Source organism: Anas platyrhynchos, chromosome 2, assembly GCF_047663525.1.
Source record: "Anas platyrhynchos isolate ZD024472 breed Pekin duck chromosome 2, IASCAAS_PekinDuck_T2T, whole genome shotgun sequence".
Lineage (NCBI taxonomy): Eukaryota > Metazoa > Chordata > Aves > Anseriformes > Anatidae > Anas > Anas platyrhynchos.
Window position 1 is genome coordinate 137,985,293 of NC_092588.1, and position 71,498 is coordinate 138,056,790.

At 43.3% G+C, this 71,498-nt stretch overlaps 2 protein-coding genes across 11 annotated transcripts; one reads left to right on the forward strand and one right to left on the reverse strand.

Annotated features, from left to right (window-relative positions):
- The first annotated feature begins 25,837 nt into the window (after window positions 1-25,837).
- PTER (phosphotriesterase related) lies at window positions 25,838-46,352 on the forward strand. 10 transcript variants are annotated; one of them, XM_027450697.3, is made up of 7 exons: window positions 25,838-26,030; window positions 27,943-28,060; window positions 30,557-30,598; window positions 36,093-36,581; window positions 38,852-39,117; window positions 41,980-42,120; window positions 45,525-46,352. In XM_027450697.3, exons 4-7 carry the CDS (start codon window positions 36,150-36,152, stop codon window positions 45,733-45,735), a joined length of 1,050 nt encoding a protein of 349 aa, XP_027306498.2. In that variant the 5' UTR covers window positions 25,838-26,030; window positions 27,943-28,060; window positions 30,557-30,598; window positions 36,093-36,149; the 3' UTR covers window positions 45,736-46,352. The 10 variants fall into 10 exon arrangements, with proteins under 10 accessions (XP_027306498.2, XP_027306500.2, XP_027306499.2 ...); XM_027450698.3 differs by having other exon boundaries at window positions 26,009-26,131; XM_027450699.3 differs by lacking the exon at window positions 27,943-28,060.
- A 141-nt stretch (window positions 46,353-46,493) lies between these two features.
- On the reverse strand, window positions 46,494-53,622 carry C1QL3 (complement C1q like 3). The gene is made up of 2 exons (XM_027450705.3): window positions 52,320-53,622; window positions 46,494-49,295 (listed from the first exon to the last, which is right to left on the reverse strand). Exons 1-2 carry the CDS (start codon window positions 52,905-52,907, stop codon window positions 49,116-49,118), a joined length of 768 nt encoding a protein of 255 aa, XP_027306506.2. The 5' UTR covers window positions 52,908-53,622; the 3' UTR covers window positions 46,494-49,115.
- Between the last annotated feature and the right edge of the window lie 17,876 nt (window positions 53,623-71,498).

Below are 71,498 nucleotides of genomic sequence, written 5' to 3' on the forward strand. Positions count from 1 at the left end.
CAGTAGTGAAGGTCTGGTGTAAATGTGACCTCCCTGAATGCCTAGCTGGAGACATGAGGACAGTGTCGCTTCTTGGTCTGCCCGTGGCACAGGGCTGCCCTCCCACTAGGAAGATTGCTGGTGTCCCAGCCAGTCACTGAGGAAAGAACACCATCGCTGTGTGAGACTTCTCATCAGCTTGAAACTTAACTTCTTGCTTGAGCCCATTACATTGCATGCAGGAGGAGAAATGGGGCTTGGTCCAATTAAATATTCTAATCAGAAGGTAGAGTAAAAACGTACAGTTAATGCCTGGAAGACAGAAGTAATGAATCTTGGTTTCCCCGAGCACCTTCTAATGGGACAGTTGCTAATGCAGCTGCTTTTTCTTCTACAAATGCAAAGCTGATGCACTTCTTCACAAACATTCCCTGCTCCCTTTCCTGCCAATTCATTCCCATTGGAGTCATTGGCAAAACCCCATTGATCACACAGACAGCATGATCAATGTCTCCTGTACCTGCATGTTTGTCTTGCTCTTTAGAAGATATCACATTTCTTCTCACCAGCACTCTTGTTCTGCTTACTTGGAGGGCTTCCCTTTATGGCACTGTCACAAATGAGGATGGTCATCTAACAGAAGTGAGCAAAACCTTACTTCTGACTCTTTCCAGGTGGTAAGGTTAGAGAAAGAGATAGACAGACAGGTGACAGTGTGCAGGTCAGCTGGTATTTAGCTTAAAAGCAAGTGTAAAAATCTTGGTAGGGAGGAGATGGCCCCGCTGCTGACTCTCAGGGCACATGCATCAAAGAAAAGCATTTTCTTAGACTCTTGGGATACACATGCACCATGGAACAGCTCTAAGTCAGAGCTCTCTAGGCACACAGTGCAGCCAGTTGAAGCCCTGGGAGAAGTCCATCCTTCCTTCCTGGTGGCAGGAGCGCTCTCCTCGGGCTTGGAGAGTTTGCAGCACACCGCTGCAATACAGATATGGTTGGCCTCTCTTCTTTCCCACACCACCTGTCCTTCCCAGCCAGCAAATGAATCAACCACTCCTTCCATATTTCTGCATCTTCTTTTTGCATTCCCTGTCTCTTTGCTGTGTCCCGGTGGCTCCAGTCCTGAAAGCAGTTCCCCAGGGCATGCTGTCTGGAGCCCATTTCTTTCCAAGAGCACGAATTTTCACTGGGTGACAGACAAACACTGAAGTCAGAGAAGGATTCTCCTTATTTTTATTTGGACATCTGTCAAATAAAAGCAAGCATGTGCTGTCTGAGCCGGGTCCTCTCACTATGGCAACAAATGCAGTGTTTTGAGAGCTTGAGCGCCTGGAAGGGAAAACAGGTTACCAAGAAATCTCACTCGGGATGGTGACCCCGAGCTCGTGCTTAATGACTCCTTGACACCCCATGGCTTAGGGGAGCTGCTGCAGGATCCCCCACTGTGTGAGGAGCTCTTCCAGCCCCTTCTCCACCCTCACACCACCAGTGCCTGTGCCAGGAGCTCCCCTCACCAGCCAAGCCAGCCACCGAGCTCCTCTGCACCCCTCATCTTCCCCAGGGCTCCTGAGGAAAAAGAGCCTCTTCTTCCCAGTCGGTCTCTAAAAACCAAGCCTGGAAGGTAGGCGTGCATCCCCCTGCAGCAAGAAGACTGTGATTCTTTCATTTACAATTAAAATACCGTTCTTAAGCACCACATTTTGAGGCAGAAGTAAAATAAACAAGAAATCAACAAAAGCGTAGCTTGTTTGCTGAGATAAAACTGCTAAATCCTGCCTTTGCTGCTAGCTCGCTGGAGTATGAATCCCGTCAGGGCCTGGGTGCCAAGGATTCAAATAAAAAATATATACATAAAAACAGACAGCTACTGCTAACAGAAAGCCAGGATTCGTGCACGATAGACTCTAGAATAGATATTACTCAGTAGCTGCATCTGCTGAAAGTCTGGATCTTTCCCTGGAATCTGTCATTTTACCTTCAAGCCCTACGCTGAACCAGGTGCTTCTTAGGGACCGTGAGCTCGTGCTATGGGGGTAAAGGTGCTCACAGGTGCTTGGGGCAGCCGAGACAGCCCCGTGCAACCACAACACTGGCAGAAATGTTAGCCCTGCTGTCAGAAAACCATGAATAATAGCATAACGTGTGCCCCTTGCACACAGACTACCTGCTTCACTGGGTTTTCTTCAATTGGCTGTGCACATCCCTGTGCTTGGCCACATCCAGCATCGTGATCAGTCTGCGGCACATGAGCCATGTGGAAAGCTACAAGTGGATGTCTTGTCCCAAAAAAGGGAGAGGCTGTTGGAAGCGGCCTCAACAGGCACTCAGGAAATTTGCTGTTTCCCTGAGCCCTCTGTGCATTTACCTGTTCAGTTCTCCCTCTGCCTGCAGTTCCCGTGCTGGAGGAAATACTCCAAGCCGAACTGAAGCACCCGATGCTCTCATAAAGCACCAGAAACATCTGCGCTCGGTAAGAGCGTGACTATTCACGGCGACAGGAGTCTGCAGAGCCTCGGCCCGCGTCGCGCAGACACCCGTTGCAGCTGATGGATGAGGTGATTACCACCAGAAGCGCTACCCAAAGGAAGGCAAAAAGGCAGCTAAGCGCTGAAGGTATCCTGCAGTCAAGTGGCAACCGAGTCACAGAGTATCAGTCTTTCTTGTTAATTGCCGTGATTTTGTTCTAAGACAGCTGGAGGTTGGCAAGAAAGCAATTTGTTTCCTTCGGTGGAAAATAAAGGAGCTTCTGTGGCGTAATCCAGAAAATTCTTCTGAGAGAGCACTCGTTTGGGCAAGGTCATCCCTGAAAGTGCCTGGTTTTATCTGAAAAAGAGTTTTAACAGAGGAAGAATACTGTGGCAAGTATGACGGCCTCTCTTTAGGGCTGCCTGGGACTCGATTTTAATGAGAATTAACCCTTGTGGTCTGGGCAACAGGAAGGAAAGTGGAAAATTCATTGGCAAGTGAGACATTTGTTTTTTTTCTGTGACTTATTGTGCCAACTCTGGCAAGGAGTACGGTGACAGCCAGGAAGGACAGAAAAGATGTTGCCTAGTAATAAAAACAAAATGCTTTTCGCAGGAAGCAGAAAGGAATGAGTCAAAAAGGGAATTAAGAGGAAGCTTCAGAAAACAGATCACACACAAACAGAAAGATAAAAAACACCAAAAGCCACTGATGCTTTAGAAGGAGTAGGGGAAAATAAGCAAGTGGGGGGGGTGGGGGGGTAAAGGACCTAAAAATTGACTGTGGTCCAAGAGAAGAAAACAACTGAGTAGAAACTGATCAGTTGAAGAGTCCATAGGTAAAAGACGTGGCAAGACAGGTCTGTATATCTTGCCATGTCCTCAGCTGCCTTCAGTAAATCAGTAAATGTCAACTGAAATGACATCAGTGGAGTTTCTGGCCCAAAGATTTCAAATGGTTGTGATTAGCTGGCTGCCAATAGGCAAATGCCTAGCTGAGGTAAAATCCTTTCTAAAGGGAGACTGCAATTGTATCATCAAAAACAAATCATGGTGAAACCCAAAAGACAGGGGAATCATCCGCATTGACTCAGCGATGTTTGAGAGATCCAACAGAAAGCTGGAGTCCTGTTTTTCAAACTGGGAAGAAAAATTGTAGAATCGTAGAACAGAATCCTAAAATTGGGAAGAAAAATAGGTGATACAGATAGGATAAGAAAAATAGGCTTCCCCTATCCTGGGAAGCCTCATGGCCTTGAGTTTGAGCAATATTGTATAAAGCTGGGCCAGCTAATCAGATCCCACTTGATGGGCAGGATTACAGTTACCAATGGTCACATCAGCGAAGCCCCTTGTTTCTGGTATCACACTGCTATCACTAAGCATGCTCAGCTGCCTTTCAGCAATTAATCTGCAACTTTTCATTTGAAATGCCTTGCTAGAAAGAAGTGAAGATAGCATGTGGGAGGTCAGCCGACATATTCAGCACAGGAAACGTCCTGCTCTTGATGGAGGGCAAATGGTGAAATACGACAAAAAATAAATAAATCTGACCAGCATGGCTACATCCTATAAGGAGTTTCTCAAATTAAGGTCATTAAATGTGACTTCAGTACTGTTCTGTGCTGCCAGGAATGACCTTAGTGAAGATAGCTACTCTAGTTTGGGTTTGCAGGGCACATCAGCACCGAATTCACTTCGCCTTGCATTGCTCAGTCAGTATTTCTCATGGCGTTACCAATGACTACCTTTCCTCAGCGCAGAAAGTCTAACAAAAATCTGCTAATGACATTTACAAGAAGTCCTTTCTTCTCTCATTGCTGGTCTACTCGTCCTGGAGGACAGAAGATGGATCCTCATGTAGGTGAGAGCATTTGTTGACTAGCAGCCAGGGGAACTTCATGCAACTGACTCTGCATCGAGGAACAAGTCCCTTACAGGACTCTGAAAAGCCTAACAAGAAATTCACTGAACCTAAACACCAAGCAAATGAAACTGAAAGTTGGAAATGTTTGTTCTTTTCTATTTTGTGATCCTTTCACTTTGCATGTTATGAAGATCTTCCTACTCTTTTAAACAGTCTCGCTTCAGAGTATCTGCAACAGTTTCAGACCAGATGGAGTCATTCATTGACAAGCAATACTGTATAGCAAGTGTCCAATAATTAATAATTATCTTGGCATTTCATAATTTGGTATAAAAATCATCATATACTAATTTATTGCAATTATGAATCCAACAGACAATTCCAGATGCCTGCTATAGCTTGGCACCAGCTAATGTTCTTAATGTACTTATGGTACAGCATTTTCATTAAAAATAAAGAGCTTTAGCAAAAGTTTACAACCAAGATACACAGGAAAACAGCACCATTTCTCTTCCCTGCACTCAGACCCAAATGTATTACAGCTCTTCTCTGTCAGTTGAGTGAGTGTACATCTTCTCTGGCAAAAGGGAACTGAAGTTTTGTGTCTGCCTGATGGAAACCTTGCCACCAGCTCCAGAGCCATGAGCGTTTCTCTGCGCAACAAAATTAGGCTCAGATTTTGCTGTCTTTAAGGTACACCAGGGATTTCTAGTCCATGGCCTGAGATGAGAAGCCTCCTAAGAAATATTACTACTCAAACACAAGGATTTTTAACTATGTTGCACAGAATGTAGAAATGTAGGCTTTTTTTTTCATCATATTTGATGAGAAATTGGCATTATAGCAGAGACTGTTTTGAAAGGAACAATAAGAAATCTGTTCACGTAACTACTATATGACCCCATGTGATTTTAATACGATACTATGGGACATTTTGTAAATCAGCTCAAAAACCTATATTTGCATCTTGTCTGTGATCAATCCTGAGCCTGGAAGTAGGACCAGAGCACAGTCACAAAGGTAATCAGCACACTGCTGCAAATACGGTGGCAAGAGGCTCTTTCCCTTAGCTCCAGTTTATCACACGAGGATCACTAAGGGAGTTTCTGAGACATGGGGCTTTCGGGTGGTTTTCTGAGACATGAAGGTTTCAGATGCCTCTGACCACCTTTCCCACATTGCAGTACGGTGCAGAAGTACTGGGATTAACCCCAGGTTTGATCTTTTCAAAATGATTTTGAATCAGACTAATTCAGAGCTCATGGCAAGTACTCAGAGAAGCTGAACTGCTTACTCACCTACAGGTGCAAGGCATTTTCATTTTTGCTAACCTGGGGTAACTTCATTTCTGCTTATGATCTAACAGCATCTATCAATGCAGTGAACTATCTGAGCATTTCTCAGGCATGAAGCAAAGCAGTATCTAAAATTATACTTGCATTTTTCCATGACAGATTTTCTCATGTACAGAAGTTTCAGATACGTCTGTGTACACTAATTAGATAGTTAACTGTAGAGTTAATGAAGAAAATGCCTACATGGGCATGCAAATGAGGGGTATAATTACAGAAGTCTCTAGAAGAGCTCTGGGAGAACATGGTAGGGTTGATTTAGGGCACCAGGACATTGGCTTTGCCCTTTCTAGAGGGATTCTGCACACACGTCTGCTCCATCCCCACTCCAGCTTCCCTTCAGCAGGAGCAGTGGGGGGTGAGTGCCCAGACCACATCCGAGCCTCAGTTTTGCTGAAGTATTATGAGCCCTTTGCAATACTTGACAGTGTTTCTTTGTCACCTCTTGACCTTCATCTTTGAGTTAAATGGTTTCATCTAAAAATATTCAATATTCTTTAAGCAAACAGAAAACAACAACAAACCAACACGTTTCCCTCCCTAACATCTCATTTCTAACCCCAAGGGGAACTGCAACACAAACCCCATGCACACGATCCAAGCGCCCCGAAAGCAGATAAATCTGAAACAAAGTGGTGGCAAGCCGTGTGCCTGCTTCTCTCAAACACCACGCTCATGGGAAGGGAGGAGCTGAGTGGTGATTATGGAGGACTCACACTGATTTTCCAGCAAAGTGTCATTAATCGGCCAAAACCCGCAGGCATTGCTGGCAGAGGCAAGTTTCATGCTGAGCCTTCTTGCCCTGCACACCCTGGGAGAGGGAGGGGAGCCCCCAGGGCTACAATGGGAGCAAGCCCCAGCAGATCAGCCCTAGGTTCCCGCTGGGAAACAAATCCTTTGCCTACCAAATGATGTTGGTGGCAGGAACATCCATCCCTGCAGCTACCTGGCTGCTCCCCTTGCTCCCACGCCTTGGTGCTTTTAGTTAAAGGAGCTCCTCGAGGCAGAAATTCCTCAACATTTTTTCATGTCTTATTTGTAGCTCTGCAGGATCCTTTTTGAATAAGCCTCAGTTTCAGTGTTTTCTGCCAGCTCAGACAAGCTCTACAGACCCGAGGTTCCAACTTTTTCTTAGCCTCCAGGCAAATTAGAAATTCATGCACATTTTAGGAGACTGGAAATCTCAGAGGGGCACCTGAAGGGAACTGGAACACTTTCACAGCTAAGTCACACCAAGGGATGTTACCTTTATTCAAATAACCTTTACATAAGTGATCGTTTGTACTGCCGGCGAGATGTCAAAGCAGTCGAGATAATCAGCAAAATGTCAGTCCTGCTTCTGACAGACTTCGCTGCAGAGCCGGCAGGGTCCCGCGCACCTCTGGGGAGAGAGATGCCGTTCTGCAGGAGCCAAAGCAAATGTGGGGTAGCTATAACATCCCGAGCAAAGCACCCGCATCGATCGCCAGTCAGCTCCCATCCGTGATCCTCTCTGCAGGATTAGGGTCTCCCCACAGACCACTTAGCGGACAGGCCGGGATCTGAACCTCTCCAGGGCTTCCCCATCAGCACCTCGCTGGAGACAAACAGCCAGCATTTCTCAGGCAGCTCTGCCCTTTTGGTTAAGCCTGCTAACCAAGCTGATATCTCAATAAAGGCAGATTAACGTCACTTTGCCCTACCCTCAGGAAAAAAAGAAAAAAATATATATATATATATTTTTATTTATAAAGGCCACTATGTGGGAAGTGGCTGAGATGGATTTGCGCCAGCCATTTGCCCACCTGCCAGTCAGGTACTGGATTTTCTTCCTCTTTAGCAAAGGAGATGCAACTCTGTGCACTGAAAGCTGCATTACGATGCTGGGTGATGCAGCTCTAAATGCCACTGAGCCTATAAAAGGGGCCGTGAGTGATAAATAATTTACTTTTATCAGAGCTACTGAATCCTAGCACAAGCTCAGCAACTGCGTGTCCTTTTAGTCCACGATCATGCCAGGAAAAGGGAATCATTTCAATGGTCTTGTGGTTGGACGTATTGACTGGCTGTACAAGCAGGGAACTTACCTTTCTTTTGCCTTTCATCCTTTGAAAGCCAGTGAGGCTGCTGTTATGGTAAGGCCTGCAAAATGCAAAATGGAAACCATTCCAATTTGATTTTTGGAGAAGATTTAATCATAAATCAATGACAAACTGTCCCTGGAGGACACTTATATCCTCACCTTCTTTTCAACCCCACTCCAGGGCTTATTGTATTTTATATGATCAGAGATATATGAAACTGCTCTGATTGTCTCTCATTTCCCTCCTCACCATTAACGTCTATGTGTATAAAAATATGTGTGGCCACAAAGGAAATTAGGTAACAGAGCCTCCATTAGCCCTGCAGTCTGTTTCAGAAGTGACAGCTAAACAGAAAAAAAATATTTTTCTGACATATCAGGACTGCGGAAGACCAGGGCAAAGTGCCCTCCTTAAACTTCCACTTCATGTTTTCATAACCCAATTGTGACAACTGCAACAAAGAAACCTCTCCCATCCTTTCTCTTATTCAAAAAGCTGGCAATGAATATATATATATATATATATATATATTTTTTTTTTTTTTTTTAATTTTTTTTTTTTTTTTTTTGCTTTGCATGCTGATTCTCATCTTGATTCCAGGAAAGAAACAGCTTGGGAAAGCACATGCCTCCCGTGAAATAACCAAAAGTCCAAACCGCTTAGTGCTGTCTGTTCTGCTCCTGGCCTTCTGATCTCTGCTAATTGCTAAACTTTGAGTATGCACTTGAAATTTTCTGTGGGCAATGTGACTCTCTTCAAATAAAAATAGATGCCAGAAATTTTATTCTAACTGAAATATAGAGAATGACATTTAATGCAAGTGTTTAATCATTATTAATTGCTTTGGTATTCATTGAAATCATGATGGGTTCATCTGAATGTGCTGCCTCACTTCTGAGAAAGCTCTGAACAAGTAGATATAGCAGATAACAGTAAAAAAGCAGGGTAAAGACTTCTAGGAATATTATTTAGCCCATAGGTGAATATGTTGGAGCTGGTTAATTCAAATTATTTGATGTAAAATGCTTTAAATAAATAACCCCCGCTATTTCACCCTATAAAATATTTTATTGAAAATCTGAAGCCTAAAATTTTATCAAACCAAACATATTTAAATAACTCATTTCTATTTTTGAAATAAATTGCTCCTGACAAGTTTTGTGATACACCTATATTTTTTCTTTTATTTTAAAAATCAACCCAGAAAGAAAGCAACCAGCGGCAGCCCTGGCAGCCGGGCACCAGCTGGCCAGGCAGACGACACCCATCTGGCACGGGGTACGGCACTCCAGAGCCTTGCCAAAAAGACCACCACAGGCTCTTGTGAGCCCAGGGATAACTGTTAGCAGTTCTGCTAGCTGATAGGCAGAGTACACCAAGAGTACAATTTTTGGCTTCTAACCATTCTCTCTGTTAAGAGATTTCCCTGTAGCAAGTCAGGGCTGCAACCTCTTATCACAGGGCCTGATGCAAATTTCTCCACTTCTGTCTTCTCTGAAAAAAACATTAAAACTTTCAGCTTCTTTACAAAATCAGAAATGTAGATGGACCCAGAGGTGCCTCCCAATCCCAACCATTCAGCATCACAGAATGGTTGGGATTGGAGGACACCTCTGGGTCCACCAGGTCCAAACCCTGCTCAAGCAGGGCCACCCAGAGCTGGTTGCCCAGGACCATGTCCAGGTGGCTTTTGAAGATCTCCAAGTGTGAGACTTCCAAGCGTGAAATCTCAATGGGAGATACGAATTCTCTTTCTCAATTTTGAGAAAACATTTGAAAATACGTGTCTTAAACAACTCTCTCCTTATAAATTTGCTGATGGAATCCCTGATAGAACTAGAGTCCTGCTACTACCCTTCTAAAGGATCAATATTGGAATTAGTAGGATTTTTCTTCTGGTAAAATAGTTTCCTGTTACAAATATGTCATTTTCACAGAACCAAAAATTTGTGTGGAAAAAAAAAAAAAAAGTTCAATAAACCTTTGTTGAAAACAAACAAACAAGTAAACAAACAAAGAGATTCAGAATTGGTATTTGCATCTAAGCCTCCTCGTCTCAGGTGAATTGTCAAAATACTGTGATTGCAGTCATTCTGAGGTGAGCAAGGCCAGAGCCAGAATTGCAAGGAAGAATAGGCTGTAACCACCTTTCTTACATGGCATGACTTGTGATTTTAAACCTGACAGGGAATGAGCTTCCCCTTTCACACTCCCATCCACATAACATTTATGTCTGTCCAGAATGAGAAGTGGTCTATCTAATATTCTCATTTCTACAGTTTGAAAACAGGTGAACATACCTGCGTTCATCCCCATGTGGAAAAAGAATCAAGAAAACTTTTCCAAGGAGGTTGAAAAACATTTTCCATTTGGACCTATTTGATAATACTAGTGGGTAGAGAGCACGTTTCGTAGCCTTAAAATAAATAAATAAATAAATAAAAAAGTTTTTTTTTTTTTTTTTTTTTTTTTTTTTTTTTTTTTTTTTTACAGCAGCATCTTTTTGGTATGTGGGAGAAAAAAAAAAAAAAAAAAAAAAAGCTGGACAGCAAGACAGCTACCTTCGCAATTAGACAGCTACCAGCAAAACTCTAGCTATACGTTTCAAATTCAGCTCTATCAAGTGTCAAACTCTACCAAATTATATGAATCACCTTTTAATAGCCAGCTGCTTGCTATCTAACTGCATAGCATCCTTCTGGCACGTTTATGAGGACACAGTGAAAACCAGGCATTTTAAGGTACTTCAGTCCATGTTTTTCAAGCCAACAATGAAATTCGATACTCTTCAGCAGCTGTTACTTTCCACAGTGTTAATACCAGCAGTCATATGGTCTCCACAGACATTAGCAGTGTGTACAATTATTACAATTATTACATTGCTAATGCAATTGCAGACTAACAACGACATCTGAAGCCTTTCAGTGCAGTTACGCAGGACACTAAGAAACAGCTTTGTAGTGTTTTTAGATGGAGGTACAAGTTGGACAGTTCAGGCACAGAAACTAAGGGCTGGGAAATCGTGCCTCTGCTCAATACTCACTGTTTACTACACAGAACACCGAGCTGTGATGTGTGCCATTATATTATACATAGTTAGCAGAGGAGGTAAAAAAAAATCCCCAAATTCTTATCAGGTTTCCTCATTTCAAAATTGGCCTTTTTAAGGCCCTGCACTGAAGTATCTAATTAACATATATATATGCAAATGAGATTAAGAATGTATCCCCTATCCAATAATACTGAGCTGATCCACAAGTGTTCATTAAGCTGCAATCAGAGGCTTTGCGCTCTAAGAGAAAACCAATAGGAAGAGAGACAAGGGAGATATTTAAGAGGATAGAATTAAAAAAAGAAAAAGAGAGAGAGAGAGAAAGGAGTGGGCCATATGTACCTTACATATATGTACATGTAAAGGACCAACATGGTGAAGCTCAATATTTAGGACTATAAGATCTTTGTAGTCTTGGACTGATGGAGAAGATGTGTATAAATGTAGTTACTTTGCTTTTGATTCTCAGAAATGTGAACATCTACAGGCCATTTTTTGGTGTCTAAACATGAAAATCTAATCTAGAGAAAGCAACCAACCAACTGAACAACAACAAAAACACACAAAAAGGTTCTGTTTGGACTTTGCTGTATTCTTGTCTTCAAAGCTAATGACGTAAACACATAGAATGGAAAAGGGGTGGGAAGAGAAGCAAAGGAACAGAAGGAACTAGTCATGGTACATGTGGACCCTGGGCTTCCAGATTCCTGAAGTAGTACCTAGATGTATCCCTGTCTTGGAGAGGTCCCACTATTTCACTGATCCATGTGAGAGCTGTTGATAGAAAGTGCTGGAGAACTGTCGAGTGTTGTCACTGAAGCAGGGAGACTGAAAGCCTGAAAGAGAGACTGAAGAAACTACAAGAGGGTGAGCATTTATGGAACAGAGAATTTTGTCTCAGCATTTCAGTATCACAGACAAAAGTTTGGTTTAAGTGACTGTGGATTATGTATAAATGCATCCTTTGATTTAAAACCAAGACCATAGAATCACAGAATGGTTTGGGTTGGAAGGGAAATTAAAGCTCACCCAGTCCCAACCCCCTGCCATGGGCAGGGACACCTCCCACCAGACCAGGTTGCCCAAAGCCCCATCCAGCCTGGCCTTGAACACCTCCAGGGATGGGGCATCCACAGCTTCTCTGGGCAGCCTGTGCCAGGGCCTCACCACCCTCTAAGTGAAGAATTTCCTCCTAACCTCTGATCTAAATCTCTCCTCTTTTAGTTTAGTTCACCCTTGTCCTATCATTATCTGCCTGAGCAAAAAGTTGCTCTCCACCTTTTTTTAAGCCCCCTTTAAGTATTGAAAAGCTTCAATGAGGTCTCCCCGGAGCCTTCTCGTCTTCGGGCTGAACATCCCAGCTCTCCCAGCCTGTCTTCATAGGAGAAAAGATATGAATAGTTTGTTTTTTCCCTAGATAAATCTTTCCAGCGATCAATTGTTTTACTTGTTAAAAAAAAGGGGGGTATTATTTCTAATCTCTTTTTGTCTAGCTTCAGGTTCAGTGTTTTTACTTTTTCAGATGAAGAGCTGTATAAAATTTATGATCTCAATACACAATGATCATATTCTTTAATCTTATCTTTGATAAGCAATATTTGAAAACTTACAGACTGAGCTTTCTGAGTCGCTTTTTTTTCTGATGTTTTCTGACCCTAGACCCCTTTGTGTAAGACCCCTTTGTGTAATCCTTCCCTGAGCCCTTTTTGTGTTTTTCAGTACTGTTTGTGAAGAGACAAAAAAAAAAAAAAAAAAAAAAAAAAAAAAAAAAAAAGAGAGAGAGAAAGAATAGTGAAATAAGACATGAGGCACTGCCACTATGGATTTGAAGTAATTCTATCTCCTACTTCTGTTTGATATTTGCAGGTATAAGCACGGAGGAATTACATTGCTCTCTTGCATACAGCATCAGATTGGGAACTCAGCTTCTTTTGATTATCTGCTGTGATTCTTATCTCATTTTCAGACCTGTTGAATTCACACTCTCATCAATACTTTCTCTGGGTCAAGATCTTTGTATGGTGTTGAATTTAAAAAAATACATTCTTTAAGTAAGCACATCATATATAATCTATACCATTATGATTTTTTTTTTCAGTCTGTACATTTTAGTTTGATGATTCAAAAATATTTAGTAAGACAATTGAACGGCAATGAGCCAAGAACAGATGTCTTGTCCCTGCCAGATAATTATTTTCCAATTTACTGTTTTTTTCTGTGAGACTTACTAAGTAGCCAAGTTCCAGATAATACGGGTAATGTCAATCACATGTTCTGTGGTGTATTTTTCAAGTTTCAAATTGTATTTCTAGAAATTGTTATGAGAAGTGGTCCGTGTTGACCTTTTTATCTCTTGTGTGAAAAATATTTTTCCTTTTTTGAAAACAAAACAAAAAAGAATTTTATGGAGAACAGATACTACTCTGAAAATATTGAAAATCTCTAACAGCCTCTTTCTGTGATAAATGTAGCAAATTCAGGGGCACTCTATTTATTTATTTTTTTAATGTAAATATAGAGTACTCATCTCTTTTTTTTAATGCTCAGCCTATTCAAGGAGTACAGCTATGCAACAACCCTGGAACCAATATCTGCAAACTGGTGTCATCATAACTTTGACTATAACTTTGCTCACACAGCAGTTATAAAGTCTGTGTGTCTATGGGCTACCCAGACTCCCGTTAATGTGTACATAGCGTTATTTCAGCATACAATTATAACTAATTATTTAATATGTTCTCATTACAACCTGAACTTGGGAGAACGAAGACTAAGGATTCAGAAATATAAACTAATCTTGTATAATGCATATTGCATAGCTGATAATTTTCTTGAGCTACATTAAACAATCTCATGTGATAAAAGGTATTTTACCTTCTTTCTTTTTTTCTGCTTAAGTACCTTTAAAAAGAGAGATTACAGGAAAGAAAAACATATTCAAGGACAAGTGATTTAGAGAAGGTAAATACTGTTTGTGTTCACTCTATAATGAGGGCAGGAACTAAATATATGACCTAAGATAGCAAGGAAATCCCCTTTGTGAGCATCCACTGGTTCTCAGACTTCTAAAACGCAGACCTTTTGTACAAACAGACATAAAGTAAGAATATTTGGAGGGGGTGAGGGAACAGACTTGTTCTGAAAAAACACATGAGAGTGAAGTGGATCATACCCAATATGACAATTTATTTTCAAGAGAGGAAGTTTCTTAAAATGAGATGTTTAATATTTTAGCAACTATTAATCGTGTCCATATTTTTAGATCACAAATGAGAGAATTTGCTTGTATTTGCTCCCCTAGTTATAGAAAATATGCCTATTGTAATAGTCCGCCACAGAAAGACACTAGAGGTAAAGGTTTAACCTAAATGAAGCACCTTTCCTGCAGTGAGATGCCAACTTGATTTACATGTTCTTGCATCCCATGCCTAACGACAAAATACAGGCAGTTTGAAACTGAAACCTATGAGCTATTTTACAGTGCACACCAACACTAAACAATACTTCAGGGCTTGAAAATGAGAATGCTTCATCCTAATCCAGAACAAGGAATTTGGGGACAGCATAACGCGTACCTACTGCATTTTATAACACATGCTTACACCCTCAAAACCTGTAGGACTACTTTTGGCTTAGACCCAAGACTTTGTCTTAAAGTTAGCTACACCAAGGCACGCTCCCATGAATATATCAAACTGCACCAATTACTTTATGCTGGTACAATGTAGGCCTGATATATTCTGTAGGTTTGCATCAGACCGACTTCCTAGTGAGTGAAGACAGTCCTCCGTGCTTCAGTACACCGAGTCTCAATGCTAACATGCTGATGGCCTGCGAAAAATGATGTCTCTTCTGATGCAACACTTACGTATTGGAAGATTAAATGTTGCTGAGCTCTGCTTTGCCTTGCCCCCTCCCTGTTCCTGACCCATATGTTCACTGACTCACAAGGCAGCTGGCAGAGGAGACAGCAGTGCATTCACCAGCACTTCGGTACCAAACATCAGCAAGCCTCCCCTGGCTGTTATTGGGTCAGCTAAGTATAGGAAAAAAAATTATTACTGGTACAGGAATCTAACTCGTAGATCCTGAGAAAAACCTATCGTGATGCTGCTGATAATGTTATAATGTCATAGTTCCTTCCTGGGTATTTCACTGAAATCAGAGTTTTAAAAATGCTTCTGCTGATCTTTAAAGAAAAGCCAGATAAATTCTCTTGATGCCCCCTTACAACCCCACAGCATGTGTAAAACCAAACCAAATGAACAAAAATAAACCTTATAAAGTTTAATTAAGAAACAAGATTTGGGGGCATTCAACTGCTCTGAAAACTAGTTTTCCTCCTGTACCTGCAAAATGAACTGCAGGTACATTTGGGAGTGTTTGTACTGCTGCCTGTTTGACTGGCACCTTCAAATAAATTGTTCATGGTCCAAGTACTCAGGTGTAAACTTTACACAATTGAATTCTAAGTGCAAGAAGCAAGCAAAGCTTGACACCTGCTATATCATGGTTTTAAAAATATCTCTCTGCGTCTGAAGTCCTATCTGCACTATCTGATAACGCTTGCTTATCAGTCAGGATGCTAGCTCCCAAGTCACTCAAACACATGTGAAAATATTCTGTACCCTCAGATTTCTGCGTGTTTTGGTACCTAAAAGAGAAGCTATGTCTTGGACTTGAACTATTTTATAAAGTGTTACAAGAGGACTTAGTTATACTACTCAACAGCTCTCAATATTAATCAAAAGTGCAGCACAAAGCTGTTACTAAGTATAAAAGTCTTTGAGAATGAGGTCAATGGAACATTTAACTATGTGTTTAAACCAAAGCAGGCACCCAACCTCTTCTGTGGGACTACGTTTAGCTGCTTTACGAACTCATGGCTATTTATCCATCAGTGTACAGCACTTTTTACACAAACCTACCAAAACACCTTCCCATAGCAAACAGACCTGGAAAAACTGTGAGGAAAATCCAGTGACATGCTATGGAGGAAGATGTGGCAGATGGGCAAATCTGTGATTTTAGCTCTCAATGCTGCACAGCTCTGCGATGCCTCCTTTTTTGGCAGTGTGAGCAGGACAGGCAGAGACCCAGCCCACAGGAATCTGAACTACCTTCTCCTTCGTTTGGGGTGGTCAAATGAATGTCACATTGCTGGGGCAATATAGTGAAAACTGTAGTCTTGCTTCTGACCCTCTGCATGTCCTCAGGACAAAGAAAGGAAAGTCTCTAGGCTGTTAATTTGGTATCTTTCATGAACACCAAATTCACACAAAAAGAAAAAAATAAGAGAGGAAAAGTCATCAGCCTAGCTTAGCAGAATGATACGAGCTGTACTGAGCAGTGGTAAACCAATACAAGCATGGAAGTGGCTCTATTTTCAAAGCAGTTGAAAAGGTACTGTTAGAGCACAGAACTAAACATAAGTAATTTATTCTGGTAGCAACTTCAGGCTGCCAAATGCATTTTAAAAAGAATCCCACTTAAAATGCATCCTTATAGCAAAACTTACCAGTGTTATCTAATTGGAAAACAAAAGGAATGTCTCCTTTTCAAGCAAGAACAGAGCAAGAAAAGAATATTTCTGTTTCATGAAAATATAAACCTGTAGGTTACAATTGCATTTTCCTGTTTCAGTCTTAATAGGTCAGTGCAATCACTATTATGCTAAGCTTTGGCTTGCTACATCAAAAAAATTAGAACAGACAGGCACCACTTTAAGGTAGTTGGTACAATTTACCTTGACTTAATAAGGTCTTTCTGTGGAGAGATGGCTACGAGTATAAACAGTCCTACAGATATTTTAACACCTTTCTTTTGTGTTTCATAATACTGTCTTCTTTCATAGAGGGAAGAGAGAGAGGGAGATTTAGCTTTCTCAGAACATCTGCTTAGTCTCTTTTGAGAATAACATCCTCGTTTTCATTCTATTAAATGTTAGCAAATATATTTTTCAATATTCATCAGGTTCTGATACAGGCAATGACAATGTTTTTCCCAGGTTTTTCATGTCTGCGTGCTCTCCACTTTATTTTATGTGCAGGCATAATTTGGAGCTGACCTCCTGTGTATTTCTTCTACTGTGCTCTCAATGGAAACACCAGCAGAGCTCTGCTGGCTCCACACCAGGCCCTCTTTGAAGACCTTCTTTTCTAGACAAGGTATCAAACTATTTCAGGCAGGTTGGACAAATTAGAAACAAATGTGATGTTGTTTTGGGGAACTCATGCTTTTCAGTAATGTAAGGGCATTTTAGTACGAGTGTGTGGGTGTCCTTGTCAAAGGAGGCAGCCACTTCTCAGGGCTACTGAGGAAGGTGGCATGACTGGGGGAAATATATGCCCAGGATCCTCATCCTCTTGATGGTGTTTTGGGGGCCACTGGACAGAAGATTTCTATACATCAAGCACTGAGCATTGACCCTGTCTGGGTCCAAAAATCTGGCTTGTAACATCATATAAGAGTTAAAAGTATTCTTACTGATTTGGTAAAGGAAGCCACAATCTGATAGAAACACAAGTAGCTGGATCAGACTCTGAATATTTCTAGAAACCTGGCACCCATTTTACAGACAATTGTATTAAATATTCATACCAAGTTAACATTTCTGAATTGATAGCTTTTCAAACAGGAAACAAAAATAAAACCAAAATTTGTAACATGTGCCTATTATCTCTGATTAATTTGCCCCATCTGTTTTTCTCAGAAGATGATGTCCCTGTAAACATGGGCTTCCACGTATGATTGTTGTCACTGGTATGAACAAAGGAGGAATTTCAGTAAGTACAGTTTTCACAACCCTTTTGCACAAGTGTAAGTGATTTTATAATCTACGTGGCTATATGGCAACTCACAGCTCCTGCACAGTGATTAAAAGCGCATGTACAGTGTCCCAAGTGCAGTGTCTTAGATAGCTACTGTAATATTCAGAACAGCAAACGGCAGTTTTGTCTCCTAAAATGTAAGCTCGTCTGATTTATCTATCACTGAGAGAGGAGAAAAAAAACACTATTATTCATAATAGGAATATTGTGACTTGAGACTTGGTATGTTGTCCAACATAAGCCAGGCAAAAAATCATAGAACACAGCAGCCAAATTTTTAAGGAAAGAATGTTTTCAGCTGAAAGGGAACTGTACTTGCCTTTTTATTTTTCATCTGGATATAAAACTAAGATTCAACAGAAATAGGAATAGAAATAAAAATGCAAATATATACACTAACTGTAGCTATATCCAGTGAAATCAAAACACAGGGAAACGTGAAAACTCTTGCTGTGAGATTTTTCAGCTGATGAACACTGTTTTAAGATATGAGGGGGTACTGTCAGCTCATAATTTAGACAACACAAAAATTCATCAGAATGGCTTCTTTTGGTGTCTAGCCCTGTCCTCATATATGTGTACTTTTGCATGCTTGTGTTTGAGGATGTGCATGAGGCTTTCAATTCTGTGCTACCTTTTATTTATCTTCCTTTTTTTTTTTTTTTTTTTTTTTTTTAATGGAAAATCAACACAAACAAACAAGAGAAGAGTGACTGGCACACCTCATGCTGGAAGTCTCTCTCCAGGGGGAAGTGCCTTTGCCCACACAGCACACCATTAAAAATGGCGAGGCTCTACATGGGAGCACAGGGCTTCCCACATGCAGCTGTCTGCAGCATCAGTGGCTAATTAATGATGCAAAACATTGTCTAAAGCAGGAACTCGACTGAAGAGCAACAGATCTAAAAACTCAAGAAATTCCTTGTAAAAGCAAAATAGAAAACAGATTTTTTCCTTGTCCTTCCCCCATGAACATTCAATATGAGAAAATCCCTTTTATTTGTTTGCCTGGTTTCCAGCTGGTTTTTCTTGAAGAGCTGTCAGTTCTTCCCTTTCCCCATGGCTACATCAATCTCTGCATGGTGAGCACAAGGCGAAAAGGAAACATTTTCACTTTCAAAGCTGGATTCCTGTCCCTGTTAGTGATTTTGCAACTGAGGAATTATGCAGGAAAAGGTAAACCCAGGTCACCCTCACTCCAGCAGTCCCCAGCTGCTGTGATAGCCCCTGGAGGTGACAGTAGTCAGCCTTGAAATTTCTATGGCTAAGTAATATGGCTAGAAGCAATACCATCTAGCATACAGTTGGTATCATACAAATTAATACAGTGCAAATCTTGCTACTTTGCTGTTCAAACCTGTAGCTCCTTCATTCCCTTTCGGAAAAGTTGCTGTGCTGATCAATAACTAGGAAATCTGTAAGAACCAGAGAAAATTGTTTGCTTTGTGAAGACTGGTTGTCTCCTGTAAACATTTGCTTTTAAATAACGTGGACTGCAGCTGCATGCGAGATGGAGCAGGCCGGCAGAATTGGCTCACCGTAGGTTGACTTGAAAGGGGCAGTCATTTCTGTTCCTATCAATCAGCCTCAAACTCGACCCCTTTCCCACCCAACTTCTGGTCAGTGCCAAGGGACTGCAGGATCAGGATCATTAAGCAGTGCTGAATGGACAAGTCCTAAAGTGAGGCAGAGGGACAGTCAATTGTAGGCAGAATGCAGCAGATTTATATCCATGAGGTGAAAGAAAAATGACTCCTAAATGGGCTGGAGCAGCTGTGAAAGTAGTCTGCCACAAGCAAGGATGAAGCATGGGAATCTCAGAGTAGAGCCTCTTTGCTATCCAGCTCTAAAAGCAATTACCATAGATAAAAGCAAGTTCCTCGCAGTGCAGGCAAACTGACAGGGCTCAAGTCTTAAATAGCAATCTGGTCCCGGGGGAGCTTCCAGGTCACTTACAGACCTGCTATCATGGCAGCTTTACTGGCTGGAAATATGAGAACAGAGCAAGAGTGCAAAAGGCTGCCCCTACAAATGCACAGATATTGTCCAAAAAGAGGTATTAAGAAGAGGATTCCATATGAAAAATGGCTGTTTTGATGCACGTCGGCTGTTAGGGGAATAGCATATAGCCAAGGTTGCTGTACAGTAAGAATGAGCTTCATCTTTACAGACCAGAAGTAAAACCCTTAGGCATTTAAATGTTCAATTGAATCCCCTTTTAGCAAGCTAACTCTGATCACGATTAGCGTTTGGAAGTTAATGTCACAGATCAGAACAATTGTTGTGTATCTCCCAAGCACAATTCTATAAGGCCTAAAACTGAATTACATTTTTGCTGTGAGCACAAAGTAATTTTATTTCTTCAATAAAAGATGAAATAATAATATGTTGCATTGTATGGGGAGGCATCTCCTTGGTCTGATGTTATGAATTGGTTTATATAAAAATTAAGAAAAGAAAAAAAAAAAGGAAAAAAAAAAAGAATGAGAGAGAAAGGATCAAGGTTAAAGTGAAGAGACTGGCGAAAATGCAATATCTTTCATTTCTCTAAAAGAAAGTTTAGAACCGCGTGTCTCATGAGCCATGACAGAGAGCAAAAACTGAGAAGATGGAGCAGAGCAAAAGGCTGGACGCTGAAGCATGGAAAGATATATGCTTAGTATTACTTAGAGAGACAGGTGAAAACAACGGGTAAGTGAACTGGTGAGAATAAAAGTCCAAGAAGATGCTGTTAAAGCTGAAGAGGTCATACTGCAAGAAGAGAAAATAAAGAAACTCCACTTGTGAAAAAAATATAGACCAATAATATAAGTTTATAAGAAAAAGCCATCACAAATGAAACTTTTAGGATGTGGATGGCTGGAGACAGAGCTACTGAAGTTTACTCAACAGGGAAATGGTTAAAGGCATTGTGTGATAACCTCCTCTGCTGTCTATGTAGTTCTCTGGATCAGGCTAGCTTGGTGCAAAGTACAGGCAAGCCAAAGCATGCAGGAGTGCACCACAATCACTCGAGGTAACCTAGATAACGTTAATAAGTACACACACTTGGGCTTTACTTGATTGAGCATTAACCAATTTCTGATCCATCTGCCCCACTTTGGATAGCAGTCTGGATGTTTTGTGTTAACTGCACATGCTTCTAGGCTGCCAGCAGTTGTACCTTCTCCTGTGATAATGCTCAGCGTGCAACACCCCTCTGGCCATAATGAGGGCAATGCTCTCCTCACTAATTTCAAAAGGACTACATAGAGGATGGGGCTTAGAGAACCTGATCCCATGCCCCTAAATTCACTCCTAGGTTTAAAGAACACTACTTACAGTGTCTTTCTGTGTCCAAATTAGCACAGAAACACATTTAAACAAAAAAAAAAAAAAAAGTGCTTTAAGCAAGCAAGCAAGCAAATGGCTCATGAGACGAATTTTGACTTTTCTTAAACATAAGCAATCTCATGACCTTCAAAGGTACGGTAATCTGAGGCTATAAAGGATAAATCTTGTTTACAATACAGTAATGGAAGGTGGGGAATTGATTTAAGGAGATAGGATTTGATCCAGTGAGTTAGTGGGAAAACAAAGCTGTCTGGCCTCCCTTTACAGTTTAGTTTGAGTTTGTAGAGCCATCTCCATTTCAATTCCTCTCATTAAGGAATTTTTCTCATTCTCAGTTCCTCTCATTAAAGATATAAAGTTTAAAAGGTGGCAACTAACTAGAAGAAATTGTGTTTGTACAGTGAATTGAAATCTAATGGCCTCAAGTTTTGCCCTCAATTACATCCACATGATGGTATTTGTAACTTTGGCACTAATTGCAAGTACAGAGAGTATCAAAGTAATTTAACTGCAGCTCTTGGGTTTTATCAAAAGAATGAAAGTAAGACAGCAGGCTGAAGTGACCACTCTTTGTTTGCTCATGTGTGTTATACCTGATCACTGACAGAAATGAGCTTGCATTTTGTACTCTGAACAAAGCCACCATACCACAGAGATAGAAACAAAGCAGAAGTTTCCAAAATTCCTCCAGGTAGTACTATAAAATATGTCAAGGCAATAATTGTGAGCAAAACAACAAAAATCACACTAATTTATTTATTTATTTATTTATTTATTTATTTATTTATTTATTTATTGTGTGTGCAGGTTAAAAGAAAAAAAAAGTAAATAAATCTTTATTTCTTGAAAAGAGACTGAAATATTTATTTGGGAACTTTTTGCTCTCAACTGGAAGCCCATTATGAATCATGCAAATTGCCCCATCATCCCATCTTCCACTACGGCAATGCAACCAAGAATTTCATCCTTCTCCTCCTTCTGTTCCTTTACTGTGTGATCATCAGTAGTAAGACACATGCAGCTTAAGATTAGATGTGACTAGTAAACCTGTCATTTTCTAAAAACAGTCTGTGTAGTCACTTGTCATCTAGATCAAGTAGGTTTACATGAATGTCTTTGGTAAGTTCCTCTTAACCCAGCAAATATATATTTTTTTGAAGAAAAAAAAAAAAAAAAAAGACATTTTTCAGATCAGACAAAAGCTTGACAATACCTATACTCCTCAAATATGAATCAACAAAAAAGGTGCCACCGTAAAACTCTCTTCTTGCTTAGTCAGACAAAGAAAAAACAGGTGAAGATGGTGAAATAATTTTATTCTACAGATGGAAAGTTATATTGTATTCTAGAGATGCTCGGTCTTCCAAACTCTCTCAGTTATAGCAAGCATTTTCTTCTGCATTATTTCCATGGATTTTAAGCAGATGCTGATTCTAAATATAAAGAGAAAAAATGTCATTCAGAAGTAATATTAAAGCTGAATTCTTCAAAGTTTCTTAATGATCAGCCTAGTTTGGCTTTTTCTAAATACCCTCCACCATCTTAAATAATAACTAAGACTGTAATATTTGACAGTTTAGTCAAAAGTCAACTCTGCTCTGCTTTTGGCTCCAGAAAACTCTAACTTCGTATTCTTCAGAAACAACAGTTTGTTTTTGCTGTTAATGAACAGCCTTGTGTTATTTTCTGTTACATATTAGGTATTACCTACTTTTTCCTGTTCTTTTTGCTCCTTGGAGCACCTGCAATTCAACTCTCACTGGTGCAGCACATCAGAATTCTTCAAGAGCAGCTATTGTCACCTTTGAATAACATTGTTAAACTAAACAAAACAACAAACAACCAAACCAAAAAAAAGCCTTCCAAACAAAACCCTGCCTATCATATAATTCATCTCCTGCATGTACTGAAGGACTCCTGACTGTTGTCCTGGCATTTCAGAGCAATGGGTGTATGCCGCACTGACAAGCAAATTTGGTCTTTGCAACCCTCTCAGCTCATGCAACCACTTTGAAAGGGGGTGGGTGGGAGGGGGGAGCTGATTTATCATGCTAAATAAAGTGGTTTTCTGAAGGATTAATTTTGCATATTTTAACTTTGCTGGATGAATTTTCCCATCATTCTGGGGGTTCCATTTATACCTGCTACCAACTTGCAAACTGTGGAATATTTTGCACATGTGTGCAAGTCCTACTCTTGCTTCATACTTTTCAATGGTATGTGCATACACGTTTGTTAAGGCATTTCCACAAAGATTACTTTAAATGACACACTGCTTCATTTTCCTTTCCTTGTTTGTCTTTCTGAAGAAAGAATAATAGCAATCTGTGGTCTTTGGTTACTAATTTTTGTTCAAGCAAACTAGAATTCTCTTGTGAGCCCCTTTTCTTGTACAGCAAAGAGCTCTCGTTGTATCAGGTCTGGCATTGCACCTAGTGGTCTGCTCTCTTCTTTGTCTGCTCATGGAAAGAGGGAAAATGGCATTGAAGCTAATGAACTGATGGTATTTGGACCTTATTTTGTGTTTCCTATTATACACTGGACCCAGTTTACAACAGTGTCCAGATGGGAAAAACATAATTCACGGGCTGTAGTGCCCTTTTTGATAATTGCATGATGGAGGTAGGCAAAAGAACGGATGTTATTTAGGCCTTAGCAGACTGTAACTTCTGCAAAAGCTACTGCCATTAAGCTTTTCTTTAGTGCAGACCTGCTAAAGCAAAGAACTTGTTTTGTTTTGTTTTGTTTTGTTTTGTTTTGTTTTTTAATAGTAAGTTGTTGGCCCTTGGTTCTGAACCATGCAACATGGATATTCTAGTTTGTGATGTTACTAACAGTTGCCACTGCTGTTTGTATAGCAATGTAGCTGAGGCTTCTTTTGGTTTTGTTTCCCACAGTTTCATGAGCCATTCAATGTGGTAACCAATTCAATATTTCTAGGAAGCCCACAGCCCAGCTGTCAGACTTGGGAAAGGGGCTACAAAAGCCAGATACACTACATAAAGTTGTATATCACATAAATTGTGCATGCAGTGTCATATGTACAGACTCTGCCAGGTGCTGACTTGTTTTCACTGTTCACTACACATTTGGTCTGAACAAGACAGTCTCATTACTTTATGTTTACAAGCCTCTGTTTTGTAGGAGAGTGAAGCAAGGACATAAAAAAAAATAGTACCTTACTTTGATTTGGACATACTGAAGATTGCTTTAAAGAGAAACTCATTCTATGTGTGTAAAAATGCAGATTGAATATGGTTTTACTTTGTACCTACCCCAGTTTTAATATTGCCTTTATATTTTAAAACACAAAAGAGATGTAGAATTTCAGACCTTATGTAAAATTCATCGCAAATCTTCAAAATAGGTTTGATATGGCCAGTGACAAATGATGTCCCATAAACTGCTGCATGACTATTTTTAACATAGCTCTCATACATAATTTCTCCTGCATTGATTGCCCAGCTATATGAACATGGTAAAATACAAGGCATTATAAATGACAGGCTTTCATATCTCCACTTAATCTTTGCTGGACCCATGCTCACTTGACTCCATATGAGAAGCAAATAAAAACAAGTGAGGCTGATGACTGGAACTGTCCCAGAAGCTTAGCTCTAGCCATCCATCTGTATTAATTACTGATGCATATATGTGGCGACTGGCTGCTAATGGGAAACATCCCAAACATTTTACCTGCCTCACCTTCTCCACCTTTACTTTCCCTTTACTGGGCAGTAACCTCCCTTTCGGCTGAGACCTTGCAGGCCCAGCTTTGCCACATCAATACCACCAGTCATGGTGGATTCTGCCCCTCATGGTGAGCATCTTTCCGTCTCTCTCCATCCCTCTCTCTCTCTTTCTTTCATTCTTCCTTTCCTTCCTTCCTTCCTTCCTTCCTTCCTTCCTTCCTTCCTTCCTTCCTTCCTTCCTTCCTTCCTTCCTTCCTTCCTTCCTTCCTTCCTTCCTTCCTTCCTTCCTTCCTTCCTTCACTTTTATAAAAGTACAATTTTCTCTCACCTCCCACCTACATTGTTTACTCCCAAATCCTTCTCATTTTTCATCCACTACCTCCACTTTTGTCCTTCACAGTAAGATAGATGATAAGAGGCCTGCGCATCAGAAGGCTTTGGCTTTCATTCCCAGCTTTGCCCACTCACTTTCTGCATGATACTGAAAACATCATAGGATTGTCTGGGATCCGCATAAGAGCTAGGATCCAACATCGCCAGGCAATGAACACCTGTATTGAAGGCAGGCACATGAGAATCTCTTCCCAGGCACTGTGCTGTACCTCTGAGCACAGGCTGAGGCTCTGCATAGCAAGGTGCTAAGAATGGGACTGGGAAGGGGTCAAAGCAGAAGGGAGAGCAGCAAGAACTGCAATAATCCTCTCAGGAAAGGGTGAGGTACCCTTCGCGGGTTTAAGTGACATGTCGGCACAGTGCACAAGGCGGCTTTGCTGTAACTCTGTGTGCGAGGGCTGGAGTTTGCTGTCCTTTGTGCCTTTGGCAGTCATTTTGCCAGCGTCTGCTTACCCTGCTGGAAGAAGGACTAGTGCCATAGCAGGAGGTGCTGTGAGCCTTAGGGAAATAAAACACTTCTGAGATCCAGGTGGGAAGTGTACAAACTTCGGTGTCAGGCTTGTTTTCACTTCATACTTTGCATCTGCTTTTACCCAGCATCGCTGCCCTCACCCTCCTGCTTGTGAGCCCTCAGAAGCACCTCTTCAACCTCCCCGTTCTTTGCACGGCAAGGGCAAATTATAAAACATAACAGCACAGCCCCACACCCCCTCCACACCCCCAAAAAAGGGCTCGGGGGATCCAAGCACCCTCCCCGCTGTGCAAACGGGGATGGGCAGCGTCTGCCACTTGGAGCCACCGCACGGCTCCACGGCCCGCTGGGGAGCACCAGCTGCGGCCGGTGGGGCACGGGGGACACCGGGGAACGGAGAAGAAGGATCCCCGGGGGCTGCCATGGCTCCAAAGTCCCCGTCACCCTCCCAGCCGCCTCCTCCGAGCCCGGCTCCGGGTTAGTCCCGCCCCGAGCGGGGCCTGGCCGCGGCCGTGGCGGTGCCGGCTGCGGGGTGAGCGAGCGCGGCTGGGCCCCGCGGCATGGCGGCGGCCCCCGGGGGCTGCCCCTAACGGGACCCTCGGCCCCAGCTGTGGGGAGAGGGCGGCTCCGGGGGTGAGGGGCGGCCGGGTCGGGGCGCTGAGAGGAAGAGGAGGAGGAGGAAGAAGGGGAGGAGGAAGAGGAGGGCGCCTGCGTGAGGCGGGGAGAAGCGGGAAGCGGGAGAGGGCTGGGGTTTGGGGTTTGGGGTTGTTTGGGGTTGTTTGGGGTCGGGGAGCGTCCCCTCCCTGCTGGGCAGGAGCTGGGAGGTTTTTGGCCAGGAGTAGCCCGCTGAGGCTGGCCCCGCAGCGCGGTGGGGCTGCGCTGCTATTATTAGCGCTGGTATTTCGGGTTGGTCCGCCCCAGGTTGTGTGCTGGAGATCCGTCCCCTCCGGTACTCATGGGTCCCTCAGGGTGGCTCCGTGAGGGAACAAGTGCCTCGGTCCAAATTTTGGACCTTCCAAGCCTGCCCTCGGCGGCTTCTCCATCTGGAAGCGCCCGCAGACCCCTGCGAGGTGCTTACACAGTTGCTTAGCAAGGCTCAAAGCAAAGCTCCAGGTCCAGCTTTGGGACCCAGACACCACATCTTTTCTCCCTGCAATACCCTGCCCTTTAGGAAGCTCTGCTGTGGCTCCAGGGCTGCTTTCTCCTCGCCTTGCAGCAGGGACGAGGGCTCACGGAGCGAGGGAGTCCCAGCAGTGTGCCCAGCGGTGCCTTGGGCACAGCCTGTCCTGGGCTGCGTGAGCTTGGACATGAGCTGAGGCACGTCGGTCATACGGGCGAGGAACTCAGATGAACGCTTTCTGACCCAAAACTATCAATACAACTGATCTCCAGGAAACTTGCAGGCACAGCTCTTTGGTTTTAGGCCCGTTTGTTGCTGAGGATGTTGCTTTCTCTGTGCTGGTGGCTTGTGATAGCTCTTGGATGAAACAATTTTTTTAGCCAGAGGTCACTTTCTCTTGGAAAACTGCATTTTGCCTGTCTAGAACTCTCCTGTGGTTTATAGTGGATGCGTTATTCGGCGTTGTCTGCCGTAATATGTTCTGTAGTGTTTAAAGGTTGCTGCCTCCTTTCTGCTGGGGGCTGTGTTTCGGTGATGGGTGAAGCGGTGCTTGTAATAGGTGGTTTTGTATCATTTTGTCAGGTACTTTGGGATTGTCATATGAAGGACTATGTGCGTGTCATTTGTTATTACGAATGCCTCTCGTGTTTTGGAATTTAACAGACATAATATTTACCCTTGTGTCACCATCATCACGTTCATTTCTGTAGCCATAATCAAAGGTGGCAACAATGGCATTCAGATGCTTAATTACATTTTGTATAGGTGACCAGTGTTAACTTATTAAATTAATGCGTGGTGGAGCAGGAGCAAGTGTCACTGCCTGTGGTTAGGAAGCCATCAGCTTGCTCCTCACTTATCTCTACCAGTACATAGTGAACCATATGGCATCGGAGAGTGTTTATTAAAGAGTAATTTCTCTCAACATTCTGTGTATTTTATTTCTTATTTCGCTTTATGTAGATCTCAAATATTTTTTCCATCTCAAAAATTAAAACACTGAGCAACATTGATTTTTCAGTAAGCTGAAACCAAGGTTTCTTAAGGTTTAGTGGGAGCAGAGAAAAGCAATCTTTTGCTTGCATCCAACATGCCACCTGTGTGGGAGGATTGGAAATCCTTCTAGGATGTGGAACCTAAGGTTCAAGTCCCTGGTTTCTGGTTTAGAGCAGAGTTTTGAACATAGGTCTTCTGTTTTTTCTGGGGAATATCCAAGTCATTGCATGATCAGCTGTGTTGTGGAGGGAAAGGGAGTATCCTACCCCCCTGGTTATAAAAAGAAATTTCATCTTTATCTCAGCTAATCAAGGAGGTTTTCTTGTAGGATTCTGCTTTGACATCTTGTTGCTTTATGGTCACAAATTAAAAAACCTACCCAGAACCGAATGAAAGCAAGTTAACTCCTTCACCACTGCTGTTTGCATACCATCTGCCATTCTCAGGTGGGTCTGGAAATGTTCCACTAGCCTTACTGCTAGAACTCTTGAGGGCTTTAAACTTCATTGCAGGACTTGGGTCTTTGTTATTCACTTTAGTCTGGTAGCAAAGATTTTTTACAACCTGGCTAATTAATAGTTTCCAGGATAAAGATACTGAGTTTGTATCTGGCAAAAACACTTAGTCACTCTGTAACACAAAAAGCCAGAGCAGTTGCTGGCTTCTGCGTCCAGTTCCTGTTAAGACTGAAGGTTCAGCAGTACCTGGTGAGAAAGCAAAAGGCCACGCAGGGGATCTGACAGTCATGTCAGCGTCTGTGTGTTGGCTTTGCCTGCTGTTCCGCTATTGTACCCAGCCAGGGCAGAGAACTTTGCACCAGCACTTGTACAAGCAAGAGGTCAGTGGCTTTGACCACTGACAAAGCATGCAGGCTCTGTAAAGACAGTCTCAGAGTTAGAAGGTATTCTGTGGAGTTATGACCGCCAGCTTCAAGCTTTCAGTCAGCTCACGTTTTCTTGTGAGGGCTGCTGTGGAAAGCTGTGTGGCTTCTGCCTCCTAACAACTGCAGCAGAGCAGTCACAAGGGGAACTGTTCTCAGGGGATTTTCTTTTCGGTAGGTCTTCAGATTGGTGGTAAGTCTGGGGACCCAGTTGTTTGCAGCAGCAGGAAAACGAATTTGGTTCCATGCATGTTAAGCCCACAGAATGGTAGGGGTTGGAAGGGGCCTCTGGAGATCAGCTGCTCCAACCCCTCTGATCAAGCAGGGACACCCAGAGCACGTTGCCCAGGACTGTGTCCAGGTGGGTTTTGAGTATCTCCAGGCAAGGAGACTCCACGGCCTCTCTGGGCAACCTGAGCCAGTGCTCGGTCACCCTCGACCCATCCACCACAGTAAAAGGAAGTGTTCTTCTGGAATCCCTGCTTGTCCCGGTTGCTGCAGTCTGACATTTCAAATGAGGCACTAAACCTTTCTCCATGCTATTTTCCTCCGTGTGTTTCTTCAGAGCCCACAGTGGATGGAGCTGGCCTTGGGTTTCATTCATCTGAATCTCCTAGTTAGGAAAGGCTCCAGTTCTTGGTCTAGTCTTGACCAAGAGACAGTAATGAACATCACCCTTCCATTGCCTAGATTTGTGTGGTGAGAAGGGCGGTGTCGAGTCTTTGGTGTCTCAGATCTCCATCCCTTTCCTCTTTATTTCTGCGTGTAAAGATCTAGGGAGTGATTTGCTGTGGCTTTTGGTGAAACCAATTAAGTCAATGAGAATAACGGTAAAGCTAGCTAGGTATATGCTTAAGTTTCAAATTTGAAATTTAGAGGGCGTGAAGAATGAAGACATTCCTAAAAACCACAGGCTGCTGTCCAGTGTGGTGTTTTCATTGCAAGAAAGAGTGTGTGCTTGTAGCCCAGCACCCACGAGGGGCAAATACGATTCATCTAGGGTAAAGAAACACATGTGCACATAGCAGCATGCAGGACTTGCCCATCCTTGCATGGACTATTATACAGTGCAAAATTTCCTCAGGCCTCATTTTTGGCCTAAAAACACTGTGTGTGCATGTAAAATGTAATTAATGTAATGTTGCACCCCAGGGGAGAATTCTTCTATGACCTTTTATCAGGAGTAGCTTTGGAAGCTGCCCAAAATGTAAAATCCCCTGAAGTTCTTGTAAAGGAGCTGCTGATGAAAAAACATTTATGGGGCTGTTGGTCTCGTATCTCTGAGGAGAACAAACTTCAATGTGACTTTGCTCAGAGGAGCCTTGATTTTGTGACCCTTATCTGCACAGAAGTAAGGTAAAACAAAAGTCTGCCTCTGCTGCATTAACAGCAGCTGAACTTTAACCAATTTGAGGAAAAAGCACTCAGAGTATTAAATACCAAGACAGTAGTGCACACATGGCCCTGTGCAGGTCACGGGAGCTTCCTTTGGTCCCAGAGGTCTGCTATGAGAGCCACAGAGAGTTTTTGCTTACCCTTTCAGATAAGCATTTAAAAGCCTTGCTTCTCACTTTTTGTATATTCCCCCGGGAAATCTCTAGGTTTGGGATCTGTTGGCCAATTTGTAAGCAGTCGAGAGATGACAGGTATCTGAATTGGTGAGGTTCTTGCTTTTTCCTTGAAAATACAACCACACAAAGATGAGAGACTGCAGGTACCGTGTAAGGAAAAATCTACAACATACACTCCTACAGGGTTAGATGAGAGTGTTTGTAGGAGAGAGGTGCTGTAAGTGTCCCCCTCCTCTCTGAGGGCTTTAGTCAAGGTGTGGAAAATCCCCCATGTGGCACAGGTCCTTAGGACACGAAGCCTTGCCTCAGTGCTATGTGCAAGGGAATACTGGGATGCCACCCTGATAACTAGGGGGAAGGCCAGCACTGCACATCCTTTTCCCTTTACTATACTTTTGCACTAAACAAATGCCTATGAAAAACTTTCAAAATGCTTGTTTATACTGTGAAAAATGTCATGATACTTATCATACTTTTTGTTTAATTTACAGAGCGTGAAGCTGGTGAGGAAAGAAAACACTGCCTGTGATTAGGTAAGGCTATTTGCCTTGGCTCTATTTGCTGAGTTAGCACGAAGTTCAGCAAATCATGTTAGTCTCGTAGGTCCAGTTTGGGAGAGGAAAAAGTTTGATGTCACTTCTGATCATTGAGCTGGGGAAGGATATTTAGGACTTTAATGGAAATAATCCACTCCATCTTCAGAGAAGCCCATCTGTCATTTCTGCAGAAGAGACAAGAGTTTTCATTGTTCTTTTACCTCATTTCCAAATGCTGTTTTTGGGGCAAAACAACCCAAAGGAGACGTTCTCTGGCATCTCACATAACTCAGAGACAACTGTGTAGTGAGATTGCCTGTTTAGGAGACTGTTGGACACCTTTGGCACCAGAGGAGTGTCTGGGCAAGCTGAGGGTGAGCCTGTAGAGGTCCTGCTGAAGCAGAGGCAGTGTCACTGCTGGCCACCACAACCCCACAGCTCACAGACAGCTCCACTCCCGGCATTGAAGCTGCAATTGCTGACTCTGTGCATGAGCAAAAATGTTGTGCTTATTGCAAGCAGTGGATGAGAAGGCTGGTTTTCAGGCATGCTTCTTCTGTAATTAAAGCTTCTATGTACATTTTTGAAGGTAAAGTTGATGTGGAACCTGTCTGCCAGAGAAGTTAGAAAATTTGCTTGTCTGATGGGTATAGGGGAGAAGTGTGCCTGCAGAACCGAGTTCCTTTCACCCCACAAAGCTCTGCAGAGCTGGCAGAAGCACGTGAGAAGGGAGAGGGAAGTTCTGTTTTTAACTTCATCCTGAAACAGCCTGCATGTGTTCTCATACCCTCTGCCTCTCTTCTTGCATTGTCTTGCTGACATTTTCCCTCTTTGCAAAATGTTCAAATAGGGGGGATGCTGAGATAACGCAGGATAGACTAGCTAATGGGCCATAGATGTGTCCTATACATAGATGTGTCCTATACGGGGCTTCTCCGTGCCTTGCTGAGGTCACTCACAGTAGAACTGAATGCTCGAAGCATTTCCTCCAGCTGTGAATACACACTGAACCTGTGCTGTGTCACCTTTCCTCAAGCTGCATGACTACACAGGGAAAAACCCTCCTACACTATTCTTCATGCAGCCAGGGCAACCCGTATTTCTAAATGTCAGCTGTATGTAATTTGTTTCTGAACACAATAAATACCCATTCATTTTGCTTTTTTGTAGTTTTTGTCACAGCAATCTCCACTTGGTGTGGAGACTACTACTACTAGGAAGAAAATTAATTCTAACTGAAACCAGGACACCCTGTAATCTGGCATTGTAACGTAACAATACAGTTATTCTCATACAAGTTGAGAGAATCTGTGCTAATACCATTCAGATGTGCTTACCGAATCAAAACAAATGCAGCGTTAGCGTGTGGAAGCCGCGTTTATGAGATTATAATGTTCCAGCAATATGAAATTACTGTAGGAAGCAACTAATCCAAACCTAGAGAGACGTCCCATTACAAGACCATTAAAATGACATGATGACTGAAGTGTGAGTTTCAGATGGGAAAAGCAGAAACACGCGTCTTGCCATCAATATTCAGGCAAAACACCCATTGAATTTAGTGGAGTTTTTACCAGAGTAAGGAACGCAGTACCGTGACCTTTTTAGTAGCAAGTTTCTTTCCTCTTAATAATACCTCTAGGAAAAATATGTACTTTACCGGTATTTAACAGGAGGGTGATGGTGAGAGTTGTATTTCACCGTGCAATGAGTTGTAAAGATTAGTCCAGAGTTTATTAAGGAAATGTTAGGTTATTATTTCAAAGCTGTTGTGGACAAAAAAAAAAAAAAAAAAAAAAAAAGAGATTGTTTATTCAAGATTATTTTCTTGTTATCTGAGTATATTTTCAGGAAATACTATTTATTTCTCTTTATGCAGCACCTAAACAGAGAAACCTTGATCTGAGTGGGAGTGCCTCAGCACTAACAGAGTATAAATTAGTGATTTCCAAAACCAAAATACATCTTATTGCCAGATAAAAGCCTACCTGTTTATTTGTTGTCATAGAAATATGAATTCCTTTCCCCTTTTTCCTCTCACATTCTCTCCCTGCCCCTTCCCTCGAACTGGGTGAGGATTCAGGAAGTTTAATTCACATGTCACACACAGGGCCATTTAAGATCTACTGGCTTGTCCGAGATTGTTTCTTGGCTCCTTCCTTAGTCCATGGAAGGAGGCAGATGTTAGAGAAAGTAACTTGTCCTGTCCTGTCACAAGCATTCAAAATAGGCTGGATGAATTGCCTGTAGATATGTCTTCCCATCTCCGGTATGAAAATAGTCTAGACAGTTATTTTGTAAGGACGTGTACCATTTCAGATGGCTGAGTGAGAGGGTATGAATTCAATCCCCCAGTGTACAAAAGAAGAAACTTGCTCAAAAGAGAAAATTCTGTGTAGAACGTGGCATACAAGTCATTAGAAACCCGCACGAACATTAACGTATACATGTTTAAATTAAGCAGCAGTCATTATTCAATTTGAAAGCTGTTTGCACATAAATCTATTTTAAAGACACTAATTAAATTATGGTTCCATCAGGTGAATCTTATCAAGAATAATGTATCATTATAGCATATTCATGGCATGCTGTCTATGTAAATGATGGTAGAGAAGATATCAGGACTGTGTTTTTAAAAATAATTCTAGTCACGAATTGTTGGCTGTCTATTTTTCTTTCTTTTTTTTATTAAAAGTGTTGGTTTTCTAAAACTGTTAGTAAGCAGGCACTGACATTAACGTTAATCATATTTTTCAGGAAGATAAAATTAGGCCTGCTTTAAATGCTGTTTATGTCAGTTTCCATTTCTGTGATGCTTCTTACAGTCATAAAAGCACTTGTGCTCAATCAAAAGGTTCAATAGTAGGCACTGGTTTTGTTAGCTCTGTATGTATGCTATAATCTGAAGTACAGAGCCTAAAAATCAACAGATTCATGTCTGCTGCAAGAGGAACCTGGCACTGGAACAGGTAATTTTAGATGTTTCCTGCTGTTATAAATCAGAGGACAGCAGCCTCAGGCTATAAGAAGATCTCACACAACCATAGGTTTTCACAGTGTATGGGCCAAATTAATTGATGGTAGTCTAATTTAGCTATGTCAGAAAGGAATTAGTCGAACAAATGTTGAAAATAAACTTTTAATTATTGTCCTTTTTACATTCAAAGGAGGAATCTGAAAGTGAGCAAAAATTCTGAATCAATTAGAATGGCTGTTTTGAGCCACTGCACTGTCAAGTAACCAAAAAAATAAAGTGGAAACTTTTTAAGGAAACAGGCCATAATTATAATTACTTTGTGTCTAGTTTTATTAAAAGAGCTTCAATACTTGAATATATACAAACTTATTTATATAGGTCCGTTTTCCTAACTTAATAAATGGATTTGAAAATTGTCAATAAATGTGGAGAAAAATATGCTTCTCCAGTAGAGAGTGGATATCACTTTTTATGCTATAGGGACTTAACTGAATACCAGAGCAGATACTTGATGGAAGAAAAATAAAAATTAAAGAATATATTACCGTAGTCACTTTGCTGTGTGTATGACAATGACCTGGCTCGTTGAGCTTTTTCCATACTGGGGCGTTGCTCTACACAATACTGGCTTTATTCAGGAGTGCAATTAATGGCTCAGTTGGACAACTGAACTGAATTGCAGTTAGCAGCAGTTTCTGACTAAGACAGGTATTTTGCTTTTCATTATTTTCTCACGAATAATGTTTTCTGAAATCATGGGCTTCTTAATTTATTTGGCAAAAGCCACAACACAACATGATATTAATCAGCCAGCAGTCTGTTCCGTGAGAGTTATTATTCTTCTGCCTTCTCAAACAAGTCAAGACGCTAGTCTACAAACGCGATTCATAAAAGAACAGTTCTTCCTACGTGGGATTATTATACACGTCTGCTTATACACAAGACAAGCACACACAGTCAATCAGTCCTTTCTTTTTCTTATGGATGGCTGACTTTTCATGTTAAATTAACTGCCAGCACTCAAACATCACTAGACAGGTGGTATCTGCCTTTTGCAGGAGCTGGGTCACTGTTACAGCGGTACTCTGGCAGTGAGTCTTGCTTGTGAAAAGAAAGTATCCCCAAAGAGATCCAGGCATCCTTGTGCCCTTTGATATGTAGAGTTCAGTGCCCTTCAGATTTCAGTTTTTCTGTCATCCTGGTAGATTAACATTAACAGTTAAAAGGAAAACATCCTCTGAGGGCTTTACCAGTAACAAACCCATGTTTATGATATTATTCACTAAAAGGGAGACAGAAATGGGAAAGACCTCTCTCTTTAATCAATAATGCATGCTCTAGTTAGTCCTGTCCCCTGGACATGATTAAACATGTATTTTGTTTCATAACTGATGATTTTGGTTGACTAGGGATTATAACTACATATCCTCAAGCCTTTGCAACCAGCATCAGGAAGATCTAACATGAGCTGTGTAGTCAGCTATGTTTAATGTTAATACGGCACATAAACTATAAAGATCATCCCCACCCTCAAAAGAAAAAAAAAAATCCCCCCAAATCCCAATGGAGACAGCTGCAGCTAATTCTAACCTGTAGAGATCCGGGCTAAACTTTCCCAAAGCAGATGCCTATGACATGAACCAATTGTAGACAGCAGCCCCAAGGTATGTCTTCGTCACCACTCATTTGAAGTTTTGAAGAATAACCCGGTTTCATTTATATTAAAGACGAGGGAAAAATCATCTTAGGGGCTGAGCCATGGAAATGAGATGTTAGGCTAAGGTCTGTTCTAAACTGGTAAAACATTTGGCCAACGAAGCTGACAGAAAAAAGCACTTTGGAACCAGACGGGAATTTCTGCCCAGCTGGATGGGGGCCAGGTTGTGTTTTCAGGGACTGCTGTCAGCTTTGGAGGAGTTGCCCTGGGGCTAGGCCAGGCTTTGCCAGCAAAACTGGCAGGAGGACTTGAGCCCCTGCTAAATGCCCGAGAAGATGTCATCCCATCACTGCATTCCTTGTGTGGAGGGGCAGGGGAGGTGCCCAGACCCAGGCGTGTTCCTCGGCATGAGAAGGGGATAGCAAGTGTTGGAGGACACCGATCAAATGAACGTACCAGTAAGGAACATTCACTGTTGGTGCCAAGTGTGTTCATCTGGTGGCTCAAGCTGACAAAAATTGACAGCTGCTGAAGAGCAAAGAATCCTAAATAAACATACAGTGGTGGTTATTAAATAGGAAACATTTATCTTAATGGGGTATTGACTACAGCACAATAAACGATGACGATTTCCTTTTACTGAATGTGATATTTTTACGTTACTAGAGTACTGATGAAAGTGTAATTGGGTAAACTAAATGCTTTGGTTTTCGTAATGCCTACTGTACTTGGATTTAGCACTTGAAAACATTGACAAACATACAGCATGTAGGTATGCGCGTGTGAGAGTGGAGAATTCAGACATTTTCCAAGAAATGTTGGCTTTTTCTGAAATGTCCTTTCTTCTTCCTTCCTAGACTTCTGCAGAATCTGTTTTTTGTTTTTTTTTTTTTTTCCTTTTGAAGTTGTGGAAGATGCCTTCCCTGAGAGGAAAAGCACAGACTGTCCTGGGCCTCGTGGAGCCGGAGCAGCTTGGCTACACGTTGACTCACGAGCACCTGTCAATGAACTACAGCAGCTGTTTTTGTCCACCTTCCCCAGGCCAAGAGCCTTTGTCTGATGGGCCCATTGAGATGAAGAACTTGTTTTGGATTAAGCAGAACCCCTACAGCCACAAAGAAAACCTTCTTTTGTGTCAGGAAAGGGATGCTGTGAAGGAGGAGCTGCTGAATTTTAAAGCAGCAGGCGGCGGGACTATCGTGGAGAACACGACCACGGGAATCGGTCGGGATATGAATACCTTGAAGCAACTCGCTGAAGAAACTGGTGTCCATGTTATTGCTGGGGCTGGGTTTTATGTGGGTTCCACTCACTCTTCTCAAACACAGGCTATGACAGTGGAGCAGGTAAGTCTTAACCATCTCCTAGGAGCCTCTCTCCTATGGATTATGCCTGGATGAGTCAAAACTGGAAAGAAGTTCAAGTAAGAAAGATGAAATCTAAAAGCTCCTAATTTGCAGAATTTAAGAGCAGTGTTACCGCTGGTGTCTTGTAGCTGGACCAGCCCTACTTGTGTGTACTGGGAGTATCTGTCAGCATTTCCAGTTCTTGAACTCCCTTTTCTCTCAGGGATTAGTTAGACTGCAACAGTAAAGGAAAATAAAATATTTCATATGTGGGATTTCGGTACAACACCATCTACCCTGTGCATTTTACAATTTTTTAAGGAAGAAACATTATTCCTTATTCCTCATTTGTGTATTTTCCTGGCTAATTACTTCCCAATTAGATCACCCAGCATTCTTGTAAGAAGCATAAATAACTGCAGTATTTATAGGACAGTTGTAAATCATCGCTCTGCTCAAGCTGCCTGTTACTTCTCTTTCCGCCATTTCCCTATTTTTTTCAGGGCATCCAGTTGTCTGTGCAGTGCCCACGACAATGTGTTAATAATGACAGAAGTCCCCAGATACTTCTGTAATAATAAATATTCATTCGTCTTTTATTAAGAAAATGTGATGATGGGGAGAAGAAGGAAGCGGAACCCTCCAAGGCAGGAGGCTGTGAATGTATGGAGCTGAATTATTATTTTTTTAATTCTATCACAGTTTACAAACGAGTCAAGTTCATTTTAATAATAAATGCTGAAAGCTTCAGCAGATGCAATGTGACATAGCTCTGTCAACTCCGAGGACCAAATTGGCTCAGGCTGCATGGTCCAACTTTTCCTAAATATTTTTGCATCACTTGGAATTTGATACAAAAGATTTAATTCGGCAAAAGTTTCCCTCCTGTATCTGATGGGCTGCTAAAGACCCACAGGTGTCCCGTAGTCAACAGTTAATCAATCCTTAATGCAGGCCAAACAACGATCAGTTGGCTTAACGAGGGTTGTGCAGGGACTGCACCATAACTGGTGGTTCTTCATTTGCCAGTGAATTTGTCATAATGATACTTCTCCTGATTAAGCAAAGATAATTTGAATATTTTGTTGCTCACTTCAACTGAACGAGAGAAGTATTTCGGCTTTAGTAATCTGTGTTTTTTAACACGAGTGAGGTTGCAGAGCAGTTCGGTGACACGAAGGTGTTGCTGCAGGAGCAATGTTCTTCAGGTTGCTCTCAGGAGAGAAGTGAACTCTGTGTCTGGTTGTCCCTAGAAGTGGGTGGTAGATTGGTTATACACGAGGCAGGAGGTGTGTGATCGTAGGATAAAGTGATGGGCAGAGACCTGCCGTAAAATGTCTTGTATTGACCTGTCGAGGAGACAAGATGTAGAGTAAAGGTAAGTTAGAAATGTATTTGGAAACTGGTGTGAGCTTTTTTGATTTCCTGTGTTTGCTTGAAAACCTTCCTTTGTTCACTTCATTCTTCCTTAAAATCATGATTTCTTTAACGTTCAGGGACAAATGGTTAGAATGTCATCATCAGTGCCATTTTGTGCTTTCATTTCTGAGTGTGTTCTTGAAGACACAAGCCTATTCTGGAAAAGCAAAGTGAAAGATTTTATAACAAGCTGATTTTATTTGGAGATTTTGATGTCTTTTTTGCCTATGAATGTTTTAAAAGCAAGCTAATTTTGACCCTGTAAGTTTGCAACTACAAGAACAAAGCTCAGCTGACAAAGTCAGCAGAGTTACAGTAGTTTTACATTGGCATTCCCAAGAGCAGGATTTGCCTTAAACTTGTCTTTGTCTAAACTAGTCCCAGAATCTTTGCAGGATTTGTACCTTCCCCATTTCAGTGACAAGGATTCCTTAATCGCTGAGCCCTTGTTTAGCAAGAAACTACCTGGAATTGTTTCTGGATCCAATATAGGATTGTGAAGCACAAGATTTTATCCTGGACTATTTTTTTTTTTTTGGAGAAAAATTAGTCTCAGCTTAAAGCGGTATTCAGATTATATGTAGACAATCTTTCCTTGCAAACCCAGGCAGCTGTGTGAGTGCATACTGTTAAATTGATTTGCCTCTGTGTTTATTTTGGTCTTAGTTAATGGCTAGGTTGACGTTAGTTGGCAGAAACCAGATTTTAACTGCAGTGTTTTCACACACCCAACTGTTAATTAAGTAGGTTCAAAAGGACCTCAGGACCAGCTCAGTGTCCATCAACCAAACGTGATGCTGTGTAACACAGACAATATTACTAACCAGATATCTCATTTTCCCGTTCTTTAGCTTACAGACATCATTGTTGGTGAGATCCTCGACGGAGCGGATGGGACTAACATCAAGTGTGGCGTGGTGGGGGAAATCGGCTGCTCCTGGCCCCTGACCCCGAGCGAACGCAGGGTGCTCCAGGCAACCGCGCGTGCCCAGGCGCAGCTGGGGTGCCCGGTGATCATCCACCCTGGCAGGAACAGCGATGCGCCCTTCCAGATCATCCGCATTCTGCAGGAAGCTGGGGCTGACGCTTCTAAAACCGTCATGTCTCACCTCGACAGGTAAGGAAACTGCTTGTTTGGAGCTTAATCAGCTTCCAGCACTTCAAACTGGATCGGCTCGTAGGTTCGCGCTGGTAAAATGATCCGGGGGCTTGAAACACTCCTTTTGAAGGTTTGGATGCAAGATTAGGAATAACTGTAACCATACTAGGAAAAAAAAAAAATAAAAAGAGGATTCCATTAATTGACATCCCTGTGTAAATCGCTGCATTTAACAAGCACTGGACTTTGAGAAGCTCCCGCCAGGCTGGATGGGAAGTTGTTGGGCTTCAGCGCTTTTGAAAACGGGGCTACTCTAAAGGACCTGACCAAAGTCTTGCAGATGCTAACATACTCAGTGATTTGGCTGAATTCTGGATCTTTTCAGTTCTGCTGCCAGACAGAAGAAATACTATGTAAAAAGAAAACAGTTGGATTTTGGATAATTCTCATCTTAGACCCCAGAGCTAACTTTCAGTTTCCTTGAGAGCAAACACCAGAAGCCCTACAGCAGGCATGTAAAGGAATTAGGGTGCTTTTCTCTCTTCTGACCTTGCGTGGCTCGTAATGACTTGGAAAATGTCCAAGCATTGATTGGTTTGGACAGTTGCTGAATAATGGAGACTGTTTGTGGTCATATGACTCCCAGCAATCGGATTGTTTGTCGTCGATGTGAGTGTAACACGGCCAAAAGCACTGTGCTCTAAATTTCTAATGATTATAGGCTCTTATAAATCAAGTGTCAGGTTGGTTTTTTTTTGGTATTCATACAGAGCTCAATGTTGCGTGGCGATTTTAGGAGCATAAAATTCAGTGCCATGAAATTTTATTTATATTTGATTGTATAGAAATGATATGGGCTTTCCTTATTTACCTGCATGCCATTGTATGTCTAGCTGTATTTTTTCTCAATTATTAAGACAAACGGATGGCTTAAATCTTTCTGTGAAAGACAACTGAGCAAACTGCAGTGTCAGTACTTATGTAGCCATTTTTGCTACAACATAAACATCAGTTCTGATTTTTTCTTGCTTTTATGCACTGTTGTAAATCACTGAATTCAGTGATTTATTGGTGGAAAAAATAAACAGCATAAGTAGGAAAACAGTCAAGGCAGAGGTGCAGTTTCACTAACAGCCGCTGGTACACATGGCTTTTCCTTATTCTGCTTCTATCATTATTTTCACACATTCAGGTTGGCACTTGCTGTAACATAGGCTCTGAACTGCTGTGAAGTTTGGCTTTGCAATGTGCGTTTAACATTTTAAGTCTCTTTCAGTGAGAAGAATCCACGTGGGAGCATCCCAGGCCCTTAAATGTGAGACCAATTTGTGCATAGCTCCATATTTCATGCCCGCTTTCGACACAGACAGAAGGGCAGTTTTCAGGTGGATTTACAGTCGAATGCAAAAGCTAAAATGCTGGCTGCCTCGTTTTGCAGTGTAACATCTCAAATCAAAAGGTTGCAAGTGTCCACCGTGAAAGCACAGTGCCCAGGCAGGCTAGGTAGGAACAGCTGCTAAACCTTGGCTACGAAATCTCATCATTTAATAGGGAAAAAGGTTACAGAGGCATCTTAGTAGAGATCAACATATGTTGAATTCAGCAGCTTTTGTTAGAAAAATCACTGCAACTGCTAGGAATGCTGGTCTGAAGAGGGCTTGGTGGCTGTCCCTGTTGGGACTTGCCCAAACACCTCATTCCAGCACCAAGCTGCCAGCTGGAGGAGCTGCCAGCCGCTGCTGTTGCTACATCAGCAGGGCTTACAAGGGGAACCCGTGGCTGATGGGATTAAGCTCTCCTGTCCCTTGTTGGGACAGAGCTTCCAAAAACCACCAAAAACAGTTCTCAAAAGAAATTTTTCTGGCTGTGGTTTTGATATACACTGTTCGTGGGGGTTTTGTTCTTTTGTTTTTAAAAACATATAGGATCACCTGCATAGGAATGAGTACTCCTGGCTACTTCTGGTTACCTGCGCTGCCTTGGTGGAAACCTGCTTTTTCCCTAGATGGAAAAAAAAATGTGTTGTGATAAATTTACCAGGTGTCATTTGAGGGTTCTGTGATTGGGCTTGTTGTTGTTTTTCATTTGGATCGTTTATGCTCTTGGTAAAAATGTGTCATAGAAAAAAATATTCCAGAGAGCTGTTATTTCCGTTGTCATTCTTTTCCAAGTGAGGGATGGGTTTTAGCAGCTTTGTTCCTTTGCTTTCCACATCTGATGCAGAGCCCATGCCTCGGGTTCTCACAGTCCCATTATATATTTTGGTAAGAGCATTTCCTTGAGGTGTTCCGGGCAGATCTGAGCACAGACTAAGATATATTGCAGTTCTGGTGACAATCTGGAAACATCACTGTACCTTATAGAAACTAAAGACAAAGTTGTGTATTAACGGTGTTTGATGGATGAAACAAGTCCTGGATGTAGCTGTTAAGAACATAAATCTGTCTTATGTCAGTAATCTATTGTCCTTTTTTTTTTTTTTAAATGTCACTCGGAATTAACCTCCTCCTTAAATGTCCTTCCTCGTTAGGTTGTCTGTTGAGAGGTTTAGTGATACCAAAAGTAAGTAACTTTTCTGTTTCCATTTAAAGATGATTGTAAATATTTTTGTTTTTGTGTTATTATTATTATTATATCATGGGGGAAGAGTTGCTTTTGCTTCATATTTGTTTAATGCATGAAGTCCCAGATGGATGTAAGAGGACAGTGTTGTCTACCAGGTTCGGCTGCATGTGCCAAATGGGAATTCTGTTTCTCAAAATCCTCACTAACTGGTTTTGTTCCCTGCAAACAGGAGCTCACAGAATATGTCACCTTCACACCGTGAGATTTTTTTTCTTCCCATTACAATGCTGACTTTGTGTTATATATGCTCTGCAGGACTATCTTTGATACAGAGAAACTTCTGGAATTTGCTAAACTTGGGTGCTATTTAGAGTATGACCTATTTGGTACGGAGTTTCTTCATTACCAGTTCCATCCAGACATCGACATGCCGAGTGACAACGAAAGAATTGCAAGGTATCTGCTTCAGTGGGGTTTGAGCAGTAGCATTGCCATTGACAAATGAATATTATTGGTACTTGTCTTAAAGGGCATCACGGAGTGATTCTGCTAGCAGTTCAAAAGTGTCTTTTTTCATACTAAAATAATGGCAATTTTTTTTCTGCTGCTGTCACTTCTTTAGGGCAGCATGTATAATTTCTTCTATCTGCAAAGGAAAATGTGGAATCAGAAAGTCATAGAGTGTGACTTGAGGGAAAGATCAAAAGCTACTCGAACTTCATTCTCTGTCCTAATTCCATGCTGATTTGGTTGAATTTTATCATTTACTGCGCTTATATATTAATGTATTATAAAAAATTAGTGTTATAAAAGGAAAGGCTGGAGATAGAGGATTTATGTTAGGATTTGGCTTTTGTTGGAAACCTAGTGTTGCTACTACATGTCTTCTGAGCCTATTACATCTTCTCACAAGTGTCTTATAGGAGCAAAAGTGATTAGTTTCATTGGGTGGATTTGGTCCTGTGCTTCCATCCTGAAAAACAGCCTTCCATACATTTCTTCCATACCTTTTAGCACTTCCATACAGCACTTCCATACAGCACTTCCATACAACTGCATATCCCGCCCCTCTCCTTTTGTCCTTTCCCACTTGTGGAGGCTCACAACTCCCGTGCTCTTCACAGCCACACTGTGACAGTATTGGCCGTGCTGGCCAGATCTCTCTTCCCTGTTTCTCTCTCAGCTCAGCTGCATGACAAATCTGTGTCTTGTGCTAACACAAAGTATTGCCAAGGAGATGCATTCCTTGCAGAAACTGCCTGAGACAGGTATGGTCAGCTGGGAGTGGGCTTCTCCCTCCTCCCAGTCTGTCCAGAGGAGTGAGGCTCCTTCACTGTTCGTCCTCAGCATTCAGGCGTAGTCAAGCAGCAGCTATCCGAGGGGTGGGATGCCATCCTGCCCTATGTCTCACTTCTCTTCCAGAGTCAGAAATAATTCTTTCCTTTTCTTTCAGGAGAAAGATTTTAAGGTCCCTGATCACTAATGAAGGAGCTTTCTAGCTTTCACTCACATTTCAGACACTGCTTTGCCCCTCACTGTCAAATTAGCTGCAAAACTTTTCTTCTCTGCTTTCAGGCTGCTCTCCTAAGAAGGTTTTGTGGCTACTGCTCTACTTACTGCCAGGCGTTTGCTGCTGCTTTTCACACTAGAAATAGTTTCTCTCTCTAACAGGTCTCTCGGTCTTGCACACGGTATTTTAAACTGCTGTGATGAATCTGCAGTTTTTACATTCAGTTGCTCCACTCTCCTGTGCCACAGCAGGTCAGCGTGTACAGAAGCACTGTGAGGAAAATGTGTAGAAGAATGGAGCATGCCCTGGTTAGCAAGTGTTTGTTCAGCCATGGCACAGCTTTTATTCTGTCTGTGGTACTTGCTTAGCCACCGAGATTTCTCCTTAAAATTCTCTGGCAGTTGAGCGTTTAGTGCAGCAGGCTGCTTATAGGAAGAAAATAGTAAGAGCTTGTCCCCTCTTTGTGTGGTGTGGCTCTCTGCCCTCCTGTTAGAAATGCCATTACATGGATTTTGTTGAGTTTTTGATGCATCCACACTGGACATACGTAGACAGTGGTAGTCTCCTTGGATTGTTGATTTTCTTTGTGATTTTTTTTCTGGTCTAGCAGCGCCCCAGAGATGGAAATCAACCTGATCTTTAAATGTGTTAGTGAAACACATTTCGACCAAACTAAATGGAGAACATTGCTCAGGTCTAGCCTGTCCAAAAGATAAGTAAACTTCTGTAGCCGTACCATACGTACTCAAACACAGCTTAACTGTGTGTGTGCTGAGGCATTTATACTGTAATCTACTGCCAGTGCAAGTAGAAAACTGAATTTTTTCAAGAAGAGTTTTCCTTTGAGTCAGCAGGAAGTGCGAACTAAACTTACAGGAACGAGCAAGAAGAAGCAATAAATAAGGAATCTAAAGGACCATATACCTCCCCACCCCACAAAATTGAGTCCAAATGTGGAAAGAGATCATTCTAAGATGATGTTTGATCAGCCAAGAACTTAGTCACTGCAGTGTCATTGCTTTTATTCTCAGGTTAGCTTGTGGCCTCTTCGTATTTCAAGCTGGAGAAGATAGTAGTGGGGTTATAACCCTACAGCATACATGGTGCTGTGTGCTATACAGCACTGTTTATATTGCTTTTATGAAAGACACTGATTTTTTTACTAAGTTCTATCTCACTCGCCTTCTTTCTACTCTCCATATTGATTTGATGTATCTCCTTGTAAGTAGTTGTAATAAAAACTGACAGTAAAGGCTTTCAGATGCAGTGTGGTTACTTATAAAACCAGTGTTTGCTTTCTTGCTGATCAAAGCACAGGCAAGAAGGTGAAAATTAGAATTTCACAGTGCTGGCGTCTGGTGGAATTGGGTGGCTTAGTGAGGAATGAGCGCTTCCAGGCCTGCTGTATCTGTCTGTGCCACCTCAGTGTCGCCAGTGCAAGTGGAAAACTGAAACTTAGCGGAGTCATGCAACAGAGAAGTTCAGCCACCTACCAAATAGATTCTAAAAACTGAGCTTAGCCAGGGATTAAGGTTACCTGAGTGCAATGTAGAACAGAAGGACGCCTTGTAGGAGGCTTGCTGCAAGGGAATGACCAGAAGGATGAGTTTTGTTTCGTTATTTTTTTCAAGCTGACTTGTCAATTTGCCAAGTCTGCTTAGTCGGACTGCTGAATTAACTCCTCTAATTTGCTGGCACATGCTAGCACCGTACAATGCCTGTCTTATTTATCTTCTCTAATGAACATCTTTGAAACATGTTTGGTTGATAATTGCCTGCGTGGAATATGATGCTGACAACCTGGTTATTCTAATTGGGAATAAAGCACAGATGTGAAAGTATTTGCCTTGTTGAGCCAGGCTTCATAAAGGACCTGTCACAGGCAGAGTCTGGTCCTCCACAATTGTTATGGGGCCAGTGTTGTGACAGCAGCAAGAGCTAACCCCATGAGCAGATCATGCTGGCAAGGAGTTTTAGTAGGAAATGATTACTTACTCGTGTATATAAAAACTGTGTCCCATGCTTGGCAATAATGAAATCCTTGAATTCCTCCTCCATGGGCCCATGAGACTGGAAATTCAAAGTCATGCCAGCTGGAAACAATTTTTCTTGTCCACGTTGCAATATTTGCTGGTATGTTTTTATTAGTAGTATTATTATCATTCAATAAAGTAAGTGTTTTAGGTTTAATTAAATATCAGGAACACGTCTTCTGAGTACCTTAAAGTAGCTACTTTCAGTTATGATGCAGTGGAGGACTACAATAATGTAAAAAGTTTAACTACTGATCAGTTCTGCGTTGTTGCAGAGTGAGAGCTGCCAGTGACAGGTACACTTTTTACCTTTGCAGGGTTCGGATGCTGATCAATGAAGGCTACGAAGACAGAATTCTGATGGCTCATGATGTGCACACGAAGAATAGGTTGATGAAATACGGAGGTCATGGATATTCGCATATCCTTAAAAACATTGTTCCTAAAATGCTCATTAGAGGCATCTCCCAAGATAAAATTGATAAAATACTCCTAGAAAATCCAAAGTGGTGGTTGACTTTTAAGTAAGAATAGTGAATAAACTTATAAATTCCTGTTTTATAGGGGAGCTTGGCATAATTCAAATTTGTTTCAGAAGAGCAGTCATGCTTATTGTTAGAGAAACTGGAAGGTATTCATGTTATGAACAACCTGATTAGGACTTCTCTTTTTAATTAGAATAACAGAACTATTTGTTTTCTCCCTTCTGAAAGCCTGTTCAGGAATGATTTACTAGATATGAGCCTACCTGCAAAATTTTCTCAATGTATTAAAATAGTTGTTTCCAGAGGGTAAGCTAATAATACTAGTACATTATCCAGGAATATTTTTATGCATCAGCAGAGCTTTGAAGAACATTACAGTCTTCAATTAAATCCCCCTTTTCCACAGGGTGATTTTAATAAATCAATTCTTGTAATATTGATAATCCGTTAATTATCCTTATATCATTTAAATAATGCTAGATAAAAGGTCTGGCACTTTGAAATACCTTCCAAGTAGAACAGAAGGCAAAACAAATTTCAAATATTTCTAAAAAGATACTATTTCTTTTTCATTTAATCATTTACTTACTTTGAACTAAATGTGTAAAAAATACATGGAAAGAATTATTTTTGAATAAAACCATTTGTAGACCTCTTAAACTGTGTGTAGTATTGTTACAGATGTCTATTTTTTAACCAGATTAGTTTTTCATTGGGAATTGATGGAATCTCACAGCGATCATGTGAAACTGCAATACAGACCAGCTTCTTTTTGCAAGGATGCAACACCAAAAGGCAAAATATATTACATAATACGGTTTTAATGAGTTGCAATAGTTATAACAAAGGTTGTGATATAAGTCTTTACAAATCAGTATATCAAGATATGATGAAAAAGGAAGAAATGTTTGCCTTATATGTGTTTTTCACATAAAGTGTGTTCTTTCCTCTTGTCTAACTTTAAACCAGGGCAAGTGATTTATCTAAAAGAAAAAAAAAAAAAAAAGATCATACCCAGTAGCAATGGTAGCCTGATTTTGAAAGCTTCTTCAAATTTGACCTTATATGTCTTGTAGTATTGACCTTTTCCAATAAATACCTTAGTAAATATGCGTTGTTAGTTGTAAATGATCTCTAGCTTGGCACGTTGCTGTTTGCTGCTGCACAGACAAACTCCAGCTACACTGCTGCGAGTGGGCTAAGCATTGAAAGCAGTTGTGGCCTGAACAGACATGAGGTCAGTTACACGTCTGTTATTAAAGTAGTAGAAAAAAAAAAAAAAAAAAGCGATCACTACAATGTGCAGATGTAGTTTGGCACGTTGTTATAGACTAGAAGCGTAGCCATTCTGATGAGATAATACACAAGCAGCTTGCAGCACGATGTCCCTTTATAAAACCTAAATGGGTTAGACTGGCGATCCTCTTAGTCTAGACTACCTCAGCATATCTCTCAAGCTGGACAACTCAAAAACAGAAACAGAATGAGCAATATGTTCTGTTTAAGAAAAGCTTCACTCATTCAAACGAGATTTTGAGAGATTCTTAAAATCTCTGTCCGTCTTTTACTGAGCAATCAGCACTGGAGAGCTTTGTGTCTCAATGGCAGACACTTTTGGCGTTCTAGTGCAGATAAATCTGTTTGTACCCCTAGTAGATTAGACAAGGTTGCTTGTGGCAAATTGCATGAAATTGCAATGTTAGGGGTAGCCTCTATTACTCTGTAACACTTTATACAAACGTTACCTTCAATTTGCCAAAATGTTAAAAATAACCAAACCATCTCTGCTAAGGAGCTGGTTAATGACCTTGCTTAATTTTTAGATTGAAATCGGCAAGTTTGAACCTGAGAGAAATAGACAGCCTCCCCTCCCCAAACCAAAGCAAATAATAAATCTGATTTCTGATGACACGTATTTTGTGGCTATTAGTGGAATGACAGATTTTAAAGCATTTTTATAACTATGTAACTCATAGTACCTGTGTTTAGTTTAATTCTCCAAGCCATTAATCCTTTATACGTATTAAACTTCTTTCTTTGAGCCTTAATATATATATATCTATATATATGAATGAGAAAAATAGGTTTTAATACACGCTTCTTTTGCAAGTAAATATCTGCTTCTTTCTTTGCATATGTGTTTTCATTTTTGGTAGTATGCTTATCTGTGTCCATTTCATAGGCACGCCTTACCACAAACCTCTGACTAACTACCACGGAAAAGGTCCGTGTCCCACCGTTCTCCCTCAGGTCACATCTCCCACTCCTCCTTTGTGGGGGTAATCTCACCAACTCCAGTGAGACAAGACACCGAAGACAACCTAAGGTTTTGACCCATTCCTACAAAATTCTAGTTGAACATCTGCAGTATGCTGTCATTACTATTTTATTACAAATTGTACCCAAGTGCAGTCTAAGTGTTGAAGGACTAATGAAGACTAATTGCTGCAAAGAAAACATTTGACCTTGGTCTGAGGATGTGGATGCTAGGCTTGCTAAATATTTACACAACTAACCATCAAGAATGGGCCTGTAAAACTGGCTAACTATATATTTACACATGTTTACAAATGAAGAGCCAAATCCTCTTTCCACTAACATCAATGGGAGTTTTGCCATTGGCTTCAGTGTGATTGGGGATTTGGTCCAATAGAATAGTTTGTCAGCTGTTAAATATTTCAGGAAAAAAAAAAAAAAGAAAAAAAAAAGTGTTTCTTCTATCCCTCTTTTTCTTTTAGAACATAGCTAAGGGGAAGACAAAATTTAAACAACTCCGGTGGTTTGACTTTATGTTAAAAGTCTAATGTAAACCTACAAAGCAGGAACATTGAGTTAAGGCTTGAAGCTGATTACTTTCTAGTTTTAAGTGGAAGAATAAGAAAAGTACAAGGCAAACAATTCCTTTGGAGAGAGAAAGTATATTTCGATTACCTCTTCCTTTTATTGTAAAATCATTCCTCACCACACTATGAGTGGACTCTAAGCATCATTGTTAGCGAGTAAGTCACAAGAACCAAAGCTGAAGTATGGATAAAGCAGCAAGATCATAACACATCCAAGTATCATATACACTGAAGAAGTAGCTCAGTGTCTTTAGTGGTTTGTTTTTATTTTTTTCTCCTATAAAAATTTGACCTGTGTAGGACTTCATTCACATGGACACTAACAATGAGGAAGTATTTGCTTTGGCGGTAGTGGATCACACATCTGTTTAACTCGCTTAGTGATTTTTTTTAACATAAGGTTTCTCTGTGTCGTACAGATGTGCATCAGGTAGCATTCGACTTTTTTCCCCACTAGTGAGGTGTTCGGTGGTCGATCTCTGCTGGGGTGCTTGTTTCATTGACTTTTGCCACGCAAATCCATTGCTTAGAAGAGCGAGCTTCGTTTTTGGACTGGTCTGGTGGGTCTTTTTACTGGTTATCAGTCAGCATAAATAATAAATCCAGAAAATGTGCTGTATTTGTTGTTGTTTCCTCCGTGTGCTTTTCCCCCGTCTAATTTAATGTAAACTTCATCTCCAGGCTCCAAGTGAAGAACCACGCTGTTACTGGCATAGTCGTAATTCTGATCAGCATCCTGAGCAATCGCACTAGCTCGAACCTACATAAAATACATAAGGAGTGGTTAAGAAAACTGATAATTTTCCTGCATGGTGAAATTAAAGCATAGCCTCAGGATTTGATTCAGCATGCACACATTGACACTTTCAATGTCTAATAATGTTCATTGTAGTTTTTGTTTTTTCTTACGGGCACTGCTTATTTTCTCCTACAATACAGTATTTGAAACTACAACAATAACCTGCCTATTTCTCAGTCCTCTGATCAATACAAAACTGCTTCATATTTTATATCCCGTAAATATTTTGTGCCTTTTTAAATACATGTGTAGTAAGAGCTAGAGTTGGGAGCACCGAATGTGGTCGCATGCCCATTTTATGCTGGTGTGACTTGTATTCCAGCGGAACAATTGATTGACATTGGTGAGGGTCCACAGTGAGGCCCTACTGGTACCAGGCTGGAGGGTTTCCAGAGGCAATTTATTGTCATGCTGCTAATAGTATCATGCTGTAAAGAGAAATAAATAAAAAAAAACCACACACCCACATGCTCGCTCCAATGCACACAGGCAGGTAAGGTAATCTAGTCAGGGCTTGGAAAAGCTGTTAATGCCACATTTCATTAAACAAACATTTAATTTCTGTGTAGTGTAAAAGATGCATATTTGAAAAATCATGGGCGAATCGCTGTTTACTTTGAGAGCTCTTGGAATTTACAAGCAATGGAAGACTTCTAATTTCATTTGCAACTTTCACTTAAACATATGGGTTTTTTTGTTTTGTTTTTTTTTTTTGTTTTTTTTTTCTCCTTTGCTATTCCACAGCTGATTAAATCTGACATTAGTAGCAAACTGGAAGTAGATGTATGTTGATTTCCAGCAAGGAATAGTCTGTGGCATTGTAAGTCTCCAAATCATTTATATATAATTTGACCCCGTTTGTTAAAATATTTAAACTTAGTTGTATGAGATTTATATCACATCATCTGCTTGTTGCTTGTCTTTGTTCTGGTGTAGTTACAGAGCAGTAAGTGATTTAGTGGCACTGCAAACCTGAACTAAGTAATAATGCATGACTTGGCGTACTATATGTGGGATTTTATCTGTTCTGAATTGAAAAAATAGGCTATAAGTCACAAATTTCTATGGATTCCTTTCAAAGTTTAAATGATAAATTTCCAAATTAAACTTTCATGTGATACGGACTCACATTAATATTGAAATGTTAAAAGGTGGCGGGGGGGGGATGTCTTTACCATGGAGGATCTTGTGGTATTATGCAGCTTAAACATCACTGTAGGTGGAAATTATTTATACATTTCTTTATACATCCTGTATGAGTGAGAAGGGCTTGAAAATCTTGCAGAGGTTTGACAGGCTGCAAATTTAAACTGATGCATCGCATGATAATAAACCACATCTATTTCAGGACTTCTTGATCCCCAATCGCCTGGTATTGTTTACAGAGGGCACCTATTTTGCTAGTGTTTTAGCAATAACAATTCTAAGCACAGGGTATTTCGTCTGGATTAATGACTAGCAGGGTGGAGTTGAAGGCTCTGGGCCATTAACCCTAGAAATGCCCTCCAAAGAAGATAAGGTGAGCTGAGGCTGTAGTGCTAATAGAAATGGAAAGGGCAAAATGGAAAGGAGTAAAAGGGCTACAGCTGAAGGAGACAAACTTTCACATAAAATGACATTATCTTGTGTGTTGGCAAAAATAAATGGTTTAAATTACTTTCCTAGTTTCCACGCAGACCATAATTAAATGCTGCTTAGTGGATTTCTCTAAAATTTTGTACTGCTGGGGATAGTAAAAGCGAATTCAAACCGTGTTTGTGACTGTCGTGAGGTCAGCGTATGGACACTGAATATAACGGACATTTCATTGTAAGACATGAGACAGTGGCTGAAGGGGGAGAAAAGGGACCTGGATTCAAAAGCCTGGAAAGTAAAGTGCAGGTATGGGAATGGGGACAAACGTCCTGCACACCCCAGCGTGCTGTTTTCCAGTATTTCACCTCGATGGGTGAGGCAGCCTAATTTTTTCCTCTTAAAGCCTGGCAGAAGGGTCTCAGGTGACTTCTCAGCGTGCCTCTGTGTCAGTGTATCTATCTGGAAATGAAAGCACTCGGGCAGCATATACGTGTATGTTGCTGCCTCCCAGCGCTGCGCTGGGACGCGCGGGGAGCCGGCAGGCAGCGGGCGAGGTGTTAGCGCCGGGCACCTCGGCATCCCTCGGAGGCACTGCGTGGGAAAGCTGTGTTCGCCTCCACGGCTCCCGCTTGCCGACGGCTTTTGCTTTGTTGGAAAACACCGACTTTACAGTGTCAGCCCCGTCAGGCGCCGTTTAAGCGATTTTTTTTTGGCAAAACTTGCGAGCTTCCCCGCACACCACGCGGGGCTCGCGTCCCGGGCACGGGCCGTAACCAAAAGGCAGCGCTGCCGCATCCCAGCTGTCGATTTCAGACAATTTTATTTACCTAGGTATTTATCCTAGCATAAAAATGCACACGTACATGCCTAGAAACCCTCCCCTTTTACATTTTTTCCCCTTGAATCGGTTTAATTTGTCTGATGTCTGGTACCGGGAGCGGTTATACTTGGGGGCGCTTAGACTCCAGGCTCCGTTTAATATTTTATTTTTTAAAAAAGTAGCAGGTCTGGGGAAAGCAAACACCTTAAAACGCGTTATAAACAGGGACAAAAAAAAATAAAATGAGTTAATGTCTTAATTGCCGGTAAAACGGTATCCCCGCGGTGGACGGGACTGCCTTCACCTGGGAGTGAATATACCACGGGGCACTTCGTTTCCCTGCTCCCGTAGTATTTAAGGCAGACATTTCCTAATTGAATTAGCCGCTGCCCTCGTTAACTCCGTTCCCGGCTCCCTGCGAGGAGCCACCGCCCGCAGGAGCCGTCCCGGGGCCGGGGGCTGCTGGCAGCGGGGGGGCTGCGCTCGGCCCTGCCCGGCCCTGCCCGGCCCTGCCCGGGTACCGCTCCCCGCCTGCTCCCCGGCCCCTCGGGGCTCCCCGAACCCCCCCCCCGTCCCCTGCCGGCTCCCACCTGGTTGTTCTTGCAGAGATCTGCCCACATGCTGGTGCCGTCGCCTCCCCGCATGAGCACATGGTAGGTGAAGAAGTAGATGCCGGGGATGGAGCAGGTGAACTTGCCGGTGGTGGGGTCGTAGTGGTTGCCCAGGTTGGTGACCACGTCGTCGAACTTGAGCACCTCGTAGCCCTCGTGCTGCCGCTTCAGGCCGGCGTAGAAGGCGATTTTGGGCACGGTGCTGTAGGTGGCGGCGCTGATGGCCCCCGCCGCGTTCAGCCCCGGAGCCCCGGGGGGGCCGGGCAGCCCCTGCCGGCCCGGCTCGCCCTTTTCCCCCGGCGGCCCCACCGGCCCCGGCGGCCCCGGTTCCCCCGGGGGTCCTCGGGGCCCGGCTTTGCCCGGCCGGCCGGCCTCCCCCTTGGGGCCCTGGATGAAGGTGGGCAGGGACTGCATGAGGCCGCGGTCGGGCGTGGCCGCCGTGCTGGGCGCCTTGGTGCCGCCGTAGGGGTCGCAGACCATGCGGCAGGTGCCCAGCATCTCGTAGTGCGCCGAGGTGCCGGCCGAGCTGACCAGCACGGGGATGAGGACCACCAGCAGCAGCACCATCACCACCCCCAGCGCGCCCGCCGCGATCAGCCGCCGCCTGCTGCCCACCAGCCGGCTCAGCGCAGGGCGATCCTCTTGCCTGCTTTTGGACAAAATCTTGCTGGTTGAGCGGGGACCTCCTCAGAGCCGAAAAAAAGCCGAGCCCGAGCGAGCCCGGCTCCCCTGGGGGGGGGCTGCGCCGCGGAGGCGGCTGCGGGGCACCCGGAGGGCCCGGGGGGGCAGGAGGAGGGATGGATGGAGGAGGGATGGACGGACGGACGGATGGACGGACAGAGGGAAGGAAGGAAGGAGAGCTGCCTGCTCGCCGGCCGCCCTCACTTTTATGCTCCCGCTGGCGATCGACTTTTTTTTTTTTTTTTTCCTCTCTTTTTTTTTTTTTCCTCCTCTCTCCGCACGCTGTGCCAGTCAGTCCGAGTCAACTTTCCCTGGGACTTGCCTGCCGCGGTCGCCCCGCTCTCTGCTCTCTCCCTCCTCTCTCCCCGCAGAGGTGATGGGGCTCAGCCCCGCTGCTGCTGCTGCTGCTGCCGAGAGCCCGCACCGCCGAGCGCTGCCGGAGCCGGAGCCGAGCGGGATCCTGCCCGGGTGCCACCTGCCAGGAGAGGAGGAGGCTGACGAGCGCGCTGGAGCAATTTATAGGCACCCAAAAGCGCAGGGGAAAGGGGAGCTGCTTTGGCATCTCATTCCAGCATCTGCTCTGCTCTTCCCACTCACAGAGAGTTTGGCATTACTCTGGCAGTGTGGGAAATATATATTTTTTTTCCTCCCCCCCTCCCTTTTCTCTCCCCTCCCCGGTCCCCCCCCCCCCTCCTCCCTCCGTGAACGGATGAGCAGTGAAATCGTGAGGCTCACTCGCTAGCTGCATCGCCTGATGACAGCTCTTTCTGGAGCTAGACCGAAAGGAAGAGATCTGCTTAGCAGCCTCTGGGCACCCTTCAGGTCACCGATCGAGAATTAAAAGGTCAATCCACCTCCTGCTTAACGCATCCCCGAGGCCACCCTGCCATGTTAGCACTTGCTGGGAAATATCACTGCAAACGCGGGGATGCTTTACAGTTACCGGGTGTCCAAGTGGAAGTTATTTGACAATATGCCTCCCAGCACGCGCGGTAGCAGACATCAGCATCTCTCACAGTGTCGGGTCTCCCTTGTCCCCCCTCCCCAATTGCAATTATCAATGCGGAGAAGTTTCTGTTCATAAAGTGAAGGTGACGTGCACATAACCGGCTGCAGTGTTTCCCGGTGTCACAGCCAGCCACTGCTTTGCTAACAAAGTGACACAAGGCAAAGAGTTCCCTTTCGTTCAGAAGCCGAAGGAAAGCGTGGGGCATCTGCAGATCAACAGATGCCTGGACCTGAGAGAAAGCATCTCTCCGGCTTAACTTCACGGCAGCAAAGTGTTTTGTTGAGTCTTTTTTTTTTTTTTTTTCTTCCTTTGGTGAAAGGTTTCTCCTCCCCCAAGAGCTGGTGGGCACCTCTGTGACAGGGTAGGAAGGTGAATGTGCAATATTAGTGGCATTTCTCCGGAGAAAATATTAAGCAACTTGTCCTGCTCACAAATACACAAGGTACACAAAGAGCTGTTTAAATAAACAAACAGAATTGATTCCTAAATCATACTTCTGTATTCAGGAGCAATGGACGTCAATCAAACGTGGGTGACATTTGCCTGTCAATACAGGGATGATGGCTGGAAAGAGTGTGACTTATTACAGCAAGGCAGGAATCCGAAATGAGCAATGGCAGCAAATAGGACAGCAACCAAATAATAGCATCTCCAGTGATGATCAGAGGGCTGTGATCTTGTCTTGGATTTTATTAGCACGAATCCCCTCTCCCCTTACCCGTTCTCTTTTCTTTCTTTTCTATTCCACAACACAATAAGGTCAAACAAGCAGGCAGTGGGAAACAAAGATTCATTGATTCTTCCTTTTAAGCAGAAATGTCAGCAGCTCCTTTTGCTCTTTCCTGAGAGACTCAAAGGCAGTGAGTGTGTCCGCACTGTGCAGAGATGGGCCAGCCCAGCTCCTTATCTCCCCACAAAACTCCTGATAAAGCTCCCATTTCACACATTCGTAAATATCTCCCCCCACCCACCCTTTTCCTTTCTTTATTATTTTTTTTTCTTTAATGTTCTGTCTTTAAAAAATTCTTTATCTGGTACTGACACAAGCTCGCCCGTTCCCTTAGCAAAGGGCTGCCGCTCAAGACCCAGGAAGGCAGCTGAGCACATTTGGAGGATTATATTTATATCTCATCGCTCTCTTCACCCCACAGGAGAGGGCTTTCAACACCGCTCTTCTGTCCTTGCAGGAAGAAAAAAAGCTGTGCCAGGAGAGACAGGTCAGTCTCAGGCTGGAGCTGGGCCCTTGGGGTGCTGTGTTTAGTCATCTCGAACCCGGGAGGTTTTCATGACATCAGGACGTGCGTAAACCTCCACTGCAACGGCTGTGTGACATGCTGGGGAGGCAGCAATTCTTCTCCTGTCCTCAAAGAGACACAAACCCATCGCGCTCTGTCAAGCCATGGTGACTCCGGGTGGCACCTGGGCACTGGCTTGCCGAGCATACCCTTACTCCAGCTAGGATAAGCCTGCTTCTTAAAGCAAGGTCCTGCTTACCTTCTTACTGCTTAGTTTTATCCTCTTGCAGATTGCCAGGAGTCTCTGTGCTCATTCACTCGAGACTTGCAGACTTTCTCTCAGAGAAGGCCCATGAGCCAGCCACAGAAATCACGGTGTAAGCAAGCAGAACAGAGAGCACAGGGTGAGCCCCTGTGCAGAGCTGTCCACGAACACCGTGTGTTAGCCAGGAACACAGCCTGGGATGGTGAGTGCTGGACCAGTGCTTTAGTTACCAGAGCATCCTTACATCTCAAGGAAAAATATTTTTTTCCAAGGAAACCAAGAACGGAAAACCAATGGGCTGAAAAGTTGCGCACTGGAGGTCTCAGTACTTTAGAACAAAGTTAAGGAAAATGTGGAAACGTCTTTTCACAATGGGACTTTGGTTTTCCTGAAGTGGCTTGCCATAGCATCAAGTCACTGTAATTAAGACCTGGGTACCATTTATGTTATAATGCAATCTCCTCTCCATGCTAAAAATCAAGACTGCCAGCCCATTCCCAACAAAGCCATTACACCCAGGCTGGCTGCTGCGGTGATCAGCGCTACATTTCCTTGCACCTTGCCCTAGCCCTTCCACCTGTTTGCTTACCTCCCCGCTCTCTTGGGGCCTTTACACATTCAGCCCCGCAGTCGGCATGTAAGCTGCATCCCCTGCAGCTTCTGCCATCTGAAACAGCCTGCCCACAGCTCTTTCCCCTACTGACTAATTAGTTGGTGTTCATACGGAGCCTCGGAGATGTGAGAGCGTAACATGCATGTTAATTCCACTTGCCTGTGCAAGAAAGCACGTGTTGTTGCCTCGGCACTAGGATAGGGAAAAGTCGGAGAAAACCGAACAAGAAGTTACGCAGTTGCCTGACACAAAATGACTCCTTCTGCTTGTGGTGCTAAATCCAAAGGGTTAGCCTGGAAAAAAAAAGTCTGTAAGAAAGGGCAGCCCTTCACCAGCTCCAGCGAGCAGGAGTGAGACAGAGCAAGACATGTGCCAAACAAAGGACTGCAAAAATGTCCTGCCAAGTTCCACCTGGTTTCTGCTCACTCCTAGCTACATCTGTTTGGCTTTTGTCTATATTTTAACTCTTTAAAAATTGTTTTAGACAAGCATTTTGAATTCCCATCAATGTGAAACCTCAGGCGTTGCTATGCTGTATCTTTAGAAATGCTGGTTGAACCATGTATGTGAAGGTCAGCATTTCAACCTGGGTAAATTCAGTGGTCAAATTCATCTGTGGTGTGGCCAAAGAACAACGTACACTCACTCCAACAGGCAGCTGGGTTCAATGCTACAAGATAAAGTCATGGTATAGATGGGGGAAATATTCATATCAGCATAGATGGCTCAAAGGTGCCATGACGAGCAGTCACAATGCCATTGCTGCTATCCTAAGCCATTCCTGTTCCTATTTCAGTTCTGTGCACCCATCTTGATAATATTTCAAGCCACAGGTCTTGGAGAGGCTCCTGTTCCCCTTTTTGGGTACAGGCAGCATGAACGGAGCTCTCCCAGAAATTTGTTTCCATCAGCACTGAAGAACGTCTGCATTTATAGTGATGGAAGTTGCCCACTGGCTTCCTTCACAAACTTAAGGATTTCATACTCCTTCAGGGAAACTCAGTTTCTATGTACAAAATTAAAAATGTTTTGCTAATTATTTTGATTATTTGGAAGCTTTTACCTGTCATTGGGAACGTATGGAGTCTTTCAACAAGATGTTCTCTGCTATTCAAGGATTTAAGCCTCTTGTGCGAGTGTATATGTGATTGAAAATAATGTAGATTAAGTTTTTTTTCACAATTAATAACGCCCTTTGATAGCACCAGGACGAGCAGTCTCTGACCCTGAAATCAAACAGGAGAATGACTCAAAGAAAATGTGTTTGGTCTCGAAAGGGTTACAAGCACTTTTCAAATCCAAATGAGGGGGGAATTCAGGGAGGGCTGTCACTAAAGTGACAGGGCTCAACAAGGAGAATTTGCAAATAAATTCCACATCTTTTCCTTTTTAGTTTTTAATCTGAAAAGATCAGTCAGACATGACTGGTTACTGGAGGGGAGGGTGGAGGAATTAAAATGGAAAGATCTGTACCCAACTCATGTTTTGACTGCTGAATTACTGCAGATATAAAAACCACCGTGGAAGTAAAAATAAGCCTTAAGCACACAGAGAGCTAAAGATTACCCATTTAACTGACCAATTTTAAGGATATAAAATAATCACATATGACACTTGGTAATTGCTAACATAAACAACAGCAATTAACCACGAAAGATCTTCATGACTGTGTGTGCCCTTGTTTATTCCAGAGACTAATCCACACGTTGCAGATGTAAAAGGTTGTTCTGGCAGGTTTCTCCTCTCCTCCTTGCACACGTGTGCCCACGAGCTTGCCTCTGTCTTTGTCTTTTGGCTCCCTTCTTCCCTCCCCATTCCCTAAGGGGGAGAATATGTGGTTGTAGTGATGCACACCAAGTGTAAGGTCAGTACCTTGTGGTAGTGATACTTGTACTCTTTCCCAGTGCCGCTGGCACCTGCTCAGTTAATGGCTCTTGCTCTGGTGACAGAACACAGCCACAAGAGCTGTGCTTGTTACCCGGGGTCAGCTCCATGGTCTCTAGGTAGAGCTGTACCTGCTGAGACCCTTCCTCTGATCTGTCACCCCGCCAAGCACCAAGCTGTGCTTTGCCGAGGATCTCTCCCTCAGCTTCTAAAGAGGTCGCCAAGAGCCACGGCACAATGGGACAGCCCCCGAGCAATGGCTTGCACCGAGTGGTAAATGCCTCCTCCACAAACAGCCTCAGTTTTTTAGATCCAGGAAATGGTTTGGAAGCAATGAGTTGTGCTACACAGCTCTTCCCAGCCTTCCTCACAAAAGCCTGGGCACCCAGTGCCCGCAGAGACCACGACAGGGCCTGCTTGTGGCAGGTTCCAGCCCTCCCTCGACCTGGGTCAGCTGCACTTGCATTAAACACCCTTTTCTTGTCCCCACACCCTGGTAGGACAGGCATTATAACTCACTGCTCTCTCGATGTAGAGGTCTTGGCTTCTGCAACCCCTTCTGTAAGCACGTCATCAGCTGAGAAGTTTTTCATGCAAGGTCCCTGGCTGACCTCCACCTTCAACTCCCTCTTGATCAAAATCCATCGCAGGTAACCTGTCATAAGCAGGCAGACAGAAGAACTCCCAACGTTCATTTATAAACCCCAGATATACAGATATTCATAAGTGCTATTAAATCAAGGAGTGCTAATAGTGAAGGATACGGTGTCAGCATTCTTATGAAGATGTAAATAAGAAACACAAAAGGATGGAAGATAAATGCCTCTAACATGGGAGTAAGATTAAACAACCACTTTGTCCCTGCTTAAAACTACACCAATAAGCAAAGGCATAAATCACATTGCACCTCTATTAAAAATTATGTCAGTTGTTAGAGTCAATCAGGAGGAGATTTCCAGGTGATTTGCCCATGAGTATGATTCCAGTTACCTCTGGAATGGTTATTAGACTGCCACTGCTATTAAAGAGAGATGTTGGGGGAAAAAAGCAAGAGCAGAGACAAGCTTTTCTGAACTGTCATCCGCGATTTGCCCTGCCTCCTCCAGACTCACCTTCTGTTGTTACACCAGCCCAGCAATCTTCTGGTGTTCCACGCCACAGTCCTTTATATTCATCAGGAGGTTGATGGATGGGCAATAAGAATGGATAGCTGGGAGTGGAGAACTCAAAATTAAACTCCCAAGAGTGGCAAGTTGCCCAAGAGATTTATTTTTTCCTCTGTCATCCTCTCGACTGATTTTCTTTTTGTGCCCAATTATTGATTTCTGGAGTAGTTAATGGCATAATTTACTTTGCAAATTGCAATTATTTCTGACCACTCATTTTTCTTCCCGTGTGTTTCATTTGTTAAAGCAGGAGGCTCTTTGATCCCAAACAGTCTTTACAACAACATGGCACGCAGCGGAATTTTTCAAGATCCCACTGGTTCCTTCACCCTCGATTATTACGGTAGGCAATTGCGCTCAGGACTTTGTGACATCTGCCCTTGTGTTGTTAACAAAATACAAGTTGCTGTATAGGTCTGTGGGCCTGAGCCTTCACAAATCAGGAGCAGCTTCACTGAAAAAGTCAGAGCTGAAAAGTTAACACATTCACCTGGCATCAGAGTTGGGTCCTCGGTTTTCACCACATTTAGAGAGTCACAAGGCCCAGTGAAATACCACGAATACTCTCTTCCTCCCAAAAGGGACTGATTTATCACTGCACACTGAGGAAGGGACCAGGGTGTTTCCTTGCAGTGTTGCAGAGATACGAGCCGTGCAGGGGAAGCACTGCGTCTGCTTCGCAGCTTGGTGTACGGCTGCTGTCATCATTAACAGGCTAACCCATGCTGCACGTAACTCTGGTTTTGGCACTTGTGAATTTAACTTACATTTATGCACTTTGCAATAATGACAAAAAAAAGAATGCAGACTGGAGAGAAAAATCAAAGCCTTTATCACTTTCTGAGATATGTACGTGTTCTTGTGCTGTGCACACATTTTTGGCTAGGCTCTTGGTACTCTTTCTGTGTAGCAATACAAGTCTAGTACGCACAACTACTGCACAAACCCAAAAAGCATCAGGTGAGACGAGGAATGTGACTGGCTAAAGAGCTTGTCTGCCATGTGGGGACCGAGATTTTCTACTCTCCAGAAGGACACAATCTCAGCCAGACTTTTCCTTTCATATAGTGAGAAATTATACGTTTATAATACACCTCCTTCACACATGTACATGCACACATATGTACATGCATAAAACTGCATGTTTTTGCTGGGACCAGAGCAGAACACTAAAACCCGTGGTTACTGCAATTCAGCCAGCATTTTGCTGTTGAAATACAACCAAAAAGGAGGACGACATACTCAATATTCTGTAAAAATATTCTCAATCACTAGTGTACACATGGAGTTACTCTACTGAGCTAATTGATGTGCCAAACTGCGTTTGCACTTAACACATGAGTGACTCCACTGGCCTAAAAGCAGTGCTCACTCCCGTATTACCATGCAGTGAAGCTCATTGAACTTGTATTAGAGTTTCCCTGATATTTGGAAGAGCAGAATTTAGCCTGGGCTCTTCTGTTTAATTAACTTCACATCACTAATGTCAGTCTTTAAATAAGTAAAAGAGAAAAGAATCTTTTATCAAACCTAATACCTGGGAGAAAGAATAAAATGGGACAAATTTGCATGGAGTGTCCTGACAAATGCCGCTTCTCTCTGAAACATTGGGAGGAATCAGAAAAAAAGATATGCAAAGGGAGGGCAGCACAAGCCAGGGAGACTGTTGTGGGTGAGGATTGCAAAGGGAAAGTCACTTCCAGAGAGGAGCTTTTTAACTACAGCATTGAGATTGCAATGCCTTGAACATATTTAGGCTTTTTTTTTTTTTTTTAATTAGATTTGCAGAAGGAAAGCACAACACAGAAGGGCTGTGTGCTGGAGGAATCCTTGCACTTCAGCACGTGGTGCAGTGCTGTGGTGCAGGTGAGCAGCAGGCAACCTCAGGACAGCTTCGACCAAATTCTCCCTCCAGACAACTCATCTGGGAACTGCTCCTCCAACATTTGTCTCCCACCAGGTAGGAATTCTGACTGCTTTAAGCACAAACCAATTTGCTGCCAGATTTGTCACTCAGATTCCTCTGTTCGGGAAGGATGGCAAGCGGAAAGCAACACGCTGTCACACTGCCAAGCGTGGACACCACGGGATCCAGCCATCAGCCTACAGACCTCGAGTCAGAATTCCCTCTCTATGCATTTAATCAGCTCCTACTCTGCATTTAACACGTACCTGGTAATAGCTTTCTGTTCTTCATTACATCATTACCATACCTTCTCACTCCATTTATTACAACTTTCTGCATTCTGAACTGCTAATACATAGCCGATTTGAAGCCAACAGGTCGATATCTCAGTGGCACCGTCATATCTGCACTTCCCTTCCTCTTGCTACGCTCCGTGGACAGTTAAAAATGCAGACTTTTTTATTTTTTATTTTTTATTTTTTATTTTTTATTTTTTATTTTTTATTTTTTATTTTCCAATGAGCAGAGATTCTTACTGGCTCACCGCTACGCCCCAGCGTGTCAGTTTGCAGTAGCCGAGCTTCAGACGAGTAGCACAGAGGACGGATTCAGCCGCCCTTTCTGTTTGCTTTGCAGGATTCCCTCTGTGTTGGCTCAGGGGAGAGACGTCAGTGCAGTGGGTGATGCTGGTGGAGGACTGCGAGGGGATAGTAAATGCAAAACCATCACTGACACCCTGGTCACTCGGTGGATTCATTTGCCTGGCTGACAGCTCCTGCTGTGCTCCCATGTACTCAGGTACTCGTGCCAGGTTCCCTGAGTCTCCTTTTGGGAACACCCTGAACACCCACGGGCCCACAGACACTGCTCTAGTCTCAGCTCTTTGTTCCCGACAAGCTTCAACAACACTTATTCTCTTCATTCTGGTTTATCTTCAGTTACATAAAAAGTTAAACGAGCTAACTTCCAGTTGCTTCAGGTCAGACCAACTCTACAAAAGTTAAAAATGAAGACAAAAGTTGATTTTCTGTCAGTACTTAACACATTTAGGCTCATTTTGAAGCCCTGACCACATATTTTGTGAACATCTGGGGACAACGTGATCTATTGCTTGGCTCTGCTGATGATTTACAAAGAGTGCAAGGGTCTGAGGACTAGGAAAGGTTACAGAAGGCCAGGACTAGATGTTCCAGGTCTGGGCTGAGGAAAACAGCATGACCGGTGCTTTTGTACAACTGACTCCCAAATCCCAAAATAAGAAGGGAGAAATGGATAAAGCCAGGAACTAGCAGACGGGTCCAAGCCACGCCACAGGATCCAAACATTGTGCCTACTCTGGAATACTGAGCAATGCCAGGGCATGTCTCTGGGCAGTGAACCACCACCATTTATCCTGTTACATGGCCAGCACATGGCAATTTGTACACCCCAAATGCAGAGGTTGGCTGGTAGCACGGGACAGAAACCCTCCCAGCTAGGCAGAGTGCATGAGGCCACCCCAATTCCGCCGGCCAGTTGGCAAGAGTCCCTGTGCCATCTAATTCAGTCCTATAAGAGCAACTTCTGTGGTGCAGGGACTTGAAATCCTCTGCAGCTCTTACCTGTAGCCACTAGGACAAGCTCCTTGGGGTCACCTCCTCACCTGGCCTCAAGGTCTGATGGAGGATGTCTCCCTCACCTGCAAGGTCTGGAGGAGAACATCACCCGCACTCATCTGCAAGATGTGATGGAGGGTGTCAGCAGACAGCAAAGGGGAAAGATGAAACACGTATTTATCATGCAGAGGACACTTGCCACCAGACAACAGCAATTTCCAGGTGAGTTGGATGCTTTAGTTAGGGTATTTGGTTCTGCAAGCAGCCGTGTGCTTGCATAGCTCCACATGAGGGCTGTGGGAAGTGGAACAGAGAGCAAAAGTCTGTGGCTGAGCTTGCTGAATGGGACAGATGGCAACCTGTGCCAAAAATAGCTTTGCTAGAAGTAGAACACATGGTAAATTGCATTAATTTTAATAATTGCTTTTTATGCTTTGATAAAAACTGGCAAAAACCTAAGGATCCTCTACCCAAGATAATTAGCACAGCTCTCCTTGACTGCTCCCCCTTAAAGAGGATGCTGCTCCTAAGCTCTGCTGAAGGGTGAGGCTGCCCACTTGTGCCAGGGAAACAGTGCTCGAGTGGATACGGCACCCACAGGGAAAGCAGGACCTTTGTGTAGGGGTGGAGATGTCATCGGGTAGCTTGAGGCCAACGCAGTGCTGGGCTTGGTCTGCAAGGGGAGTGCTGGCTGTGGCATGGCCAGGTGCAACCTCCGTCTGGCCCGAGGCTCTCAGAGTCACACGCTGAAGGTAGGCAGATTTGAAGCCCTAAGTATCAGAAAAGCTGCTTTGCAAAAGGAAAAGCATATTTTAGTAATAAAATAAATAAATAAATGCAGCAGACAGATATACAATTTCATGTTTGCTGTAGGGGCATGGGAACAGAAAGGTAATTCCTTAACCCACTGCAAAAAGGATTTTTGCCCACCAAGGTGCCAGGTACCACTGTCATTCTGCAGTGTGAGAAGAGAGAAGAGAAAGATTGTGCCCGAGCTATAGCTGGTAAAACAGCCACTACAGCTTCTTACAGCGACCCCCAGTCAGGAATGGAGGATGAGTGGCTTTGAAAGAAATCCTCATGTCAAAGAGAAGTGCCCCCAGCAAAAGTGCCAGGTACAATGATAGGCAGCACCAGCTCCTCATTCACAGCAGACACCATCGTGCCCAGCTGAATTGGCTTAGTCTTCTGCCCAGCTACAGCTAAATCAGCCGTCTGCTGGCAGACCGTCCACGCGAGGGGCTGTGCCAGCGACACAAAATTGGTTTCTAATTGCTGTAGTTAATTCAGGGCATCCGCTGTTCAACCAGTTCTAAAATTACATTTAATTACCTGGGGGATTTCAGAGAGCTAGCGATGCTGGCTTTTCTCGTATGAACAATTATGCTGGAATACACAATACACTTCACACAGTGCTACTGAATTTATATATGAATGAAACGTATTCTCCTTTGCACCTAAAAATTGTTTCTGTCAGCCCGGATCAGAGTCACTCTGGGATAGTCACAAACCACTCGGAGTCAGGTAGGCAACAGGCCGGTGTCAAGGGGTAGTGTTTGTCCTGGTTAGGGAAGGAAAGCTCATGAGAACTAAAGTTTTGTCTCCCAAAGAGCACAGGGTGACTGCAGCTGGACCAGGCTGTCCTTCTTCCTCCTGCTATTGCCAGCCCCAGGCAAACAGGCAGGACTGGCACCACCCAACATCAGTGCAGCCAGCTCTGAGTGTGTAATGTCAGTGTATAAATACAGAGATATAGAAATAGAAATAACAGCTACGGGCAGCTAATCCCCCAAGGAACACCTGATCAAAACATCATCGGTTGGTTTGCAAGCCTAATTTGTGTGCACCAGAGGCTGATTGTTCAAAGTACTTAGGAAGATTAAAAAAAAAAAAAAAAAAGAAAGAAAGAAAAACCCTGCTAAGTCAGGTCTCCTCAACCCACAGGGATCAAACTGCTCCCTGTGCATGATGCCTACCCCTCAAGCATGGCAGAGCTTGGTGCTGCCCTTCCCAAGCTGGCACTGAGGCAGGGAGCAGGAGCTCAGCACAGTTGGGGCCAGGCTCCAGCCCCCCTGCCCCAAAACACCTCCCTCTGCCCGCATCCTCCCTGGCACCCTGAGGACCTGGTCCTCGAGCACACGCATTTATGTGGATTACTCTACTGATGCTATTTGTATTCCTTCATCTTTTAAAGCTCAGTGATTTAGACTGACAAATGTATTCGGATTTACTAATATGTTTTCTTCCCGTCTTTGCTGTGTTTTTGCATAGGAATTATCCTGTTCACCAGCTCAGGAAAAAACAATCAACAGCTAGGATGTATATTCTGCTTCTGATTTTTGCACAGAATTACAATGCCTTTTCCCTTTTCTCCCCTTTCGAAAAATGCATTAGCCTTTGTGTTTTCCCCACCAGCGCCGTCCTGTAGTTCCACATTTAACTTGGTATCCCCATAGCCCTTGTAGGGTTTTTTGATGCGTTTCTGTGAGGTATAGCGGGTCTGCCATGCTGCCTTTACTTTTGATACCACTTCTTTTCCTCCAGCTGCACTGTGGTTTAAAAGCCTCTTCACAAAGTGCCTCAAAAGCTCTTGATGTTTGTATTGCTGCAAGTGCATAGTGAAGCCCTCTTCAAACACAGCCATTATCTGAGCAACAACACAAGAAGAGCAGAAAACTAGGGACAAGTGGACATACTTGAGCAAACACTGCCAAAGGGATGAGATACTCCAGAGCTGTTGGGTTGAAACATTTGACTGGATCACAGACAGCAGATGAGGACAAATTTTTGACTTTTCTGCAAACCCGTGGGTTTTCACTGTAGCTGAAGATGGATGTTTCAGCATGTCGGGAGATGAGAAATCTTAGAAATAAAATAGAAACAGAAATTGAAACAGAGTACCAGAAGCACTGCAAGAGAATTTTGGTGCTTCTGTTGCTTGTCTTACCTTATAATCAAAGAAGTTACTTTAGATAGCTTGCTGATGAAACAGGCTTTGTAATTTTTCTCCCAGAAATCAGCAGCATTATTTGAATTACTATGTCTATGCCAATGCTGTGTAGGTGGTGGGGCAACTACATTGTGTGGGTGATTTGGGGTGACCAAGCCCCCTGCTCAGGCATGTATCGATCAGAGCCAACAGTCCATGCTCATAAAATCCCATGAACGCCAAAACCCAGCTAAGGTAACTAGTACAAGATGCTGTTATATCTATATTAGTTCAGCAGAGAAGGTTTGTGTAATGGCAGAGAAGTCATTCTTCAGTGGGAAACGAAAAGCATTAGGTATTGGTGTGCAAAGAGTCTGTATGATGAGTACTGACACTTCAGCACTCAAAAGCAACGTGAGAACAAAGATTCCCCACAGCTGATAAATTATAATGTATAATGTGTTTGTCCATTTTTATTTTTTAAATTTTATAGAAGGAAGGGTCAAGCAACATGATTGCTGCAAGGAATCAAAGAAATCCAGACCCAAGCCTTCCTGGTCCCCAGTGCTCTAATCTTGCTGCTCCGACCTCTGCTCCCCGGTTTCTGTGCTGACCTCAGTGCCAGACCGTCTCTACTGAATTATTCATCTTCTTCCTAAACTGCATCCAGCCACCACAGCCCGCCTCATTGATTGTGTGCACCCAAATGGTAACACTTAAACGTGGGAGTGGGTCACATCTGAGCTTCCTTTTGGCATGTTTGCCTTTTGTATGCTCCACCTGTGTGTGCACACGGGGAGGCCACCTCACAGGGTGCCTGAAAGGGGAGTTGTGACCGATGGAAGCAAGAGTGGAGGGTGCATGGCAGGGTACATAATGTCAGATCAAAGCCCATCACGCTATGCAGAAGCAGTTTCACATAGTATTTTCAGAAGGGAGGTTCACTGGAAGTCCACCAGCTTGTTGGTGAACTTGTTTGAAATTTTGAGGGGCTTACTCTGAGAAGTCAGAGCAGGGGATGCCCACTGTGGTGCCATCGGCCATTGTAAGGTACCTCAGGAGGAGGCCTGGCTCTCAGCAATGTGGAAATTCTGCTTTTTGCCATATCCCTGGATATAGAGGAGATTTATTTCAAGGAGCCCTCAGCCTGTGGTAATTCCAGCGGGGTGGATGAGTGAGTGAGGTGGTGGCAGGCAGGACAAGGGCCAATGCACGTCACACGGTCACCTCCACTCCCACCATGCTCCCTTCTGAGGCCCTGAAGCTTTATTCCTTTTTTAAACTTCTTGTAATTCCCAATCAGGGATCTTCCCTCTCCCACCCTACGCCCTCGGTTTCTCTCCAGGTTGCAGAGTGCTGCTGGAGGCCCAGGCTGAGGAGCAGCCCTCACTCCGGGGGCTCTCAGAAATGCCCCCACAAAGGCCGTCAACAAGGCCGTGAGGTTGCAGGTAAACATGTCCCCAAAGTCAGCTGAGCCTCCTCTGCTGGCTGGTAGTGCTGAAACAGAAAATAATAACCGAGTGAGACAGCACACACTTCTCAGTCATGCTTGACTTTGTTGAGCAATGGCGCTACAGACCTAGAGGCCTCCACCCACCCAGCACAGCTGCCATACAGGCTGGAGGCAGGAGGGAAGCAGACATGAAGCCCTGACAGATCAAAAGCTGAGGTGAGAGGCAGAGCAAATGTGCTTTGGGCTTCGCTGGCATTTTTGCACATGGAATGAATGGGTCTGAAGGCTGACACCTGGGCCGTGGTATCACTTGGGAGCCAGGCTTGTGTTTCAGGACAGATGATCCCTGCCGTAGGTTGGATTTCCAAGCTGAGACACAACTTCACCAGCGCTTCTTGCCACCAGCCTTTTAGACAATCGTGCCTTTAAGCTCCAAGATCTTACAGCATGTGAAGGTTTTTAAGAATTTTGACCAAATTTTGTTTGCTTTCCTAGAAGAAATATCCACAGCGGTGCTTGTAGCCAGGAGAGCTGGTCTGAGTAACAAAAAATGTTTGTTTTCTTCAGTTTAAAGGGTGAATAAAAGGGAAAAGGCATTAAGTAAAATACAAGGTGGAAAAATGGCTGATTTGAGAAGCATAATAGATGTGTGATTTTCCTAATAATCCCACAGAAACTGATTATCTCAGTTTACAACTAGTTTAAGGAAAAAGGCAAAGAAATGACCAGGCTGCAGCCAAAACCATCCCTTTAGAGGGGATTATTTATATTGCATTATTGGGAGCAGTGAATTACTAAGAAGGCTTCTCCACGTCTGCGTGGCTGCAATTACCTCCCATTACCGTCACTCACTCCTGCCAGGGACCTCTGGCTGCCACGTCTCGGGTGGCTCCATGGGGATGGGGCAGCCAGCCTCACGGGGCAGGAGACACAGGGAGGGACCCAGCATGGGGACACAGCCATGGCCCGCTTGATGCCCCCACCCCCCTTTCACAAGGTGTTTGCCCTAAGCCTTGCTCTTTTGTGGTGTTTGCTCACAGCTGGGGTGGCACACGTGTCCCTGCTAGGGCAGCGGCCCCTCTGCCTGTCAGTCTGCATCAGGGGACAGGCAGAAAGCATTGAGGTCTCCATTACATGTGCTCACACTTAATTCTAGCCAGAAGTGAATTTTCTGCCCTAGGCAAGCCTCAGTGTTTGTAAAAAGCTACTGGTCCTGTACCAGCTCCCCTTGACCCGGGGTGGGCTCCCTCTGGTGCAATCTGTTAATCTTCTTGTCACTGTTTTTTTTCCCCTGTTGCTGGTTTGAGGAATTGTTATTAACCTGTCTGATTTCAAGACTGTCAAAATACTATCTTGAGACTCATCCAGTTATTCACCCCGTTATATCTCTTCCAGCAGCCAAAACCCCTGGAGAAAGGCAGTAGGAGCAGCTTGAGGACAGCGACCATCTCTCCCCTGAGATCTTTACATCTCTCCTCTCTGAAGGTCCCGGCTCACCAGGGCACGGAGCCCTTCATACCTTGCAATGCACTCCGAGGTGTGTCAGGACTGATGACAGACTCCCACTTTCGGAAAAGAAACAAAACTAATTCCTCTTCTCATTTTTAATAATCTTTTTATTTTGAAACCCCAGCCAGATCCTCATTTCTCTGTAATCCCTGGAGACTCTTTTGAATTCTGGGGAGATCCAGGTACTGATGGGGTGGAAGCAGTTTGGCTCATTCTTCCCTCTCAGGTTCAGACTTTTAACAAGAGCTTGCTATTAATAATAAACCACCAAAATCCAAGCACTTGCCGTTATTGGTTTCTTTTGCACCTACTAATGCTGCTGCCTTGCTAAGGACTGTTACTAAGAAATATGTGGCACCGATGTGATTTACCCAGATGTTCCTGCCACTGCTGATAGATTTGCTTTTCTATATTTAAATGCTAGAGCCTGTCTTTTGGAGTTTGTACAGGGATATAGGACAGGAGGAAGACTTCTGGTTTGGTGACAGCAAACACCGTCCATTCTGTGCTTCCACCAAGCCTGGCCACCATCTCCCCAGAGAGGATGTATTAGAAATGGTCATTAAGCAATGCATGGGTGAGGGGGACAAGTGTCAGGGAAGGTGGAGGCACATTCTGACACAGAGCCACCAGCATGGCGCAGCGGTAAGACCCACTGCCCAGTCCTGAGGACCCAGGAGCGGCACCACACTGGTGGTTAAACTGATTTATTCCACGCAATTACTGAAGGCAGGAGATACTGTCCCCTCCAGTGAAACTGTTAGATTGACCAGGCATTCTTGTGTTCACTCCATGAACATCAGCTTCAGAAGCCTAAAATCCCCTTTGGTCCCAGTTATTGCCCATCTCTCCATTCCTGGATGCTCCTGGGGAATGAAATCCTTGGACAGGAGCTAGGTTTGATGCTATTCACCTCTTGTTTTACATGTTCTTGCAGCAGTACTCTTTTACCTCTCATTTTCCAAGAGAGCTTCATGAGCACCTGATGAGTTTTGAGGTCCTTCTCCTCCCTCCAAACCCTACCCCAGAACAAAACCTTCTCCCTCTACTCATCACCCCAACACATTCTTAGTGCCCTTTAAGATTTTCCCTACCTCTAGACCCCCTGCACTTTTTTTTTTTCCTGCGGTATGATCCCAGTCTGCCTTTCTGTGGGGCCTCCCGGTCATCCTTCTGCCTTGCAGGCTCCCAGGCTATCAGATGAAATGGTGGGTGAGCCGTACTGGGATTTTGGGAGGCTCTGTACCCGAGACAAAGGGCTCACTTTGCAGCGACACCTCATAGGTATTCAGGCTGCCCTACTCTTTGCTGACGAGCCTCATCTACAGAGTTTTCCTGCATAAAAAACTGCACATGTCAGAGATGCGAGACAAATGACGATGGTAATAATGTAAGAGAACATCCTCTGAACATCTGAGAGGGCTGAATTCATGAACCACTTTTATCAAGGCGTACAAGAGGCACTTAAATATTATCTGCTGCTTATAAATAATACCGGTATGTTAAATATACACATATTTTCACAGTTTTATAAAGCAAGCGATCTCTGTTTGCTTTCAACTGGAAATCATAAAGTAAAAATCAATGAGCTTATATCAAGCTTATATTATAGTCCTTGAAGAGTCAACTGACTCTATAAAAATGACTGTTTTCTAACGAAGATATCATTAATTGGATTGAGTTGGCAAAGTTTAAGTGCCTTGTCATATTTTGATTGCTATGCAGTGCTAGAGCTTATTGATTTTATAGAACAGCCTGTAGATAAATGTAATGATTAATTTCATTTGGTTTACAAGAACAGAAAACTTCGATGCAGAACTGGATGCACTCTTTTATTTCTTACAGCAGCCTGTTCCTTGTCTGAGCATGGCTCTAGCTGTAAAGCCATGCTAGGTGGCTTGGTCTTCCTGAGTTTCTTAGGATTTACGAAAATAGAAATTCCACGTTCCCCCTAAACCTGCGAGGTTTTCCATTTCAAAGGCTTTGGAGGGATTATTTTTTGATCTTTATCTCTTGGGAAGGGTGTTTCTGTCTGGAGCCTTGCTGAGAAGAGCAACGAGCCGTGGCTGGGGGTTGAGGCTGGCCGCCAGGTGCCCCCCCAGCCGTCCCCTCCTCAGCAGGGCAGGAGGAGAAGATGGGATGCAACAGCTCACGGGTTGAGATAAGGACAGGGAGATTGCTCACCAATTACTGTCACGGGGAAAACAGACTCGGCTCGGGAAAATTAATTTAATCTATTGCCCATTAATTACAGAACAGGACAGTGAGAACAGAAAGAACAAACTCAAAACTCCTTCCCCCATCCCCTTGGCTAAAAAAGCCAAGCTGCAGCCTAGCAGCAGGCTCTTTGAGTCACCCATTTTCCCTACAACAGGGACCTTAGTGTCACGTCGATGTCCCCAAAATGGGGCGAGCAGGGGCCACGGTGCCTCTGCCCGCACTGCCACAGGTATCTGCTCGCACAGAGCCCAGGAGCTGCTGGGTTTTGTGGTGTTTTCTTTTTTCTTCCTGAGGCTTTGGGGCTATTTTTAGCACTTGCGACGGCACTTGGTGCCGCATGGCTGCCTCCAAATTATTTGGTTTCTTAATTGGAGGAGTTGTAGAAGGAAAGCGAGGGGAAAGGAAACACCAGCGGCCTCCCTGGGGACACCCTGCCAAGCCTTGGGGTGACGGTCGGGCTTGGTGTGAGCTGTCTGAGCACGTTTCTGTACCAGAACAAAAGGAATTAGAAGAGTTGCAGGGCTTATTTATACATAATTATATATATATATATATATTATTTTTCCCAGGTCTGGTGTTTTCCTGCCTTGCTGTTCTAACTGTATTATTGCACCCACTGCTGGCACAGGCTGAGCACTGCATTTACAGCTGCTGCTGGTCATTCCCCCTGCCGGAACGAGGAGCCAAGAGCCT

Bases quoted from the DNA above. Each gene is read 5' to 3' on its own strand.
- PTER (XM_027450697.3), top strand. From the start codon at position 36,150: ATGCCTTCCCTGAGAGGAAAAGCACAGACTGTCCTGGGCCTCGTGGAG. The intron at 39,118-41,979 runs GTAAGGAAACTG...TATGCTCTGCAG, and splicing joins GTCATGTCTCACCTCGACAG to GACTATCTTTGATACAGAGA. The intron at 42,121-45,524 runs GTATCTGCTTCA...TTACCTTTGCAG, and splicing joins GACAACGAAAGAATTGCAAG to GGTTCGGATGCTGATCAATG.
- C1QL3 (XM_027450705.3), bottom strand. From the start codon at position 52,907: ATGGTGCTGCTGCTGGTGGTCCTCATCCCCGTGCTGGTCAGCTCGGCC. The intron at 49,296-52,319 runs GTGGGAGCCGGC...TATTTTATGTAG, and splicing joins ATCTCTGCAAGAACAACCAG to GTTCGAGCTAGTGCGATTGC.